The 60,948-nt window shown below is 53.1% G+C and overlaps 1 protein-coding gene across 1 annotated transcript; it reads right to left on the bottom strand.

The window, feature by feature from the left end:
- Nucleotides 1-5,163: 5,163 nt before the first annotated feature.
- A4GALT (alpha 1,4-galactosyltransferase (P blood group)) lies at nucleotides 5,164-27,667 on the bottom strand. Its single transcript, XM_036253096.1, has 3 exons — nucleotides 27,303-27,667; nucleotides 8,284-8,425; nucleotides 5,164-6,393 (listed from the first exon to the last, which is right to left on the bottom strand). The coding sequence occupies exon 3, from the start codon at nucleotides 6,345-6,347 to the stop codon at nucleotides 5,286-5,288; it is 1,062 nt and encodes a 353-aa protein (XP_036108989.1). The 5' UTR covers nucleotides 6,348-6,393; nucleotides 8,284-8,425; nucleotides 27,303-27,667; the 3' UTR covers nucleotides 5,164-5,285.
- Between the last annotated feature and the right edge of the window lie 33,281 nt (nucleotides 27,668-60,948).

The following is a 60,948-nucleotide window of genomic DNA, read 5'->3' as shown; positions in this document are numbered from 1 at the left end:
CCCAGCAGCTAGCCAGTCACCTGCCGGCACACCTAATCATCCACCCAGGTCTCTAACGTCCCAATAAACCTTGCCCGGCGTGGACCAGTGAACCTTGCCCGGGAATGCTTCCATAAAATTTTCTTGCCTGCTTTTGCGGCTCCGTTTCTCTTTCTTCCTCAGCGAGATACCTTACAGTGTCCTCTTCACAAGGGTCAGATGAATGAAAGCATGTGCAGGAAAGAGTCTGCTGCTGGGCGTGGGGCAGAGCAGGTGGGCAGGAAGTGCCAGTCTGCATAGAGGCTCCTTACCCACAGTCATTCCTATCTTCCTTCTTTCTTGCTAAAGGAGCCCTGATTTTCTTCAGCCCTCGGGTGACTTTGTGCTGCGGAGGAAGTGGGGCCCTTCCCAGCCCCTGAATCAGACCAACCTCAATTGGGGTAAACCAGTCCTGGTCATTCCATTCCCTTTGCTAGTAGGAAAGGGCCAGTGAGAGTTAGGGGAAGTCAGTCGGACAAGGGATCTTCTGAAAAAAGTTTCCTAGACACAAAGGAGTAACATTTTCTTTTCTATCTTTTTGTATTTGTGCATAAGGGTGTGATGCCTGGAGCAGTGGCAGCCATCTTGAGGCCATGAGGGAATAAGCCTGAGACCAAAGTCAACACACTGAATCCTTGAAGATATAAATATGTTGATGAGCTGCTCTGGCCAGTTTGGCTCAGCAGTAGAGCATTGGCCTGTGGTCCAGAGAGACCCGGGTTCGGTTCCCACTAAGGGCATGTACCTCGGTTGCAGTCTGTCCCTGGCCCTGGTTGGGTCGTGCGAGTGGCAACCACTCGATGTGTCCCCTTCATGTCGATGTTTCTCTCTCTCTCTCTCCCTCCCTACTCTATCTGAACAAAAAATGGAGAAATGTCCTCAGGTTAGGATAAAAAAAAAAAAAGGGTTGATGAGCTGCTCAATTAACTAACCCTGGAGGCACCCTTTCCTGATTCCTTGTTATGTATGTTAACAGTCCTCTAGTGTCCCTTCTTCCTGTCATCCACTTAGTAATAGAACATACTGAATTTTAACTGGATATTTGGCCCCCCAGATGCACACACCTCCCAACATCCTTGGCAGCTGGGTGTGGCCATGTGACTACGTCAGGCCAATGGCATGTGAACAGAAGTGAGGCACACAACTTCAGGATTATCTCCTTAAAGACATTTGCCTTGAGCACTCTCACCCCTTCTCACGATCTGGAAAATAGCAACAGCTGAAGCCCTTTGGAAGCCTGTCTTGGGGATGACAGTGGTCCCATGGGTCTTGAAGCACTCACCTTAGGGCTGTGATGTGAGAGACAATCTTTTTTTAAAAAATCCTCCCACGAGGACATTCTTACATTCATCTTCAGATAGAGCAGGAGGGAGAGAGGGAGGGAGGAAGAGAGAGAGAAACATCGATGTGAGAGAGACACATTGAGTGGCTGCCACCCACACGACCCCAACCGGGGCCGGGGACAAACTGCAACCGACGTACGTGCCCTTATTGGGAACTGAACCCCGGTCTCTCTGGTCCGTGGGCCGACGCTCCAACCACTGAGCCAAACCGGCCAGAGCAAGAAACAATTTTGTACCTTGTTTAAGTGGCTCTATCTTGGAGTCTTGCATTAGAGCTTCCCCAGCGCCTTGGCTGATGGGACGGCAGCGCCCTCAAGGGTTTTGAGCCACCTGAGTTTTGGAGCTGCTGGGGCTTGGAAGCAGGTGGGGACTGGGGCTGTGGGGAATGTGTTCCTGTGTGGGGATGCCTACCCCCACCCCAGGTGCAGTCCCGCCCACCCTGATTCCTTCCTGCTGCTGTTCCTGCAGCCTGGGGAGTGGGTGCTCCACCCCGTCCCCAGGCTGCCCAGATCAAACCCGAGCCTTCTGCACATTCTCAGGTCCAGAAGCGTGTCCAGTCCCGACTCCCAGCCTCACAGCAGGACTCCCAGCATGCCTGGCACTGGCTGGCCCAAGTTAGGACAAGCAGAGATGTGGGAACAGGAGAACCATGAAACCTGACTTCCAGGAACGCAGCCCGGTTACTCACTCACCCTGGGTTCCTGTGGGCACTCAGACAGAGGGCATTCAACTTAATATTTAAACAAGAAGTTGAATATTGATATAGCAGCAAAGGGAAGTAACCCCTTACCCCACAGCTGCTGGGAAAGCCACTTCCCTGTCTGCCTGTGCTCGGTCAGGGGAAGGTTCCTTCATGACTGCCTGCCTCTGCCCCTGCTGGGCCACTCACTACCCACGAGAGGAGGGCGGGTCTTCATCTTCCCCAGCCCAGACAAAGCCTTCTGTGTAACACTGCCGGAAAGCAGCCTCAGGTTCCTGGGATCTGATTACTGTCCCCAGGGCTGGCTTCCACCCGGCTGCCCCTCTTCTTTCCGAGAACTGAGTTCCACCTCCTGCTCCAAGGAGGGGCAGCCTGAGGCTGCCAGGCACCAGGCACTGTGGCTTTGGGAAGGGACAAACAGCGCAGGGTGTCTCTGGAATCAGACCCAAGCAGAGGAGGCCCAAGGAGGGCTCTGGGCTCTGTTGTTTCACAGAGAGGTGAGGAGGAGCCCTCTCCAGCTCCCCCAGCCAGCCTTTTTCCTGTCCTCAGCTAGTCCCCAGGAGAGCCAAGTCCTGGGTTCAGATCCCAGTATTGCCACCTATTTGCTGAGCCCATTTCCCCATGTAGAAAGTGGAGGTGTGCTGGCTCATTTGATTGTCACAACCATGCGAGGAGGTGGGTACCATCCATCTCTTTGCAAGAGGCAACAGGCAGGGCTCTGGCTAGGGTGCGGAGGCCACGAGGCAGGGAAAAGGGGGTCTTTGGGCTCCACCACCATACCCTGGGCATTACGACAGCTGCTCCAGGCCAAAAGGAGGTTAAGAACATAGCACCGGGGTGGGTGGAGGCTGGGGTCCTCGAGGCTGGTTGGTGAGGGCAGCAGAGGTCACCTTCCGGCATCAGGGCCAGGTCATGAATCAGCCTTTCTCCTGTCCCCTCGGCCCCACGCACGCCCATCCTCAGCCTCCTCTCCAGGGTGCTGCTGTTATTTCTGGCCTGCTGGGTCTACAGCTGCTGCAATAGGGGGCTGGCTCAGCCAGGTACAGCCCCCCCCCCCCCCACTGTCCCAGCGGATGGACGGAGGGTCCTTACTAGACCATGGAAGAGGAAAAATCAACCTCAAACCTCTGTGCCTGGGTCCCATGCTCCCCTTCTCAGAGATGAGGATGCCAGGAACACCTGAGAGCTCTCCCATTTGGGGCTCTGCTGGCATGACGTGAGGCTGCGGGGGCCAGAGCTGCCTCCAGGGCGGCCTTTCCCGACAGGGTCGGCCGCGAAGGCCTGCAGCCCCTCGGGACGCCTGCACCCCTAGAGCTGGTGCAGCTGCCGGGCACGGCCAGCCCGCAGGGTCAGGGGTCGGGCAGCTGAGGGCCAAGGCTCTCTTACCCATGTTCCAGGGAGCTGGGGGGGGGGGGGCGTCCAGAGTTGCTGCCTCTGGTCCTTCAGCTCTGCACAGACCAACAGCAACTTTATGAGGCCTTCGCAAAGCTGCATGGATGTCCCCACGGGGAGCCTGAGTCCAACCCTAGGAGTGACCCTGCGAGCGACTAGACATTACTCTGCCCTTCAAGATGTTTAGAGGGATGGACCAAACACCCCAAGGTCATGGAGGATGCCTGGGAGCTGTGGGGCTGGAGGAGGGCAATCAGGGAAGGCTTCCCAGAGTGGGGATCAGCCTTATGGGAAGGAACGAGAGTTTATCGGTGTAGATGGTTGGGAAGGGCACAGCAGGCAGTAGCAAAGGCTGAGAGGCGTGGGAAAGGGAGTCAAGAATATCCAGTTTAGTGTGGATGGAGGCAAAGCTCAAGGCTGGAGAGGGAGGTGGGGTCAGATCATGGAGGGCCTTGAATACTGGACGGAGGAGGTCGGCTTTGTTCCCTAGGCCCAAGAAGAGTTTAGGGTGAGGGAGTGACGTGTGTCTGTTTCATCCCTATATGTTGACACAGTAGACACTCACTACATGATGACCAAATGACGGCCATCTCACTTTTTAAAATATATAGTTATATACATTATTTGTATTATTAAAGCAAAATCTGCTTATCAAAAAAAAATTTAAGATAGGTGAAATGTTATATTTGGACAAAGAAGTTACATATAATCCACTGTTTGCATCAAAAACTTCACCTGCTCTTGAATACTGCTAGAGTCAGGGAGCTCACCACCTGACAGGGCTGCCCAAGACTGTCTGCAGGCAGAATCCAGAGGCTGCTAAGTACCTCCCCCTCAGCTTCCAAAAAGCAGCAGGCAGAGCCCGAGTTCTGGCAGCACCCCCAGTCCCTCAGCAGGCCTTCTGCTGGGCTGCCCGGGTCTGAGGTGACTTCAACACCAACCAGCAGGGCCTCATTCTTTTGAGGGCGGACTTTCCTCCGGCCCAGTCCTGACCTGGGCAGGTTGCACGACCCCAGGACCTCCAGCCCGGTGCTTCCCCGTCTGCAGAATGGAGCTGCAAAGGGCCGTGTGAGTGAATGATTTTATCAACCACAGAGCATTAGGTGTCAGTGAGTCACATGGTACATTTATTATTTCCCTGTGTTTATTACCAGCAGGGTGGGAGTGGTTGCTTTAAAATGCTTTTCCCAAGCCCAAAATACTCCACACCCCCATGACCCCCCTCCAGCGGGCAGCTGTCACCCTTGCAACAACTGTGGAAAGAAGGATGGGGTGGCAGGCAGGGACTCCCCCAAACGCTCCCCAGGCCAGCAGCTTCGGCCTCTTAAAGAAAACCAAACAGGAAGGAGTGGAGCCCCACCCTGGGCTCCAGAGGCTGGGTTTGCACTCTGCTCTCCCGCAGTGGCCTCCTCTCCCCTCATCCTGGGGCCGCCTTCCTTACCCCTTTCCCTGGGCTTCTCTGAGGCTGCTCCCATCACAGGCTCCTGGGCCCCAGAGGCCTGGCTTCCCTGGGACGCTGGAAGATGCTCTGATGCTCACAGCTCCCATGTGTGGTCTAGCAGACCCAGGATGCTCCCCAGCTGATTCTGGCTGGGGGTCCTTCCCCCACCACTTAGCACCTTTTCTCCGAGACAGCACACTGGCCGAGGGGTGTCCCGCCAGCCTCACCCTGGCTTCAAGGGAGCACACCGCAGGGCCCGCAGCAAATCCTCCATAACACCCCCCGGACCACCAGGTCCCTACCCCTCCCCTCATCTTGCCTCCCAGGAAGGGCGGCTGGGGATCCTTCTCCAGCCAGATGCCGGGCCTGGGGAGGTGGCCTGGCAGACCCCTCACAAGTACATCTTCATGGCCTCGTGTGTCGTGGGGCAGTAGCGGGCATGGAGCTGGGCCAGCAGCGCCCTGGACGTGGCCTCGAGGCGCGTGCCCTGGCTCTTCTTGTTCCACACGTGGACGGCGTAGGTGGCTTGGAGCAGCCGGTGCAGCTCCTCGGGGCTGATATCCTCGAAGTACTTCTTCCAGTCCTGCCAGGGGATGGGGTAGAAGGCCTCGCAGGGCAGGGTGCGGACGCCGCGGCAGCCCCGGCTCTCGCTCAGGCTGCGGATGGAGCACCACTTCTTGAAGACCCGGGTGAGGAGCTGCGGGCCCTGGTGGCCCCAGATCCAGCCGTTGTAGTTGGCCACGAAGTCACGCATGCACAGGGCCACGAACTCGTGGTGGCGATCGAAGGCCAGGAAGGCACCATTGAGGACATAACGGGACTGGGTGCCCAGCGTGTTGGTCAGGTTCCTCAGGCTCTTGAGGACGATGAAGTCCGTGTCCAGGTAGATGCCCCCGAACTTCCACATGAGGGCCAGCCGGGCGGCGTCGGAGAGCACGGGCAGCAGGTAGGGCTCCCAGCGCTGCCACAGGGCCATGTACCAGGCCGCCAGGGGCGTGTCCCGGAACAGCGCCTCCAGGTCCAGCGGGAGCATCTGGACGTTGGGGAAGCAGCCCAGGAGCGACAGGCCCAGGTGCCGGGGCAGGGAGGCGTTGCCGCCGGGCAGCCCCTTCATCAGGACCACCACCCGGGACTCGGGGTGGGCCCTGGCGGCTGACTCCACCGAGCACATGAACAGGAAGTTGGGGTTGGTCCGGTGCGAAGTCTCCAGGAAGAAGATGTTGCCCGAAGGTGGGGTGCTGGAGGGCAGTTTGGGGGGCACCAGGTGGGAGCAGGGGGCGTCGACGGGCAGGTTAGAGAGTTGCCCTTGGCTCTCGGGCCCCCCCATCATGTGCCAGTAGATCATGATGGAGACCAAAAACATGAACTTGAAGCTGATGATGAACAGGGTGCAGCCCCGCTGGCTCGGGGCCCCCCGGAGCAGCCACAGCAGGCAGTCCGGGGGCCTGGACATGGTCTCCCCGGACGACACCAGGAGCCTCCAGCAGGAACCGGCCAGTCTGTAAGAGATGAGCACCACATTCGGGCAGGCTGCATGGCATCCCTGACCCAAGAAAATGCTTCCTACAACGGTGGCCAACGCCAAGGCTGGCTTCCAAAGCGCACAGGCCTGCCAGCTGCTCAGAGCCCCACATCCTTCCTCACCTGCAAAATGCAAGCAGTGGACCTTGGACTGAGGTCTGGAAAGGTCCCTTTCACACTCTGTGACACACCTGTGAGCTCCCCAGGTGTCACCTATAACTTGGGGCCATCAGGGATGCCAGGCAGGGTCTGGCACGTGCAGGAGTTGTCGGAAGCAATGCCTCTGCCACAGGCCTCTCTGCCTGGCCCTCAGCATGCCAGGCTGGCAGCCTGTGATCTGCGGCCCAATGTACGTACCCCTCAGCTCCACAAACCAGGCCTGGAGCTGGTCTAAGAGGGCAAACTGCTGAGCACCCTCAGGGACTTCCAGCAGGAGCCCTGGGACCCTGGCAGGCCTGGGTGCTGGCGTGCAAGCCCATTCACAGGCAGGAAGGGTGAATTCTAGGCACGTGGAGATGCTTGCCAGGTCCCAAAGCCCTGGATTCAGACACGCCGGGGTCTCCTGGACCCCTGGCTCCTTCAGCCCCTGCCCTGGGTCATACTTTTCCTAGACACAGGTCTGGGGGGACAGGGACAGGGAAGTTGTCCTATAGCCCATGAACTTTGCTAGTACTGCTGTCCTTGGACACTCACTCTGTCCAGTAGTGCCCACTTGGCCAGCACCAGGAACATTCCTGGATGCCCTGTGGGAGGCTGGGAGGAACAAGATAGGCTTGGGGCCCGGCTGCTGTGGCTCAGTGACTGAGCATCAACCCATGCACCAAGAGATCGCTGGTTCAATTCCCGGTCAGGGCACGTGCCCAGGTTGTGGGCCCGATCCCCAGTGGGAGGCACGCAGGAGGCGGCCAGTTGATGTTCTCTCATCGATGTTTCTATCTCCCTCTCCTTTCCTCTCTCTCTAAAATCAATAAAGAACACACACACACACCCCCCTCAGCATTCAGCATCCAAAAATATTTCATACACATGGGAAATTTTTAAAAAAAAGGAAGAGAGAGATAAGTTTGGGCCCCGTCCCCAGGGGTGGGACCGTGAATGCCTGGGATGCAGGTGACCTCAAGTCTGCCTGAAGCAGCTGTGAGACCTGGGGCAAGTCAGCCAGCGATCTGAGCCTCACTCTTCCCACCTGCAAGACAGGAGCACTAGAACCCAAAGGCTGTCTGTCTGTCCTCATTCATTCATTCATTCATTCATCCACTCACCAGATATTGACTGCTACCATGCTCACGCCAGATGATAGCATTTATGTCAGCATTTAACATATATGAACTCATTAAACCCTTCTGCTACCCTAAGGGTGGCAATCATCATCGCCATTTCACGGGTGAGGAAACTGAGGCACAGAGAAGTGGATAACTCACGCAGAGTCCCACAGCCAGCAAGTGGCCGCGCATGGGTGTGAACCCACCTGGCTCCAGTCTGCGCTCACCACTGCACCATCCTGCCTGGCGCCGGGGGCAGTCAGCGCACACTGGCCTGGACTCTGCTCAGGATTAACAGAACCCGGCCACCATTTACTCAGTGCCTTCTGAGTGCACAGTGCCAAATTTATACCCACTCTGGCCCGAAGTAACCCCAGGGAACAGCTGCATCACCTCTACTTTAGAGACCAGGAGACTTGGGCAGAAAAGGGTGGAGGAACGGGACACGGCCTGGGGACTACAGGGAGCTGGGAACAACCCCTCCCAGGACAGATGGGTCTCATGCCAGAGAGCGGTGCCAGGAGCCTAGGACTTGGGCAGTTGGGCCCAGCCCTCCCCCAGGGCCAAGGGCAGGGAACCAAAACGATGTCAAGGGCTGGAACTGACCAGCCTGGGCAGCCCATGGCGGTGAGGTGGAGATCCGGGCAGCCTGGCAGGCCTCCTGGGGACACACCCTGGCTCAGCAGCCAACCTCCTCTGCCAAGATGAACACGGTCCTTCCACACGCTCTCCGTGCCCACAGATCCATCTGCAAAAGATGGTGAGAGACCGAGTGAGGGGCTGCGGGCTCTCCCGGGGCTGGGGCTCCTTTCTTCATTGATTCATGGGGCTATTAGGGGCGGCCCTACCCTGGAGGAGCACTCAGCCTGTGGGAGACCCTTTGAGAAGAGACACGGACAGTATACTAGACTAGATGACAACTGACACGCAGCAGGCACCCGCAGAGCCCAGGGAAGGTGGCTTCCCCGGAAGGTGACCGACGAGAAAGGGAGTTGGCCAGAAAGACCTCCAGAAGGGCCATCGGGGCCTGAACACCTTCTCTCCCCACTGCCCAGCTCCATGCCCGGCATGTCGTGGTCAAACAGGAAATGCACTGTCTCATTTATTCGCTTGCTCACTGACAGACTCACTGGACAGCCAGAGGGACTGCAAATACACGGCAGGCCGGTCATTCCTCTGCTCAGGCCCTGCGTGTCCCCCACCAGCTGGCCGCATCTCTCCCCATCACCTGCTCTGCCCCTGCCACAACTGACCTTGCTTTCCCCCAAACCCATCCCCCCCATGCTGCCGGGTCGGGGCCTTCGCACCTGCTGTTCCTTCTGCTTGGAACCCTGTTCCCACAGCTCGTCCCCTCACCCCCTCTCGCCTTCACTCAGAAATCACCTTTCCAGGACCCTCCAGCCTCCCTAAATGTCAACGGCCCCATCGCCTCTGGCTGCGGTCTCTTGTCCCCGGGACACACTCTAACATACGGTGCACTGTCGTACTTGTTTGTGTTGGTTATTTGGAACATAACCCCATGGGGACGGGCACATTTTTGAGTTTTGTGTTTTGTTCAGCATCTAGGGTAGCACCGGGCTGTTAGTATGTAGTCGGTGAAGACTGAGTGAGTCGTGCAGGTGAGGAGCCAGTGAGTCAGAAAATCAGTGAGTGGTCAGCTGAACCAGTGAGCCCATGAGAGAGGAAACGGGGTCAGAGGTCGGGTGAGCTGCCTGGGATCCCCCACCAGGGCCTGAATGGCAGCCCTGATGTAAACCAAGATCCTTGTTCTCCCTGCCCTGCGTTTTCCCTGCAGGAAGAGAGGTTATTCTGGTCCTGACTATTCTTAACCCAGTGTGAACCAGACTGAGGAGTGGACAGACAGACGTTAGCTGGTGGAGCGAGGCCCTGGCAGCTTACGGGCCCAGGGGCCCTGGGGTGCTGTGGCTCTGCCATGGTGCGGGGTTCTGGGCCTGGTGGGGGCAGGGTGTGCCACTCGAGCCGCATCTGCTGTCGCTGAGGGTGCTAGATGCAAGCAGCACCGTATTTGGTGCAAGAGCCCACAATCCAGGAATAGAAACTGTACGGGCCAAGCTGGCCACAACCCAACGCCCGTGTGACCTCAGGCCCAAAGCATGCTCCTGGCCTCCTGGATGGGCCACGCAGCTGGGCCCTGGTCCTGGCCCGTGGTCAAACAAGCCTGGCATTTGGCTGCCAGCACCTCCTCCTACCTCCCCCTGCCCGCCCCTTCCAGCCCTGCGCGGGGAGGTGTTTCCAGTTAGCACGTTACCTGCGGTCTCATCCCTGCTCTAAGCCTTCTGTGTCCCATCATCATGACCCCCAGGAGCTCTCTCAGGCAGGAAGTGAGAGTGAGAGGTGGCGGCTGGTGGAGCCAGATGGCGGCGGCCTGACCAGACCCCTGCTGGCTTGGCCCTCGGCCTCAGCTCTGCAGGCCCCTTGGGAGCGTCGGCATCAGGGCCCAGGTTCAGGTACCTGGGACAGGCTCCTCCACCTGGCACTTGTCACCTCTTCATGCCCACACCCACCTCTGTCCCCGCGGTGGAGCACTCCACCTCTGGTCCACTCTGGGCTCCCGTGTCCAGCCCAGCGCTGGCTGACCCTGACCCAAACAGAGAGAGTCACAGTGATGGTCAGACCTAGTCCGGACGGAACCCTGCTGCCAGGCTGGGTGCTGACCGAGTGGCTCCCAGAACACCAGAGGGCACGATGTTCAATGGGGACAGAGGCCCAGAGACGGAAAGAGACTCGGCTAAGGACGCACAGCAGTGGAGGGAGGAGGAAACCTGGGCCTCCACCGGGGGCAGCTCAGGGAGCCCCTCCTGTCCCTCTGCTGGGGTGTCCCATACCCTACAGAGCATCTGAGAGGTGGCGCAGGAGGCAGACACCTCAGAAATCTCAACCAGGAAACTGTGCAGACGGGAAGAAACCAGACTGTGGTCAGCTCCCTGTGGCTGTAAGTCTGGGGCTTAAAACGAACACCCCTTTCTGCCGTTCAGGAGGGAAGAAGACTGCAATCAGGGTGTCAGCGGGGCCCCACTCCCTCTCGGGTGCCAGGGAAGATGCTGTTCCTGCCTCTTCCAGCTTCTGGTGGCTCTCCACTCCTGTGCTTGTGGTCTCCGCCTCTGCAAACACCCTACTTCCAAATGAGCTCACAGGCATGGGGTCGGGGGTTAGGACCTAACAGGAGGCCACTGGTCATTCCACTACGCCCCTTCTGTGTCTCTGTCCTGACGCCTCAGAGCCACCTCGTGAAGTACTCTAAAGTTGTGGATGAGGTCCGGCCGGTGTGGCTCAGTGTCTGAGCGTTGACCCTGCACCAAGAGGTCACCCGTTTGATTCCCAGTCAGGGCACGTGCCCAGGTTGTGGGCCTGATCCTCAGGGGGGGGCATGCAGGAGGCGGCCAATCGATGTTTCTCTCTCTCTCTCTCCCACCCTACTTCTTCTTTCTTAAAAAAAGAAAAAAATCAATAAAAAATTTTTTTTAAATAAAGTCATGAATGAGGACACAGGAGAGTGACTTTCCGAGGTCACACCAGTGGTCGAAATGGAGTCGTGATTAGAACCCAGCACCTGAGCCCAGAGTCTGAGGTTTGCTGCCTCACCTGCTGAGCGGGCACAGCCTTCGGAGATGTCAGTTCCGAAGGGGCCTGAGGGCCCATCCCCACCCGCCCTCCCGCCCTGGTCGGCTGTCCCCAGGGTGGAGGCCTCCCTCCAGCCGAGGACAATCCCCCTGGGGGAATGAATACAGACCGCTTCTCCTCCCCCCGAGGAAGGTGCTCTCCCTGCCAGGGCCGCAAACGCCTCACCCCCAACCTGCAGGGGTGCCCGACAGGAGAGGAAACCAGGATCCACTGTGTCCTGGGATGTCTGGGGCTGGGGGCGCAGCGGGGGGCACGTTCTTCTGCTCGGTGAGAGCCCATCTGATAGAGTAAGGAGGCCTGGCCTGGCCACCAGGGGGTCAGAGTGTCATCTGAGGGGCACAGGTATTAGTCCAGCCAATCCCAGGCCCTGCTCCGCTATTGAACTTTCAAAAGGTGAGTGAGTGGTGGGAGGGGCCCCAGCGGGGGGCACCAGGGCTGGTGTGTGCTTCCATGTCTACCCAATCTTGTTCCTGACTTAGGCAAGTCACTTTCCTTTTCCGGGCCTCCGTTCCCTTCTGCACAGTGGGGAGGAGAGCGAGACTAACCACATGTTCTAACCATGGGAACGCGCACGGGGCATAGGCTGATCGGCCTCCTTGATAGGTTGACACCTGAGTAGATGCCCGAGGCTGGCAGCAGCTTGAGCTAACTGGGGAAGAAGGTTGCCAGGCCAGGACATGGCGCGGAGTACAGGATTCAAATCCAGGTCCCTACAGGCAGTTTGAATCTGCCACTAAATGGCTCAGTAACCCTGGACCTGCACCATAGCTTCTTCATCCATGAGACCCAGAGGGGTGGGCTCTGTGGGCTTGGAACTCAGACCCTCCTTGGTGCAAAAAACCAGTACCTAGAGCATCCAAATACTACGTGAAAGGTCTGCTGTCCTTCCCTCATTCCGGCCCCCCCCCCCCCATTTTTCAGGGCATAACTTAATATATTATTTCTACTCAAGAAATAAGAATGGCAGTTATTGGAAGTGAGATCATGGTGAGCGGAGTGAAGGGCTCCTCCTCCCAAGCCTGTTAAGTGCGCCACAGCCAGAGCTCCAGCTGGCCAGCCCTGTGGGGGATGGTACGCACAGGACGTGGAGGGAGGCGCACACTCCTCCTCCCAGTAGGAATAAGGCAGCAATAAAGAATGAGGCAGATCCTTTCCTCTTCTACTGACGTCAGAGAGAGCAACAGGGTAAGAAAAACAGAAACCACAAGCTATAGCTTTGGGGAAATTAGGGGCAAGAAAACGCCATAAATCCCAAATCCCATGTAAGTGTGGCCCAAAGCACCCGAGGCCAGCAGATGGGCAGCGAGGTGGGAAGAACGGGCGGGCGCAGAGGGGTCCAGCAGGGGAGCATCGAGTGACCCGGGAAGGGGCGCTCACTGCTGGAGGCAGCTTGCCTCTTGAACTAGGTTGGGTTCTGAGAGGTAAAGGAGTTCATCCAGAGAAGGGTCATATTTTATTTCATTTTTTTCTTTATTGATTTTAGAAAGAGAGGAAGGGAGAGGGAGAGAGAGAGATGGAAACATTGATGAGAGAGAACATCGACTGGCCACCTCCTGCAGGTCCCCCACTGGGCATCGGGGCCCATAACCTGGGCTTGTGCCCTGACCAGGAATGGAAGCGGCGACCTCTTGGTGCGTGAGTCAGTGCCCAACCACTGAGCCACACCAGCCAGGTCATATAAGGAACAATTCATTCCCCATAAAAACAGAGGAGGGAGCCTTTTAGCAGAGACGCCTACAGAACCACCCTGGCCTCTCTCCCACTTTCCACGAAAACTTCCTGTTGCCAGTTGGTCCAGGAAAATTCAACTATATAAAAAAAATAATTGTTAAAGGAATAAACACAATATCCATGCAACATCCATGGCACACAACAAATAAAAATTCTAAACAAGCCCTAGCTGGTTTGGCTCAGCAGTTAGAGCGTCGGCCTGCAGACCAGAGAGTCCCGGGTTCGGTTCCCGCTAAGGGCACGTACCTCGGTTGCAGTTTGTTCCTGGCCCCTGTTGGGGTTGTGTGGGTGGCGGACACTCAATGTGTCTCTCTCACATCAATCTCTCTCTCTCTCTCTCTCTTCCTCCCTCTCTCCCTCCTGCTCTATCTGAAGATAAATGCGAAAAAAAAAAAATTCTAATCCAGCCCGGCCAATGTGGCTCAGTGAATTGAGCATTGTCCCATGGACTGCGACATCCTGGTTCGATTTCCAGTCAGGGCACATGCCTGGGTTTCAGGCTCGATCCCCAGTAGGGGGCATGCACGAGGCAGCCGATCAATGTATCTCTCTAAAAAAAAAAAAAATTAATAAAAACATATATATTCTTTCCTTTACTGATTTTAGAGAGAGGAAAGGAGAGGGAGAGAGAGAGAGAAACATCGATGAGAGAGAACATTGGCCGCCTCCTGCATGCCCCTCACTGAGGATCGGGCCCACAACCTGGGCATGTGCCCTGACCGGGAATCAAACCAGCGACCTCTTAGTGCATGGGTCGACACTTAACCACTGAGCCACACCAGCCGGGCAATAAAAACATATTTTAAAAAAGATTAAAAAGAGCCAGGCCGGCCCTGGCCGGTTTGGCTCAGCAGGTTAGAGCATTGGCCTACAGTCCAGAGAGATGCAGGTTCAGTCCCCGCTAAGGGTGCGTACCTCGGTTGCAGTTTGTCCCCACCCCTGGTTGGTCATGCGGATGGCAGCCACTCAATGTGTCCCTTTCACATCGACGTTTCTCTTTCTCTTCCTCTTTCTCCCTCCCACTCTATCTGAACAAAAAATGAAAAAATGTCCTCGGGTGAGGATAAAAAAAAAAAAAAAAAAAAAAGAGCACCCCTGGTTGGTCGTGCGGGTGGCAGCCACTGGATGTGTCCCTTTCACATCGATGTTTCTCTTTCTCTTCCTCTTTCTCCCTCCCACTCTATCTGAATGAAAAATGAAAAAATGTCCTCGGGTGAGGATAAAAAAAAAATGAGCCAGGCTGGTGTGGCTCAGTGGTTGAGCATCGACCCATGCACCAAGAGGTCGTCGGTTCCATTCCTGGTCAGGGCACATGCCCAGGTGTGGGCTGAATCCTCTGTAGGGGGCGTGCAGAAGGCGGTCAATCGATGTTGCTATCTCTCCCTCCCTCTCCCTTCCTCTCTCTCTAAAATCAATAAAGGGGGGGTAAAAAATAAGAAAGAATAAAGAATATAGCCTTCCCACATGCACAAAGACATATATATGTACAACCATGCAATATGACAGAAGACCAGAGATATCTGCCACATCAATAAATAAATAGGTTTAACTCTCCGATCTTTTAAAAAAAATTTTTTTTAAATTAAGGTCCCAACCAAAACCAAACTCTATTCTGCATTCAAGAGACATACATCAAGCAAAGTAAAAGTAAAAGAATGAGCAAAGGTATAAAGGAAAATACAAACAAAAACAAATCTGGGCCCAGAATCTTAATATTAGATGATAATTCAAGCCAAACGTCACTAAGTGGGCCAAAGAAGGGCTATCTATAATGCTAACTGGTATAATTCAAAGGGCACCAAATAATTCTGCAGCAATGTTCGGGAAGAAATTACAGGGACGCTAGTACAAAAGATTGAAACACACTAATAAGAGATTTCAATTCATCTCTCAGCCCAAGAAACATTAAGTAGACCAAACATAAATATGAATTCAGAAGACCTAAGGAAAATAATCAGTAAAACACTATGCTATATCAAACTCTCTATGTGAAAAACAGATAATGTACTTTCTTTCCAAGAGCTGATAGAACATTCATGAGAACGGAAAACCTCACGGACGTCCAAAAGTACAAAAAATACAGATGTTTTATGATCACAAGGCAGAATGAACAGAAAGTAATTAAAAGTCCAGAAATTAAAACAAAAACAAAAAACAAGAAAATCTCTCTCGAACAATTCTTGAATCAACAGGGAAATACAAAATAAATTTGTTGAATGTCCATAAAATAACCATAATCAAAACACCATGGCGGCCAGTGTGGCTCAGTGGTTGAGCGTTGACCCATGCACCAGGAAGTCACCAGTTCAATTCCCAATGAGGGCACATGCCCAGGTTGTGGGCCAAATCCCCGGTGGGGGCATGCAGGAGGCGGCCAATCCATGTTCTCTCTCACTGACGTTTCTCTCTTTCTCCCCCTCCCTTCTTCTCTGTGTAAAATCAATAAAGCAAAATAATTGAAAACAGAACAAATACCATGAATCTAAATCTATAGCAATCAGAAAAATATTTATAGCTTCCAACACCTGTAACAATTACAACAGAGCAGATAAAAATAAACAGCAGAGTAAAAGTATTATAAAAAGAACCATAAAATAGGAAGAAAACAGGAAGAATTTAAAAAGATTAAAGCAGACATTAATTAGAAAACAGATAAGCCATACAACTAAGAAATATGGGAAAAAGCTGGCTCTTCGGGAAAAAATTCAGTAAAATATATAAACTACCATTGAACCTAATTAAGAAAACAAGAGATAGGGAGGAAAGCAAACTAAGAGATGCCAAAGAAGGAGAGGAAAAACATTTTAATCCTAACATAGTACTCTGCAAATAAATTTAAAACCTGAAAAAAATAATTTCTAGACAAATATAATACATCAAGACTGTTCCTGGAAGAGAAAGATCATCTAGACAGACCAACTTTCACATAAGAAATAAAATTATGCCCTGGCTAGTTTGGCTCAGCGGTAGAGCGTTGGCCTGCGGTCCAGGGAGGCCCGGGTTCGGTTCCCGCTGGGGGCATGTACCTCGGCTGCAGTCTGTCTCAGGACCTGGTTGGGTCGTGCGGGTGGCAACCACTCGATGTATCCCTTTCACATCGATGTTTCTCTCTCTCTCTCTCCCCACTCTATCGGAACAAGAAATGGAAAAGTGTCCTCAGGTGAGGATTAAAAAAAAAAGTTAAAATTATAAAAGAACATTAAGAAACAAAAGCATCAGCTGTGGTCAGTATGGCTGGCGGCGTCCGGTGCACCAAGAGGTCTCCGGTTGATTCCTGGGACAGGGCATAGGCCTGGGTTGCAGTCCCCAGTAGGGGGCGTGCTGGAGGCAGACAACGGATGTTTTTCTTTCTCTCCCTCTCCTTTCCTCTCTCTCTAAAATCAATAAGAACATATTTTTAAATACATTTTTTAAAGGAAAGTTATAGCAAAATTTTTAATAACAGAAAACCATTGCTTTTTAAAGTGTTCAAAAGCAAAATATAAGAGAGAAAACTTGAGCCCTGGCCGGTTTGGCTCAGCAGGAGAGCGTCAGCCTGCAGACCAATGGGTCTCGGGTTCTACTCCAGTCAAGGGCACATGCCTCGGTTGCGGTTCGTCCCCGGCCCTGGTCGGGGTCCTGTGGAAGGCAACCAGTCAGTGTGTCTCTCTCACATTGATGTTTCTATCTCTCTCTCCCTCCCACTCCATCTGAAGATGAATGCAAAAATGTCCTCAGGTGAGGATAAAAAAAAAAAAAGAAAAGAAACATCTCTAACAAAAATTAATTAATTTAAAAAAGATTTCGTAAGATACCCTACTGACCAATATCACTTATGAATAATATTGTAAAAATCCTAAATAAAAGCAAATGGACTTCAGCAGCGTTAAAGGAATAAAATATCAAAACAGAGTGCAATTTATTCCCAGAATGCAAAGATGGCTGGATATGAGGAAGTCATTAATATAAGTGATCAAAGTCGTAGATCTAAGAAAAATCACACAGTCATCCCCAGAGATGCTATAAAACATTTGACAAAATTTCCAACACTCTTTCTGGATAATTAGGAATCAATGGACACTTCCTTCACCAAATAATCTATAGTTTAATTTTTTTTCTTTATTGACTTTTTAGAAAGAAAGGAGAGGGAGAGAGAGATAGAAACATTGATGAGAGAATATAGATTGGCCACCTCCTGCATGCCCCCCACTGGGGATCAGGCCCATAACCTGGGCATGTGCCCTGACTGGGAATCAAACCGGCGACCTCTTGGTGCGTGGGTCAATGCTCAACCACTGAGCAACACGGCCGGGCAACCACCAAATGATCTACATCGCTACCAAAGCCAGGAGCTAGCTTCACACCCTGGGCATGAATACTCAACCTCACGCATGGGGGCACTCCTCGGAGACAGGAAACAGTGGCGAAGGCGCCCATCACCATCACTAGTACTGGAGGCAGTCTTCAAAGCATTTGCCAAGAAAAAGAAATCAGAGGTGTGTTCGAGAAACAACCCATCAATGTGTCTCTCTCAGACTGTTGTCTCTGTCTCTCCCTCCCTCCCTCCCTTCTACTCTCTCTAGAAATCAATGGAAAAAAATATCCTCGGGTGAGGATTCACAATAACAACAACAAAAAAATGTCAATTTTCTCTAAGCCAATGTATAAACTGTATGTGATCCTGAAATTCAACATATCGATTCTAAAGTTCATATAGAAAATTGTCCGGCCGGTGTGGCTCAGTGGTTGAGTGTCGACCCATGCACCAGGAGGTCGCCGGTTCAATTCCCGGTCAGGGCACACGCCCAGGTTGCGGGCTTGATCCCCAGTGGAGGGCATGCAGGAGGCGGCCAATCGATGTTCTCTCTTATCGGTGTTTCTGCCTCTCTCTCCCTTGCACTTCCTCTCTCTCTAAAATCAATAAAGGGAAAAAAATTAAAAAGAAAAATAAACAAGCAAGAACCTACAGGAAAACTCTGAGGAGGAGGCTCGAATGAGAAAGGACTGGCCGTGTAGCCTGTACAGCTTCAACGGTGAAAACAACACAGTCACAGCAACATCCCAAGGGGCAGCGAAACTAACGAAATCCCAGAATTGACGTGACACTCGCATGGCTAACAAAGGCAGCACCTCCATCGGTGGAGCAAATGGAGCTTTTCTACAGATGCTGGCAGCTGGAGCAGCTTCTAGGGGGAACAAGAACAAGCTGGTGCATACCTCAGAACACGCCCCAGGATACACCCCCACTGTACAACAATAAAACCCATAAAAGTTTAGAACACAACATGGGTGAGTTCCTTTATAACCTTAGAGTTGGCCAAGGTTTCTGAATGATGTATGAAATCCAGAAACCATAAAAGAAAACACGAATAAACTCGACTCCCTGAAAAAAACCCCACAAAACTTCTCCACGTCCTCCTCCCAAAAATACCAGCAAGAAAGTTACATAGGCAGAAAGGACCCTTAAACAGGTAAGCAAGGCTGAGGAGCTCACTGTTAAGAGAAATGCTAATCGAACTCTCAGATAGCATCTCTCACCTGTCAGATTGGCAAAAGGCCAGAGCTTTTACATTCAACTCACAAGGCTGCCAGGGACAGGACCTCACACGCAGCCGGTGGGCAGCCACCCACCAACCGGCTCACGACAGGGCAAGGGAACCACATCTATCCAAGTTACTGACACATTTACCCTTCGTCGCCCAACCCCCCTCTGTGACCTTATCCTATAGAGAAGTGACATTTGTACAGGTCACAGCTTTGTTTGCAATTGCAAACGACTAGGAACAACCCTCAAGGTCTTTCCTGAAGGGACTGACTAAATACACAGGGACAGATAACAGGGAAAACAGTGTCAGCTGACAGGCACCAAGCCTGCTTTTCCTCATTGGAGTCCCACCTACCAGCTCAGACCCCAACACATGTATATTCTTTGAATATTCACCGGTCCCAAGAGAGGAAAAGTGACCTCCTCAGCCTCCCCAAGCTGCACGGCTAGTGACTGTGGGAGGCAGGATGTGCATCCAGGGAGGTCTGCCCCCAAGTCTCATGCGCTCCCTCCTCCCCTGAGGCCAATCCCGTCCCGTGGTCACTCCAGCTCTGAACCGAGGCTGGACTGAAGGTCAAGCTGCCTGGGGTGGGCTTCTCAGGGTCACAGTGAAGTCACCCTCCCTGAGCTTCAGGCCGAGGTCAGGGAGCAGTAAGTCACCATGAGTCTGGGCTCCCACACATTTGCTCTGGGCACCTGCACACACACCAGGACCTCCTGGGGTGCCCGGGGGGCGAGTGTGGACGAGCACTGGTCACTTGCTGAGCTGGGATCCCAGAGACACACGTGGCAGGGAAACTTGATCGGATAAAGCCATGCTTGGCCAATGCAATGCCCACGGAAGAGGCGTGAGGAAATTCTGGCTGAATCAGGAGTCCTGAGTCCACTCTGCTTGGAAGGAAGTCCCCATGTTGCCTCACTTTCTCCTTTTTTTTACTGTGTTACAGATAAAAAAATAATTGGCAGCAAAAGAGAAATGTCCCCCACTCCCCACCTCCAAGCACACACACACAGAGCACTGTCAACATGGGGTGTTTGTATGTTCACAGTCTGCTAACTGGGTATTCCCCGAGCAAGGGGCCTGGTTTCCATCTTCTGCATATTTGCTCCTTGACCTTAGAGTATGACCCTCTCCCCCAATTCTGAGCCTCAATTTCTTTTTTCTTTTTCTTTATTGATTTTTAGAGAGAGAGGAAGGAAGAGGGAGATATAGAAACATCAATGAGAGAGAACATCGATTGGCTATCTCCTGCATGCCCCCCACTGGAGAACAACCTGGGCATATGTCCTGACTGGGCATCGAACCGGCGACTTCCTGTTGCATGGGTCGGCACTCAACCACTGAGCCACTCTGGCTGGGCCTAAGCCTCAATTTTTTCCTCTGTAAAATAAAGAGCCTGGAGAGGACAATGCTTAAGGACCTTTCTAGAAAGACCTTCCAAATCCGGGCTCTGGCACTGGTTCTGTCCCTTCTATCAGAAGCAGCCATCACGGGCCTCTCCAGGCAGGGCCACCGGCCCCTTGGTGCCAGGCCAAGAACACAGACCGATAACGAGGCCAGAGGGATGGTAACTCAGCGGTAAGAGCTCTTGCTCAACCTGATACCAAAAGTCATCTTGGAAAGAAACCCCTCAAACCCTCGGCATTCCTCCCAGCACCTCGATCATTCACGCCACACATGCTTGGGCACCTACTGTGTGCCAGGCCCCGCTCCAGGGCCTGGGAGTACAGTAGTGAACAAAGCAGACAGTCTGCCGTCATTCATGGGGCTCACATTGTCGTGGGAGAAAATGAACAAGAAATACCTCAGGTGGGGAGATGTGCTACAGAGAAAAATGCAGCGGAGAAACTGGGCTCTGTGTGTGTGTGTGAGAGAGAGAGAGAGACAGACAGACAGACAGAATTTGTACAGAACAGTTAGGGATGGCCTCTGAAAAGCAGGGACGACAAACGGTTAGTGCAAAGGCCCTGGGGCCATGTGCCCAAGGTGCTGATGGACCAGCAGGGTAAGCAAGGCAGGGGAGGGGAATACCAAGAGAGGAGGTCCCAGAGATAATGGAAAGGTCAGGCCATGGGGGGCCTTGGGGCCACTGGAAGGACCTGTCTGATTGGGAGGAGGTGCCGCCGGGAGATTTTGAGAAGGAAAGAGCTATAGTGTGACTTGCGTCTTCAAGAGATCTTTCTAACCTGGCTGCTTCAAGCAGATTTCCCCCAGCTCTCTCCGTCTCCGGCCAGCCCACAGCCACAGCACCACTCAGATCTCTGTCTGTCTCGGGAACCACCACCCCAGCCTCCTCCCTGGCATCCTGCCTGAGCCCCCGCCCTTCTCCAGGCCCACGGCTTCCAGACCAGCCATGCTGACCTCCACTGTGCTGCTCAAGCCGCCAGGCTGAGGGAGTTCCAGGTTTGTGCAATATGATTTCTTCTTCCCAAAAATCTCCCTCCCTTGCCCAGGCCTAGGAACTTCCTAACCATAGTACAGAGGGAGAGCTTGACATTTGCCAAGAATAAACCACATGCAGGCAACCCTGCCAACCCCGTCTTGTTCTGTCTTCATGTCTACCACTGTGGCCCCATTTTCCAAATGAGAAGACAAAGGTGCACAGAGGAAAGGGAACTTCTCAATGCCGCGTGGCTTGCCACTGTGGGAGGCAGGGCTGCACCCAGGTCTGTCTGCCCCCAAGTCTCAGACCCTCCTCTGTGAGTCTCTCCTGACCTATGTGAGCAGGGCGGCCACCTCCAGGAAGCTGCCTGGATTTCTGCAGAGTCCTGCCAAGGCTGTGGACTGGGTCCCCAGCGCTGCACACACAGGCACACAGTAGGAGCTTGTGGCTCCTTCAGAAAGAATGGGTGAGTGAGCAGCACACCCTCCCCAACCCTGGGGTGAGTCCTGGTAGGAATGACCAGGGTGCATTTGGCCTTGGAGTGAACTTGGAGCAGAGGACAGTGGGCGCGGAGCCAGATGCTGCCTATCCAGCCTGAGATTGTAAATAATTTTGAATTAGGGAGGGTATGGCATACAATAGGCACCCCACACGTGGGCGAGGACTGAATGAAGGGGGATGAAGGAAACCCATTCTGTACTCTCAAATGCCTTTGACAATGAAATTTGAAAGGAAACCAACTCTCCTCTACGGCTCAAAGCCACCAGGTTCTAGGAATTCCAAGCTTTTGCAATGTGCGATTCCCTCTTCCCGAAATGTCCCTCCGCCCCTCCCCTGCCCAGCAACCTCCTAACCATAATAGGTAAGAAGAGTTGCCCTTTGCCAAGAATCCACTGAATGCAATGATGGTTGTCCGGCTGGTGTGGCTCAGTGGACTGAGCGTTGTCCCATGGACTGAGAGGTCCCGGTTCAATTGTGGGTCACAGCACGTGCCTGGGTTGTGGGCTCGATCCCCAGTGGGGGGCAGCTGATTGATGTTTCTCTCTCATATTGATACTTCTCTCTCTCTCTCCCTTCTCTCTCTAAAATAATCAATAAAAAACATTTAAAAAATAAATAAAATGCTGTGACGGTTTTGTTCCTGGCTGTGAGGAAAATGGGTGATTTTTGCTCTGTCTTCATACGTTGGAGAATTGTCTGTATTTGCACAACATGAACACACAAACTTTTAGCCAATGGCGGGGCCCCAGCTGGTCAGACTGCCTATGCCCAGTCTTAATAGAAAGGTTGCATGTGTGTGTGTGTGTGTGTGTGGGGGGGGTCCAGTCACCATCCTGCCGTGACACCTCCTACTTTGCTTTATCTTGAAGACATCTGGAGCCACTAAGGACTAGAGGGAGAGGCATGTGACAGTCAGTCTTCCTGTGGCCTTTGGTATACTCTCTCTGGTTCTTTTCCGAAGCCTCCGTTGACATGGAGCCAAGTTTACAGAGCTGCGTACAGGAGACACATGGAAGGGGATCCTGCCCAGCTGGTGTGGCTCAGTTGCTTAAGCATCGGCCCACGCACCAAGAGGTTGCTGGTCCGATACCCTGGCAGGGCACATATGCAGGTTCTGAGCTGGATTCCCAGTAGGGGGCGTGCAGGAGGCAGAAATCAATGTTTCTGTCTCTCCCTCTCCCTTTCTCTCTTTTTTTTTTAAAAAGGAGGTCCTGGCACATGTGCTGTTCCATACCTTGTTTTATTTTTCATTGCAAAAGATGAGGGGGCTCCTGCCCGGCCGGTGTGACTCAGTGGTTGAGTGTCGACCCAGGCACCAAGAGGTCACTGGTTCAATTCCCAGTCAGGACACATGCCCAGGTTGTGGGCCAAATCCCCAGTGGGGGGCATGCAGGAGGCGGCCAACCGATGTTCTCTCTCATCGATGTTTCTCTCTCTCTCTACCTCTCCCTTCTTCTCTCTCTAACATCAATAAAGAAAAAAAAAATTAGAAGAAGAAAAAGATGAGAGGCCCCAGTGTTATAAAACCAGGTGGTGGGTGTTGCACAACTGTGTACATTTCCTAAGGGTCAATCCACCGTCCGGGTGCGAAGCGTTTAAATTAGACCTGGAAAAAGCCGCTTGAAAATACACGCTCTGCCTTTCATCACAGCGTGTCGGTAAATCCAGCTCCACACCCTAATCCCCAGGGCTTCGGTGAACCCTGTCATGTAGCAGTCCCTGCCTCATGTCACCCACTTTCCATCTTGACCCCTGGAAATGCGCTTCCCACATTTTCGCTTTTATGGACACCGCCGTGATAGCCCGGCGTGAACACCTGTTCTGAGCACACCCTTCATGACCTCCATAGGCCGAGACCCTGCATGGTGGGCTGACCCTTTCCTAGAAAGGAGCCTCTTGAGTCTAAGGAAACGTGATTTAAGGTTTAGATGCAGATCGCTAACTTATCTCCAGATAGGTTCAAGTCCAGGTTCTCTCCAGTGTCAGAGCGCGCCCCGTCCTGTCCTGTCCTGTCCTCCCGGGAGGAGGCAGGTGGTTGTTGGCATTTAGGGAGAGCTTCCTGTTGGGTGTGGAGCTGGGAGATCTAATGCCAGCGCTGCCTATTTCCTACGGGCACATGGGCACGGCCACTGGTCAGAGTGGTTTTCACGCAATGACTTGCTTCACTGCCCCACTACTCCGGAGGACACCGAGGCACCGCTGGGGTTCACGCCCCCTTTGCCAGGAGAAGGAGCGTGCCTGTGGCCCAGCCTGGCTCACCTGGGACTGCGCTGGGGCCAGGGGCCCAGATCTGTGACAAAGGGACGCTTGACTCTGAGTCTCAGTTTCCTCATCTATAAAATGGGAATAATAGTACAGCATGGCTGCGAGGGTTCAATAAGATCAGGTGAGGAGGTGTCTGGCCCCTGGTGGGGGCTCAGTTGGTGGAAACCTGCTCTCAACTCAAGAGGTGGCTTTGGAGAGCTTGGGAGGGAGCAAAGGAAGCCGAGAGACAACCTGAGGGCTGGGGGACCCCTCCAGCGCGGTGTCTGCACCTGGGCCGTGGCTTCTGCTCTTTCCACTCAAGCCTGTCCACGGAACGGGAAGACAGCTTTTCCTGTTCACGCTCCTGTGCTGCCCACCTTGCTCCCCGGCTGCCCACTCAGCCTCTGCGCGGGGGTGGCATGCAGAGGGCTGTCTGCTTCTGCGGGGTCGGCGGCGGGCGGGCGAGAGTTCAGGCACCCGGGACTGTGCGGTCACTGGCCCGGACAGGAAGGGGTTCCCTGGTCCCGTGGTCAACTCTGCTTCTGCTGGAAGCTCCTGGACTCACGGGGGTGGGTCTGTCCAGAAAGAGGACACACAAAGGCAGACAGGAGAGGAACGAACAGCCTCACCAAGTTCCAGACCGAGAGCGGCCTCCCTATATTCATTAGAAATGGCAGCCCAACAGGAAGGAGTCTCAAGGGCACGTAGCTGGTGCCCAGGAGAGCCCAGCCCTGCCACTCACCAGCTGACTGACCCTGAGCAAGGCACTCCCCCCAGTCTGTCAAAGGGGGTAATAACACCTGCTACTTCCCAGGGAAGCAGGGAGGAGTTAAGGGAACCAGGCCAGCAAACAGCACAGGGAGCTGGGAACCTCAGGTCCAGAACCACCTCTCCACAGATGCTTTTCCATGTTCCTCCCTTTGAAAGATCAAAGCCGATTCATTCGTAAGGTGTCTTCCCAGCCCCTCTCTCTCACTTCCTGTCCTCACCAGCTCAGGTCCCTTGGCCAGGGGTGGGGGCCGTTGGGAGGCGTGTAAGACCCTTGAAATCAATACCAGCTAACATCACACGCCTCACCAATTAGTCTGACCAAATACAGCAGGCTAATTTTTCATGGCCCGAGAACGATGTTGTAAATATCCACAGAAAATAGGTTCCCCACCCCTGCCACCTCCTGCACCCTCTGGGACCTGCCCCTCCTTCTCAGCCGACCCCTCTCTTTTGGCTCTTTCTCTTCAGCTCATGTTTCCCTTATCAAAAAGCACACACACAGATCAAGTAAAATAGAAATGAACAACATGCTCCTTAAACACACCAGCAGCAGCAAAAATCAAAACTAAACTATAGCCCTGGCCGGTTTGGCTCAGCGGTTAGAGCGTCGGCCTGCGGTCCGGAGAGACCCGGGTTTGGTTCCCGCTAAGGGCACGTACCTCGGTTGCAGTTTGTCCCCGGCCCTGGTTGGTCGTGCGGGTGGCAGCCACTCGATGTGTCCCTTTCACGTCGATGTTTCTCTCTCTCTCTCTCTCTCTCCCTCCCTCCCACTCTAGAACAAAATATCGAAAAATGTCCTCGGGTGAGGATAAAAAAAAAACAAAAACTAAACTATAACCTGGGAAAAGATGTTGGCCGCAGAGAGACAAGAAGCAAGGACCTCACTGATGCGCTCAAACAAGTAAGAAACACACAGAGATCCCGGTAATTTCATGTCTAGGAAACAATAAGAAATGCCCCAGGAAGATGTACAGTCCCTCTTGAGAGCCAGCTGGCTCTGGGTATAGCACTTCTAGAGGCTCACATGCAGCGAATACGAAGAAACATCCAGCAACATAAGAATTTGTGCATAAATTCAATGTAGCATTATCTAAAGTGCTAAATAGAAATAAACCCTACATGTTAACGAGATCCACTAACTGCATAGGATGTAACAATATGTAAGCGTTGAAAAATAGAAAAAACAATGTTGAGAGAGGTGAGGGATTTGAAACATTTATATAGCCAAGAAATTCAAATGTGTAAAAAAGCACTTTAAAAGTCTGGCAAGAAGGGCACCTTTGAACAATCATTATTTCCAAGTGATGCAGACATGGAATTCCCCCCTCTACTTCTTTTACTTAATTCTTTCAAGTAACATTCAATGAACACGTATGATGTGCCAGGCTGGGCCACCGGGCTTCAGTCAAGGTTCCTTCGCCCCAGTGAGACAAGGAAGTTGTGACCACACCTGAGAAGTACCCTACTAGGAGGAGTGCATTCCAGAGGGCACAGCGGGGCAGAGCTTGGGTAGCCGGGTCTCAGGTGCAGCCATCCACCCCACCCTCAGAAGGGGCAGCAGCTGGGAGGCAAGGAGGAGCTGTTTCCACACTTCAAGCTCCCCTTTCTTATCTGCCCTTTCCTCCAGTCCTGCCACAAACGTCCAGGCAGCCACCTCTCACTCCACCCAGGTCCCAACTCAGACCTTGGGGGTCTTGCATCCCCTGCTGCCCTGGTCTCCCATGGCACGGCGGGTTCAGGACCTGCTGGCTGGGGCTCATGGAGTGGGTCACAACCTCCCGATGTTCCGAGTAAAGTGAAGGACCCTGCCGACCCTGCCACACGAAGGGGCCCAGGTCCATGACACACACCCAGCACAGCCCCACGAACCTAGGCAGCTCAAAGGCTTCGTTTGGTACAAGGAAACAAAACACATTTTGAAGAATTTCCATTTTGGAGTTCGTCCTCTAATACTGGGACATCCTGGCAGACGAGCAGGGGCAGGCACCCCAGGCATAAGAGACAAATAAACAACAGAGAGGGTTCCATCTGACTTTCTTTTCCTTTGTATCTGGGCCTGATCTGGGGAGCCGGCCTGTATAGGGGATCTCAGCCGTGGGAACATGGAGTGCAGGAACGAGCGTGGAGGGGTGTAGTCCTGGCTAGCCTGCTTGTCACCTGCACGGGGTGGCTCCCCCTTCTTTGGAAGGAGGTGACCAAGGGGAAGCCCTTGGGCCACTGGAGAACAGGAGGGCCAGACTGGTCACACCAGGTGCTCCAGGGCATTTCATGAACGACGGGATAAACGGCTTTCCCAGACTCTGTGGCTCCAGGGGCCTGGATGGAGCAATCCTTCAGTATCTGGGGGAGACCATGAGTGTCCTCCTGAGAAAGAGTGGGTGCAAGGGAGATGGCTTTTAACCCTCTCAGAGCCAGAGCTCAGCTGAGTCTGGCAAGACAGCCTGAACTTCCACCCCAGTGTCAGATGGGGAAACTGAGGCCAGGGCGCTCCCCTAGCAGTGAAGACGAGGGACTCTGAGGCTGGACCTCCCGCAGCACATCCCGGCTCCCAATTCTCTAGATCTTTCCCGTCTGGAGGCGAGGGGGTGGGGGGAGCTCGCCGGAAGGAGGGGTCGTTGCGGATCTGGATCCTGAGAGGGAGCGCGGGGCCGACTTTCCGACCTGCCAGCGGCCACCCAGGCCGCCCCTCCACCTGGAGGCCCCTGCCCGTCTCGGCGCGTCCAAAGCCTCGGCATCTCCTGCCCCAGCTGGCCGCTCCCCGCGCTGCCCTCCCTCCGGGGCCAGGCCTCCCGGGACGTTCCGCGCCCCCAGACATCGCGGCGACTCACCCAAGGTCGCCGCGGAGCGGGTGGGGCCCACACCAGGACCCGAGCTTCTCGCCCCCAAGGCTCTCTCCCACGGGGTCCCCGGTCTGGGCGGGGCAGCTCCGAGGGCTGGGGCGGGGCGCGCCTCCGCAGAATGGCCGGGGCTCTCGGTCCAGCCGCTGCGCTCAACTTTGGGGCGCAGTGGGGTGGAGGCGACAGCCCGGGACCGCCGCGCACAGTCGGTGCACACTCAAATGTCCCTCGGGAACAGGTGGCCCAGGCAGCGGCTGAGCCCTTCCCGTCCCCTCTTGGAGCGCCTCTTCCCACCCGGGCCAGGGCTCCCCCAGGCCCGCGTCCCGGACCGCCGCCCGCACACCCTCCGCACCTCCCGCTCCAGCGCCGGCCGGAGGCGGACAAGCGGCCCCGAGCCCTGCCAGCGGGAATACCGCCTCTCCGGTCCCGGGGCGTGGTCAGCGCCGCCCGCTCCACCCAGCCCACCGCCCCTGCTAGGTTCCCTCTTCCCGGCCGCCCGTGCTTCCAGGCTCCGGGCGCGGGGCTGGGCCGTCACCAGCCCGCAGGCCCGCAGGTGTGGAGCCCACCTGTGCTCCCTGCCGCCTCGCTGTCCGTTACAAAAATCCCCTTTTTAACAGGTGAGAAATCTGAGGCTCAGAGTGGTTAAGTGACTTGAACATCATGCAACTGAAAAGGGGCAGTGCCAGTATTTGAACTCGGGCCTGCCTGATGCAACCTCCTGGAATATAGTCATTAACCGCCCCCCTCCCCCAGCTCAACTGCGACACGTGCTAAAGCTTTGCTGGCACCACCCAGAGTGTTACCTTCACATCTTCCTTCCTGCTCACGCTCCTCTGGGTCTGCTACACTTGCGGGGTCTTCCTCACTCCTCCCTGCCCATCCTCGGATGACTGGTGCCCAGGCCACTAGAACATGGAAACACACCGTCCCAGCCCCAGGAACAGCCTGGCACTTAGTGGCTGCCCCGTAATTATCCTTTGAATGAATGAATCAGAAGACAATTCCCACCAGGAGCGGGCTGACCCCACATCTCCTCACTTGCCCTCAAGATCCCACCCTTGGCCCTGGCCGGTTTGGCTCAGCGGTTGGAGCGTCGGCCTGCGGTCCGGAGAGACCCGGGTTCGGTTCCCGCTAAGGGCATGTACCTCGGTTGCAGTTTGTCCCCGGCCCTGGTTGGTCGTGCGGGTGGCAGCCACTCGATGTGTCCCTTTCACGTCGATGTTTCTCTCTCTCTCTCCCTCCCACTCTATCTGTACAAAAGATGGAAAAATGTCCTCGGGTGAGGATAAAAAAAGAAAAAAAAAAAAAGATAAAAGATCCCACCCTTGGAGCCAACACAGACCCGGCAATTCTGCCTCAGCCCACCTTAAAACTAAAACGAGAAAACAGGAACCCCTCTTATGACCCCTCTGCCCACTCCAGCTACTGCTGCCTCACTTTCTCCGTCTCTTTATAGCAAAGTCCTGCCAGAGTTGTCTCCACCCTGACTGCAGGCTCTCTCCCCTCGTTCTCCCTTGTACCCCTCTGATCTAGCTCTTGTCTACCCTCCCCCCAATGATCCACGAAATCTGTCAGTTTTCTGGTTCCAGTGATGTGTTGGTAGGTTCATGCCTTGTCCCACGGATGCCTCCGACAGCATGCCAGGGCTGCTTGCTTCCTCCTTTCTGAAGCATCTTCCTCTCTCTGCTGGCCAGACACCACGTTGGCGGGTCCTCCTCCTCCTCCCCGGCCACCACCCAGTCTCCTCTGCGAACACCTTCCGCTCTCCAACCTCTAACGTTGGCAGGGCCCCATGCTCAACTCTTTTTTTCTTAATCCTCACCCGAGGACATTTTTCCATTTTTTGTTCTTATAGAGTGGGAGGGAGAGAGAGGAAGAGAGAGAGAGAGAGAGAGAGAGAGAGAGAGAGAAACATCGACGTGAAAGGGACACATCGAGTGGCTGCCACCCGCACGACCAACCAGGGCCGGGGACAAACTGCAACGGAGGTACGTGCCCTTGGCGGAAACTGAACCCGGGTCTCTCTGGACCGCAGGCTGACGCTCTAACCGCTGCGCCAAACCGGCCAGGGCCCACGCGCTCAACTCTTTACCCTGATGCTGCCATGCCCCCCTGGCTTTGGAGACTTATCAGGGGAAAGCCCAAGTGTGGCCTACAGCTGTACTTCTCACCCCACCACTCGTCCAAGTCACCAAACCCTCTCCAGGCTGAGCGCGAGGACCTCCTCTCACTGGTCTTCCTGTCCCTCCCACTTCCAGGTCCAAACAGCACCAGAGCGGTGATGGGAGAACCAGGTCAGATTACATCCCTCCTCTGCCCCAGCCCCTCCAGCGGTTCCTCACTGAACTCAGAAGAAACCCAGCTTCTACCTCTGACCTCATCCCTTTCTGCTCATCCGGGACCCTGCCCAGCCGCTCCTGCCTCCTCGCTGGCTCTCAGCCCCTCCAGGGCCTTCCTCTGGCTGCTCCTTTGCCTGGACAGCCTTGCCCAGATAAATACGCAGCTGTCTCCCTCACCTGCTTCAGGTTCAAGCTTCAGTGTCACCTTCTCAGCTCTCCCTATTTCTAACCGGTCACGCCTATCCTGCAGTGGCCACTGCCTTCCCCCCTTGATCATCCCCATGCACGTATCACCCTGTGACATGCTTTATGTTTCAGTCATGCGTTGATTTTGTCGCCAGTCTCCTGCACTAGAAGGTGAACTCCCCAGGGCTGCCTTACTCCCTCCTGGAACAGTGTCCGGAACAGAGTAGCTGGGCACTTCAACGAACATGTGTGGCATAAATAAGCCTGTTAGTAATATGCACAATACTTTTTCTTTATATTGGCTTTTTCATTCCAATAAATGTATTTGAAAAGGAAACTTTGTATCACTGCCCTAGAGAGAACACTACTACCACTACTAGAATAGGTAAAAATGAAAATAAAACAATGCTCCCAGGCTCTGGAGATGCGATTGCCTGTCTGCGGGCTGAGCTCCCTCCTGCCCTCTCCTTGTGAAATTCACAGGGCAGGGCTGTAGGGAGGAATTCAAGATCAAACCTAGAGACTACTAGCCCGACCTCAACAGAGGGATTAGAAAATAATTGAAAAGGAAATGGCTTTTGTGGACTGAAAGGGGCCTGCATGGAGGCCTTGCAAACTCAGACCTAAAGTAACCACAGCCCAGCCGGTGTGGCTCAGTGGTTGAGCAGTCGACCCATGCACAAAGAGGTTGCTGGTTCGATTCCCGATTCCCGGTCAGGACACATGCCCAGGTTGGGGGCCAAATCCCCAGTGGGGGGCAGGCAGGAGGCGGCCAATCGATGTCCTCTCTCATCAATGTTTCTTTCTTTCTCTCTCTCTTTCTCTCTCTCTCTCTGAAATTAATAACAAAAAAATTTTTTAAGTAACCACAAAGGATGGTCTGAAATTAAAACTTGTTAACTAAAAACAGTTCATGATTAAATAAATAAAAATAAAATGAAAAAAATAAAAACAGTTTATGGCAGGTAGTCCGGTCCTAGGCTATAATCTTCCAGGACAAACATCAGTCTTTACCTTAACTGAGCCTGTCTATTGTCTTTTTGCACCTCCGGTAACATTCCTTTGGATGTCAGGGTAACTCCCCTTTTTCCAGACCCCTCAGGGAACAGCCAAAGCACCTGGTGGAGACCATAAATCCTCTCATTGTTATTGTTATCATGTTAATTGTTGACTGTTAACTATCCTGTGCTCCTCTGTAAAAGATGCATGTGTCTATCATTTTACTTTTCATCCAATCCCAGAGGACCCCCCCCCTTGCTTTCTCCCGCCTCCCTAACCCATCACCAATGGATTTCATGTAATTCACTTGTGTCTTCTCTTTTGATTGTAATGTATAAAATAAGGTGCAAAAGTGCTAATCTCAGGAGCATTACCCCAATCTGTTGAGATTTTGCTTCTCGACAATTGTTCACAGTTTGGCTCAAATAAACTCACAAAAAATACTCTATAGGCCTGAATGTTTCTTACGTTGACACTTCCTCCTGGGAGCCATCTCTTGGGCTATGGCCAGCCCCACAGCCTCTTCCTGGCTCTCCCAGGGGAAACTGCCCCCTAGCAGTTTGTCAATCTCACAACAATGCTCTGAAGTCTTGCTGTCATCACCCCCATTCTACAGATGAAGAAACTGAGACCAACATGGGGATTTCCCCACGCTCCCAGAGCATGGTTAGGTGGGCAGAGATTGGAATTTGAATTTACCTGACTCCAAACCCTCCACAGACTCTTGTCAACATAAGAAACATTCAAACCTGTGAAGAATTTTTGTAAGTTTATTTGAGCCCAAATTTTCAACAATGGGAAGCAAAATCTCAAAACCTCATCGGATTGAGCTCACGCTCGGAGAATGGCAGTGTTGCACCTTCACTTATACATTACGATCAAAAGAGGAGGTGCAGGTGAGTTACATGAAATCCATTGGTGCCGGATTAGGGAGGCAGGAGAAAGCAAAACTGGTGGGTGGGGGGCTCTGGGATTGGATGAAAAGGAAAATGATAGACACATGCATCTTCCACATAGATGGGCACAGGATAGTGAACAGTCAACAATGAACTCAATAACAATGAGGGGTTCTGTGGTCTCCGCAGAGCCGTGCCTGTGCTTTGAAGGGTCCAGAAATAGGAAAGTGACTGACATTCCAAAGATATGTCATAGGAGATGCAAAAAGACAATAGACTAACAACCTTGGAGTCTTGGAGACATGCACTGGAGACAGCCTACATTCCCCATCTCCCGTGACTTCCATGCCTGCAATCTGTACCCAGGGATGTTCCTTTTGCCTCCGTCCCCATGGAATACCCACTACAAGCCACGGGCTGCGGAGGGAGTGCAGAGCAGATCTTTGCAGGATGACCTGGCTGCTCTCCCACACTGTCTGCAGGATTAAAATAGATGCTCAGATAGGATTCAATCTTGTTTCTGCTTAATTGACAGGCAGCCCGGACCCATTTGTTGCCTGGTTTCACTTCCTCCTGCACGGGCTCTGAGTGGACGGTCTTTCTTCTGGACTAGGAGTAGGGAGCGTGTACACCAGAGCTTCCTGGTGTCTCTCCACCACTCGAGGGGAGGCATCTCAGAACAGAGCCCTCCTCTGGGAGGCTGAGCTGTGGGACACACAAGGGGGAACTGGGCAGCCCAGGAGCCCCTGGGCCCCAGGGGCTGACTGATCAGCCTTTGGGCTTCCCGTTATGCGATTTGGTTCAACCAGATGAGCTAGATTCTTCTTTTACACAGAACACTAATTGACACAATTTTCAACCACAGGCACTTTCTGGTCCACCCCTAAGCCAGCGGAGCCTCTCGCACCTTAATAAAGAAGACAGGGGCCCTGGCCGGTTTGGCTCTGCGGTTGGAGCGTCTGGAGAGACCCGGGTTCGGTTCCCGCTAAGGGCACGTACCTCGGTTGCAGTTTGTCCCCGGCCCTGGTTGGTCGTGCGGGTGGCAGCCACTCGATGTGTCCCTTTCACGGCGATGTTTCCCTCTCTTTCTCTTCCTCTCTCTCCCTCCCACTCTATCTATCTGTACAAAAAATGGAAAAATGTCCTCGGGTGAGGATAAAAAAATAAATAAATAAATAAATAAAAAAGAAGACAGGGAAAGAAAAGGCAAAACAGCCCCCCAGGACCTCCAGTTCACTCCTGCCTTCCGCCAAGTGCCTAGATGGAGTCACCTCCACCGGCGGTCTCTGCTCCTTCCCTTCCCAGCCCTCCTCACCTGTCCTCCTCTGCTTCCTGTCCCCTCCCGAGGACAGGGATCTCGCCAGTGTCACAGTGACCTGCTTGTGGCCAAATCCTGTCAATAAAGGATTAATGACAATATTGTGAACCTTTGTTAACAAAAGCACAAACTTGCCCTGGCCGGTTTGGCTCAGCAGTTAGAGTGTCGGCCCGTGAACTAATGAGTCGCGGGTTCAATACCAGCCAAGGGCACGTACCTCAGTTGTGATTCATCCCTGGCCCTGGTTGGTCATGTGGGAGGCGGCCACTCCATGTGTCCCTTTCGCATCAATATTTCTCTCTCTTGCTCTCTGTTTCTCTCTCTCTCCCTCCCACTCTGTCTGAACAGAAGTGGAAAAATGTCCTCGGATGAGGGAAAAACAAACAAAAAAACCACAAACTGAAAGAATTCACTGTAAACTTATGGCCTTAAAAATATTAGAGGTATTTCTGGTTTTGTTTCTGGCAAGAGTGTCCCAAAAGCCACAGTGACTTCAGCCCCCCACCTTCCTCCCCAAGTCTCATGAGCATCCTAGTGGCCAGACTTTGGCCTCTAACACCCTCTCCACTAAAGGAGACAGGGATTCCTTGGAACATCAAAAGAACATTAGAATGGTCCAGAATGCCTTGCCGCAGCCGGGAAGTAAGGCCACCCTCAGAAATTTTAGGGGAGCAGAGGTGAGTTTTCCCCAGTGCTAGCCAAGCTATAATAATATGTACCTCAAAAAGGAGTAATTGGCCCTGGCTGGTTTGGCTCAGCGGTTAGAGCGTCGGCCTGTGGTTCAGAGAGACCCAGGTTTGATTCCCGCTAAGGGCACGTACCTCGGTTGCAGTTTGTCCCCAGCTCCGGCTGGGGTCGTGTGAGTGGCAGCCAGTCAATGTGTCTCTCTCACATCGATGTTTCTCTCTCTTCCTCCTTCTCTCCCTCTTGCTAAAAAAAAAAAAAAAAAAACAAGAAAAAAATTTTGTTAAAAAGCAGGTAATCGAAATAACTACAGTTAATTTGAATAAACTTATTCTGTGAAAGGTTATGGCTAGAATAGAACTAAAAAAATTAGCATAAAGCATTTAAAGAGAGTTGTAATATAAGAAAGATGAATGGCTTATGACTTGTTTGAATTTTTATTGACCTTAATCAGTTAGGATGTGTTTTGTTTCTTTTATTGTTGTTGACAAATTAGTGAGGCGTGTTTACTTTGTGCAATCAGAGAAGCACACGTTTGCAGCGGCTGGGGACCTAGGGGCACTGGGGCCTGAAGGGGCAGGAACTGTACCAAGGGAAAGGACGGACTCACGGCCACTGGCGGCTGCACAGAGCCGCTGGGTGGACCAGGCTCCTTCAGGTACGTGGTGTGGGGGTCACCCTTGGTTGTCCAGAAGGAAGCTTCAACAGAGAATGTCCAAAATGATTAACTAGCCAAGTGTCCCCTGGCAGAGGCAGCCAAACCCTGTGGGCCAGCCAAGGACGAAGGTCAAACATCCAGATCAAGTGACCTCAGCTTGTCTTGGGACATTATTTATCACAAACATGAGAGGGTATCCAAATTCCACCCCTAAAGCCCAAGGGAGAAACCAAAACAAGCAAAATTTCTGAGAAGAAATAAAAGCAAGGCTGGACACAAATGGCCCCTGGCCTTGACATTTTAGAGGAGTTTTAAGAATAAACATCATGATAGTATTGTTCTCGGATTAGCCATTAAGATCTGTAATTGGCCCTGGCCAGTGTGGCTCCGTGGTTAGAGTGTTGGGCTGTGAAGCGAAGGGTCGAAGGTTTGATTCCTGATCAAGGGCATGTACCTGGGTTGCAGGTTTGGTGTCTGGCCCTGGTCGGGGTGCATTCGAGAGACAACCAATCAGTATGTCTCTCTCACATCGATGTTTCTTTCTCTCTCTCTCTCTCTCCCTCCCTTCCAGTCTATCTAAAAATCAATGGAGCCCGGCTGGTGTGGCTCAGTGGTTGAGTGTTGACCCCTGCATCAAAAGGTCGTCAGTTCGATTCCCAGTCAGGGCACACACCCAGGTTGTAGGCCTGATGCCCGGTGGGGGGCATGCAGGAGGCAGCCAATCGATGTTCTCTCTCGTCGATGTTTTTATCTCTCCCTTCCTCTCTCTCTAAAAATTAATAAATAAAAAATATACAAATAAATAAATAAAAATCAATGGAAAAATATCCTTGGGTGAGGATTAACCCCCTCCCCCCAAAATCTTTAATTGCTATTTAAATTGTCAAAAGGAATTTACTTAACCAAGTTTACGATCAAGGTCGGCGTCCTCAGGAAAAACTGGATTTCTGAGTTTCATGTCTGAGATAGTAGAGCTGTAAGGAAGTCCGCATAGCTGTGGTTCTCCCCTCAAGGAACCAAGATCTCCTGGTAGAAACAGCTCCATCAGCAAACACAGTGGATGGTTTTGAGGCTGTCACTCTGACTTCCTGGTGGCATTTGACATTTGACCACAAACTCTGTGTCCTCAGCCTCCTGCCTCTTTGACTGGTCATCTTCTGGAGGACTCTTGCTTTTCAACCAATCCCTCCCACACTGGCGTCTCTGGGCCCTTTTCCAGGACCTCCTCCCCTCGCCCTGCACCATGCCCATGGTCTCATGCCCATGTGTCCTGGCCTCCATGCCACCTTGGCCTCTTTCCAAAGCTGAAGCCTAGTCCAGCCCTCCAGGAGCTGCAGGTTCCAATTTCAACCTCTTGCAATGGTGGCATCAACCGTCTTGGGCCCCATCTCCCCCCGCACTCCGACCCAGCCAACCACCAAGTCTTGCTGATTTCACCTCCTCTCTCTCTCTCTCTCTCTCTCTCTCTTTAAAATATTTTTTAAAATATGTTTTTATTGATTTTTTTTTTTTATCCTCACCCGAGGACATTTTTCCACTTTTTGTACAGATAGAGTGGGAGGGAGAGAGAAGAGAGAGAGAGAGAGAAACATCGATGTGAAAGGGACACATCGAGTGGCTGCCACCCACACGACCAACCAGGGCCGGGGACAAACTGCAACCTCTTCTCTCTCTCAAACATGTCTGTTCCATCTGCGTACCCCCAGGGGCTGTCCATCCATCATTCAGTCCTTTTTGAGCGCTCCTGTGTTTGAGATCCTAGGAATACAAGATGGGCAAGGGCCTGCCACATGGAGCTCAAGCCAGCCCTTCCTGAGCTCCCGGTGCACAACATTCCCAGGGACTGGATAAATGCACAGGGAAGCTACAGGCGGTCGGGCCTGTGGTTCTGCAGTTCTAAGTGGCTCCCAAGCCCTGCTGCTGCCCGGGGCCCACCCTTTGAGTAGCGAGGTCCTGCACTGCACACATCTTTTGAGTCTTGCCAAGCAGGATGAACAGCGGGCCCAGGAAGGAGGGTAGAAATGAACTCTGGTTTCTTCCATCACATCCTCTTCCTTGGGATGGATGGAGCTCTTCCCCCATTCTCGGCTGGATCAGGGAATTTCCCATGATGCTTAGTGAGCCTCTTGCCTCCTAAGCTTGATAACTAAGATGCCTAAGGCTGTTGCCCCATCTCAGGGGAAGAAAACAAACACCCTTTCCTCCAACCCCCTTCTCCCTCACTGAACCCAGCCGCAGAACCCGAAAGGGATTTTCCCTGGCCAGCTCCATGCCCCGCCTTCAGCAGTTCCAAGCCAGTCTCCTGCTTCTGGAATATCTGGTTCCATCCCTGCTCCCTGCTCCCAGACTTCCCAAGGCCCCCAGGGCTGAGGATGAGGTTCAGCACCTTTGCACGGCCCTTCGAAGCCCACCTTCCTGGACCCCTCGCCCTCCACATTCTGTGGCCCTTACTCCTGCCTTCCAGCCTGGAATTCACAGGTTCACTCCAGCCAAGAGGACACGTTGTCTTCCTGCTTCTCCTCCAGCTGCTCCTCAGCCTCAGAATGTCCTTCCCCACTCCTTTGATTGACCCCTAACTGTAAGGAATCGGGGGCGCCGCCGAATAAAACAGAGAAGAGACTGGAGAGCCAATCAGCCGAATAAACAGGGATCGGGCTTTATTGGGTGCACTCCGGGCAGGTTCACAGACTCCGGGGGTCGAGTCCTAGAAGCCGCGCTCAATGTAGGGGCTTGTGTCTTTTATATCTGCCTGTTGCAGCTGGAATTTGTCCCTTAGGGTTTGGCCCTGCGGGGGTTATGCATGGAGCCTCTGGAATATGAATAGATAAGATGGGAGTTAATCTATAGGCTCGAGGCAGGCCGTTCAGGGTGGGAGACAAGGCTGAGCAAGGAGACAATGGCCGAGCACTTTGCCTGGTGCCAGTTCCCCAGGCCATCGGACACTAACTTCAAATAGGACTTGGCAGTGTCTACATCCATGTAATGTCTATGCAAGCTTAGGAAGAAGATATTACTCTGACCATTTCATAGATGACAAATCGAAGGCTCAGAGGCTTGGTCACTTACCTCAGGTCACACATCCAGGGAGGGATTAGAGCTGAGCCTTCAATCTATCTTTCCTTGGGCCATCTGAGATTGGTTTATTATTATTATCATTATCATCATCATCGTTATTGATTTGAGAGACAGAGAGAAGTGGATTTGTTGTTCCACCTATCCATGCATCCATTGGTTGATTCTGCATATGCCCTGACCGAGGATCGAACCCACAACCTTGATGTATTGGGATGATACTCCACCCAGGTGAGCTACCCAGAGAGGGCAGGTTGGTTTGTTTTTTAACATCTGGTTGTGATCAATACTTTGATAGAGGGGAATAAAATACTTCAATGTGAGCCCAGAGCGACCTCATCCACCAACTGTGTGCTGAAGCCAACTCATGTCAGCCAGAGAGAGCTGATAGTGAGCATCCCTTCCCAACTTGCTTAGTGACACCGCACCAGTCGAGTGAGATTGGCTATGGTGGTAACATTTACACCATGGAAATTGGCAAACACCACAAATCAGGGCTTGCTTCCCAGACAGCGAGCAGTTAAAGGTAAGACATCGCTGTTCTGGGGCACAGGGACAGCCTCTGGGAGGAGATGACATGTGGACTGAACCTGGCAGGATGGGGGGGAGGTGGACAGGTGAGCAGTGTTGCCTTCACCTGGAGGATTCTACCTGCCTGCCAAAGTCTCACACAGAGGTGATCAAGAGCATATGGTCTCTTCTAGAAAGGAAGCAAGCAGTTTCTATGGAGGTGCTGGGCATGGGGAAGTTCTACTTGAAGGACAGAACAGGGAGAAGGGTCATTTAACCTTGTGTTGCAACCCAGGGGAAATGGTTTTGATAGATGTCTTAGGGGAAGATCTCCCAGTAGCAGTGGGAGGAGCAGGAGATGGCTGAGAGGGGCTGAGGAGGAGCCCATGGGGGCAACAAGAGAAGAGATGCTGAGGGCCACTCTAGGGCAGCTGCCTGGGTGGCTGTAGGTCAACTGGCCAGTGTGAGCTTCACAAAACCTGGTGACAGCCCCGGCCGGCAGCTCAGTTGGTTGGAGCATTGTCCCCATATGCCACAGTTGCAAGTTTGATCTCTAGTCAGGGCATGTATAAGAATCAACCAATGAGTTCAGTTCCTGCTAAGGGCATGTACCTCGGTTGCAGTTTGTCCCCGGCCCCGGTTGGGGTCATGTAGGTGGCAACCGCTCGATGTGTCTTTCTCACATCGATGTTTCTCTCCCTCTCTCCTTCCTGCTCTATCTGAAGATAAATGCAAAAATGTCCTTAGGTGAGGATAAAAATAAATAAATAAATAAATAAATAAATAAATAAATAAGAATCAACCAATGAATTCATAAATAAGTGGAGCAACAAATTGATGTCTCTCTCACTCTTTCTCATCAATTAAAACAAAAAACAGCCCTGGCCGGTTTGGCTCAGCGGTTAGAGCGTCGGCCTGCAGTCCGGAGAGACCCGGGTTCGGTTCCCGCTAAGGGCACGTACTTCGGTTGCAGTTTGTCCCCGGCCCTGGTTGGTCGTGCGGGTGGCAGCCACTTGATGTGTCCCTTCACGTCGATGTTTCTCTCATTCTCTCTCTCTTCCTCTCTCTCCCTCCCACTCTATCTGTACAAAAAATGGAAAAATATCCTCGGGTGAGGATAAAAAAAAAAAAAAAACAAAAACCTGGTGATGGACGGATGAGGAGAGGCAAATGCAGTGGAACCTCGGTTCTCGAACTTAATTTATTCTGGAAAGCTATTCGAGAAGTGCTTTATTCAAAAACCAAATCATTTGTTCCCATTAGAAATAATGTAAATTCGCCCTGGCTGGTTTGGCTCAGTGGTTAGAGCGTCAGCCCATGGACCAAAGAGTCACCAGTTCGATTCTGGTCAAGGGCACCACGTGCTTCGGTTGCAGTTCATGCCCAGCCCTGGTCAGGTCATGCGGAGGCAACCAGTCAATGTGTCCCTCTCACATCCATGTTTCTCTCTCTCTCTCTCTCCCTCCCTCCCACTCTATCTGAAGATAATTTAAAAAAAGAAAAAGAAAGAATGTAAATTAAATTAAATGTAGAGGCCATTCCAGGCCCCTAAATGATTCTGTTTTAACCTTTCTTATAGATTAGACATGTGCTGTTCAATCTATAAACAAACACTTATTTTCTTTCTTTCTTTTTTTTTTAATCCTCACCCGAGGACATTTTTCCATTTTTTGTACAGATAGAGTGGGAGGGAGAGAGAGGAACAGAGAGAGAGAAACATCAATGTGAAAGGGACACATCGAGTGGCTGCCACCCGCACGACCAACCAGGGCCGGGGACAAACTGCAACCGAAGTACGTGCCCTTAGCGGGAACCGAACCCGGGTCTCTTCGGACCGCAGGCCGATGCTCCAACCGCTGAGCCAAACCGGCCAGGGCAACACTTATTTTCTTAAATGTATCGAACCACCCCCTACTAGGACTCCTGCGGGGTGTCTTTCAAGAAGCTGCAACCGGGCTAACTGCTTTTCCTTTACCCAAACCAACAGGCCTCCTCCCTCTTCGTTGCCTGTGCTCGTTCACACCCTGGGCCGCGTGAGCACCTTGCCGGCCTCTTTATGTTTTAAAATTACGCTAATTGTCCATTTCCCAGAAACAAATGCAAAAAAACAAAACAACAAAAACAAAACAAAACCCCCCAAACAAGAAAACTCCACACACACAAAAGTCACACACAAAAATATTCACAGCACACTTTCCTGCGATTTTAACAAGCGAGGCTTGGCAGCTGAAACGTTGCAAGGTGGAGAACCTCACCAGGGAGACATTCTTTCCGTGAACACCATGGTCAAGAACAGAACTGTTCAAGTTGGGAGATGTTGGAGAACCGGTGTGACTGTATCCAGGAGGGAGCTTAGCCCTGGCTGGTTTGGCTCAGCAGTTGGAGCGTCAGCCTGTGGACCAGAGATTCCCGGGTTCAGCTCCCGCTAGGGGCACGTACCAAAAACAAAAAAGAGAGAGAGAGAGAGAAGGAAGCTTAGATTTCTGACTTGAGCACCTGGATGCCAATCACTTTCAATAGGAAATGGACTGTAGATTAGTTTTTTTTTAATCCTCACCCAAGGGTATTTTTACATTTATCTTCAGAGTGGGGAGGGGGGCGAGACAGAAAGAAATATCGATGTGAGAGAAACACATGGATTGGCTGCCACCTGCACGACCCCAACCAGGGCTGGGGACAAACCACAACCGAGGTACATGCCCTTGGCTGGAATCGAACCCGGGACTCTTTGGTCCGCAGGCCGATGCTCCATCCGCTGACCCAAACCAGCCAGGCGGATGTGGATTAGTTTTGTGGGGAAAGTTGGACATGCGCTTGAGGCCCCTGTGGGACATCCTGGCGGGCGGTCAAAGGTAGATGGACATTAAGGCTAGAGCACCACAGAGATCTCTGCGCTGGGGATGAATAGCTGGAGGTCTCTGCCTTATAGTGATGGGCAGGGCGCTGGGGGACAGCAGGGTTCAAAGGTACGTCTGGAGAGTTGGCAGGAGTTCACCTCACGGTGTGGGGTTTTTTTCTATCTTAAAAAATGGGAACTTTCGCCCTGGCCAGTTTGGCTCAGCGGTTAGAGCGTCAGCCTGTGGTCCAGAGAGACCCGGGTTCGGTTCCCGCTAAGGGCACGTACCTCGGTTGCAGTTTGTCCCCGGCGCTGTTTGGGTTGTGCGGGTGGCAGCCACTCGATGTGTCCCTTTCACGTCGATGTTTCTCTCTCTCTCTCCCTCCCTCCCACTCTATCTGAACAAAATATCGAAAAATGTCCTTGGGTGAGGATAAAAAAAAAAAGGGGAACTTTCAGCCCTGACTGGTTTGCTCAGTAGTTAGAGCACATCCCTGGGTTACAGGTTTGATCCCCAACCCAGGTGGGGCATATTTGGGAGGCAACCAATTGATGTGTTTCTCTCATATCACTGTTTCTCTCTCTCTCCCACTTCCTCCCTCCCTTCCTCTCTCTCAAAATCAGTAAATAGCCTGGCCGGTGTGGCTCAGTCATTGAGCATCAACCCATGCACCAGGTCACCGGTTCGATTCCCAGTCAGAGCACATGCCCAGGTTGTGGGCCAGATCCCCAGTGGTGGCCATGCAGGAGGCGGCCAATCGATGTTCTCTCTCATCAATGTTTCTATCTCTCTCCCCCTCTACATTCCCCTCTCTAAAATCAATAACGAAAAAAAAAAAAGGGCCCTGGCCAGTTTGGCTCAGAGGTTGGAGCATCAGCCTGTGGTCCAGAGAGACCCGGGTTCGGTTCCCGCTAAGGGCATGTACTTCGGTTGCAGTTTGTCCCCGACCCTGGTTGGTCGTGCGGGTGGCAGCCACTCGATGTGTCCCTTTCACATCGATATTTCTCTCTCTCTCTCTTCCTCTCTCTCCCTCCCACTCTGTTTGAACAAAAAAATGGAAGAATGTCCTCGGGTGAGGATAAAAAAAAAGAGAGAGATGTCAGGTTTTTAAATAAATAAGTAAATAAGAAAAGAAAAAAGCACAATAAACTGAAAGAGAGCGGAGAGAATAGAGGTCACAGGGCAAACCAGTGGCCCAAAAACTGGACAGAGACAGAGTCACAGCAGCCCAGGGGCGCAGGCCCGCACTGGTCGGAAGGAGCCAGCCCTGGCCGGCACACGCGAGCCGTAGTGGACCGTTTTTGCGGGCTCAGTGTACACTGGCTTTCGTGTTAAAACTTACAGGGACACCCACACTTGTTCTCGGTACTGCAGGGGAAGTGAGGGCTTCCTGTGTCCTCGCAGGGCTGACCGCAGACAAGACTGCACCCTTCACACGGCCTGGAGCCCTCGCAAGAGAAACAAAGCCCTAAGCATGTGACGAGGCCCATGTAGGCCAAGTTGAAGAAAAGTAGCAATTGCAAAGAAGTCACTCACATGTCTGGAGAGACTAAGGGCAGAACTTTAACAAGGTCTGTTTGGACACATCTCTGGCCTTACCACTCCCCTCCCACACCCCTGTCTCTGGTGATCAGAACGTTGCCCCTGGAACAGGGCTGCTCCTTTGTATCTGCTGTTTTACTAGGGCCTTTAACGCAAAACCATCAATATGCCAAAGTGACCTATTTGAGTGGAGGTGGGGGAGGGATGTCCTGAACCTCTTCATAGACAAAGGCCAGGCCAAGGGTAAGGACTTCACCAGAGCCTTAGCTCACCCAGGCTGGAGGGAGAGACTGGGAGGTAGTGACTAGTAATTGACCAAACAGGACAGAACTGGGCCAGGGAGGCGGTTCACCCCTCCCGGGTTTGAAATGCGCATTCTGCTTGCCTCCCGCCCCCCAGCCCCACTAGGAACTGCCCAAGGACACCGCCTTGAGCTAGTGAGGTGTGGTCGAGACCATCTGAACCAGTGTACCTGACAAAGCCCAGTGAAGGCCTCTACTTAAACTTTTAAGATTCTGGCAGGTGGGTGTGGACACCCCAGACAACTCAGAGGTTCGTTCTCTTGCCTACTGGACCTGCCGCATACCAGTCTGGAACAGTCTGCCTCCTTCTTCTGTCTCTTCTTGCCCGCTGTGTAGGGAGCTTGTTTTCAGATTTCACCGGGGAAATTCCCAAGGTTTCTAACACAACTGACGAGCCCAAGAAATGGGCCTTGGGCAAGAGGCCTGCTCAGAGGAGATCCTGAGGTGGACACTGACCTCCTTGTGGGGGGGGTCTGTGTGCTGGGTGCCTGGGGACTGCCCCGTGAGCACGGGGACACCCTGGAAACACCAGCTGGGCTCCGGCCCTGGTGTGAGGAACGGCCCGCAGTGCACAGACGGGAAATAATAGCTCCTTACTGGGCTGGCCTCTGCCTGAGACGGCACCACAGACGGGTCTGTAAAGGACAAACACATGACCTTGCCCCCTGGATTTTAAGGGAATGGCAAGAACTAGCTGCTAATAGATAACCACTGCATTGTATAGATAACCACTGCTTTGTGTACACAGAAACTGATTGTTCCCTCAGGCATAACAGCTAACTGCAAATATCTGCTTCTGTACGTCTTGCTTGCTCCCATACCCTTAACCCAAATTCCTTAACAGGGGCTAAGACAACTATATGAGCAACCCACCCCCTGAGCTCGGGGCTGCTCTCTCCTCTGCGTAGAATGGGACAGTCGCCGCGCGGCTAATAAAGCTCTCTTCATTTGAACCCAGTTCGGAGTCTGAGTCTGGTCTGTCTCGTTGGTCTACAACAGGTCCTGGCTGCCTGTCACTACTTGAGCCAATGAATCCTATATGAGCATCTATTCCAATATCGCCTGCAGTGTGGGAGAGCAGCCAGGTCATCCTGCAACGGTCTGCTCTGCACTCCCTCCGCGGCCGGTGGCTGGTAGTGGGTATTAGGTGGGGGACAGACAAAGGGAACATCCACGGGGAAGATGGTTGGGGACAGGCAAAGGGAACATCCACGGGAAGATGGTTGGGGACAGACAAAGGGAACATCCACGGGGAAGATGGTTGGGGACAGGCAAAGGGAACATCCACGGGAAGATAGTTGGAGACAGGCAAGGGGAACATCCACGGGAAGATGGTTGGGGACAGGCAAAGGGAACATCCACGGGAAGATGGTTGGGGACAGACAAAGGGAACATCCACAGGAAGATGGTTGGGGACAGACAAAGGGAACACCCACGGGAAGATGGTTGGGGACAGGCAAAGGGAACATCCACGGGAAGATAGTTGGAGACAGGCAAAGGGAACATCCACGGGGAAGATGGTTGGGGACAGGCAAGGGGAACATCCACGGGAAGATGGTTGGGGACAGGCAAAGGGAACATCCACGGGAAGATGGTTGGAGACAGGCAAGGGGAACATCCACGGGAAGATGGTTGGGGACAGGCAAAGGGAACATCCACGGGAAGATGGTTGGGGACAGACAAAGGGAACATCCACAGGAAGATGGTTGGGGACAGACAAAGGGAACACCCACGGGAAGATGGTTGGGGACAGGCAAAGGGAACAGCCACGGGAAGATGGTTGGGGACAGGCAAAGGGAACATCCACGGGAAGATGGTTGGAGACAGGCAAGGGGAACATCCACGGGAAGATGGTTGGGGACAGGCAAAGGGAACATCCACGGGAAGATGGTTGGGGACAGACAAAGGGAACATCCACAGGAAGATGGTTGGGGACAGACAAAGGGAACACCCACGGGAAGATGGTTGGGGACAGGCAAAGGGAACGTCCACGGGAAGATGGTTGGGGACAGGCAAAGGGAACGTCCACGGGAAGATGGTTGGGGACAGGCAAAGGGAACGTCCACGGGGAAGATGGTTGGGAACAGGCAAAGGAAACAGCCACGGGAAGATGGTTGGGGACAGGCAAAGGGAACATCCACGGGAAGATGGTTGGGGACAGGCAAAGGGAACATCCACGGGAAGATGGTTGGGGACAGGCAAAGGGAACAGCCACGGGAAGATGGTTGGGGACAGGCAAAGGGAACATCCATGGGGAAAACAGTTACAGATCACAGGTGTGGGGAAGTAATGAGAGCTGGGGAAGGCGGGCTGTCTCCAGGCACAGCCTGCAGACTGCAAGGTGGTTAGTGTTCCTATGATGGGGGCAGTTCTCGGGTACGGGGAGCCGGCAGCATTCCCGAGGTGAACGCCCAGGGTGCACAGCTCCAGCCGGGTCAGAAGGGGCTCTGTTTAATCAGAACAGAGCAGTCATGAACAGAGCAAGGACGTTCAACCTTCCTTAGAACTATGGCTAGCGCCCCATTATGATTAGTTCTCTATTATTCTATTATTCTCTCCTGCCCGGTTCATACCTGCGCTGGCCTCTGCAGGTCTGGCCACCGACGCCCAGCTGGAGGCTGAAGCTCGAATTAGGAAGTTGGAGGCAGCGGAGGTTATAGGACGCAGCTGTCTACGACTGTGCTGGCTTCGGGCTGGCAGACAAGGTGGGAGAACAGGGCAGTGACTTAGAGACCTGAGCGTACCATTTGTAACACCAGGTGGGCACAAGCAGCTGCCAATTAAGGTCTGAGTGTTTGTGACAAAACCTGACCAGGACACTAAGAAGCAGAATCCCTGGGAAAGTGCAGAGAGCGAAGGCCAGGAAGGCCACCTGGGTTGTTGGGCCACTGCGCTCTGGGCACAGGGGAGAATCTGCCCCATGGTAACAATAGCTGCCAACCCCACTCTCCTCAAGGCCAGATGGGCACGTTCTGTTTTAACTGGTACAAACATCTGGCCACCGTTTCTGTTCCCTCCATTGGCCTGGGGGACATCATGACACACAGAAGCCTGAGTCAATTCACCCAGTGAGCCTCGAGGGAGAGCCAGCCACCTGTCCTTACTGAGCCTGCAATGTCTCCCACGCAAAAAGCGGCCCCCAGACGGCCGGCCTCGGACGTCCTCCCCGCGGTTGTCCAGACAGAGCGCTGTGTGTTCACACCTGGTGCACCTGCTGGGCTGTGTCCTCAGCAAAGCACCAGGACACCAGTGAATGCCCCGAGCAATCCGACCCCCAGACTAGGGACTTCATAAACCAGTGGTTCAGATCATGGGGCTCTTGGTGGAAGAAATTATTCCTCATTTTGGGAATCGTTATCTTAATCTGTTATCTCTGCCACATGTCTGTACCGTAGCTGCGGTTACTGCCTCCAGGGCTGCCAGGAAGCTGCCAAACAACTGGCCTTGTGCCAGTGAAGCCCGGGACCACTCAGGGCGCCTGGAGCCAGAGGGGGCAGGGGAACGGTTAGAGCCCGTCACCAGGGTAAAGCACTGGGGGGGCTGATTGAGAGGATGCCATACCAGTCGACCCCTGGGCTGGACCTGGGCAGTCGGAGGCGCCTCACCCCCTCCCCGACCTTGGAATGGAGCTCTGCTTGCCTTCCCTGAGCTACCAGCTGCCCGAGGACACAGCCTTGAGGGAGTAAGGTGCTGTTTGAAAGGGTCAGTAACATTTTCAAGGGTAAAGGTAAAAGCTTGCAAAAGGCTTTGGAAACTGAAAATTGTGTTGCTTGCATGACCTTTGCTCAGCCTTCTGTTGAGTACGGGTAAGGATTATCTGGATTATCCTCAAGGCAATGAATCACCCGGCACATGCCGGATGAGATACCGGACCAGTCCTACTGCAAAGTGGACAGTGGGCCAGAGTACATCAGCAGGAACCGGCGGAAGCTACACACGCAGTATATAACCGACACCCCAACTGTTACTCGAGGCTGAACCCTTTTCGGCTCAGCCCGCCTGCACCCAGGCCCGTGCAATAAAGCCGTTTGCTCTCCATTGGCCTTGAGTTGTGGATGTGACCTCCCGCCGCTCAGACCTTTCACTGTTGAGGCCATCGGGATGGTCTACATGACTGAACCCAGTTAAGGCCGCTATAGACGCTCTTAGGGTCCTGGTGGGGAGGTGCGGAGACCTACAGTCTCACACAGTCTAAGACAAGCCTGGTGAGTTCCCTAGCTTACTAAACCCTCCCCCGCCCCTCTGCAGTGGTCTGCCTCTTCTTCATTCTCTCCTTACCCTCCAAGTACGGGGGCCAGTTTCAGATTTCACCTGGGAAGCTTCGCAGGTTGCAAACCAACACTGGGAAAGGGGAGTTGGCCAACTCGGTCCCCTCTGGCCTTCTGGTCCTACATAAGGGAAGGAAAGAAAATGGCTAAGAAACTCCCCTGAGTAAATATGCATTTAGGTCTGGCCGGTGTAGCTCATTGGTTGAGCATCAACCCATGAACCAAGGGGTCTCCGGTTGAGTCCCGGTCAGGACACACGCCCAAGTTGTGGGCCAAATCCCCAGTGAGGGCCATGCGGGAGGCGGCCAATCAATGTTCTCTCTCCTTTCCTTTCTCTCTAAAATCAATCAATCAATCAATCAATATGCCTTTAGGCCATAGCCCACCACTCCACCACCACCAAAACGATGGAGATTTAATTATAAAATTATAGAACGTTTTCCTCTATAACCTTCCAAAATAGTAAACAACAGGCCCAGATGGTTTCACTGGTGAATTCTACCAAACTCGACAATCTCTTCTAGAAACAGAAACAGAGGAAACATCCCCTGACATTCTATGAGACCAGCATTACCCTAAGGCCCAAAGCAGATACTAACAAGAAAGGGAAGCTGGAGACTAATACCTCTAATTAACATAGATGCAAACATCTGCAATGAAATGTTAGCAAATTGAATCCAACAATGCATAAAACATTAATACACCACAACCAAGCAGGATTTATCCCAGGTATGCAAGGTTTATTCAACATTCAAAAATCAATTAATATAAGCCATCACATCAACAGGCTGAAGAAATATCATATGATCCTATCAATGGATGCAGAGAAAGTCTTTGACAAAAATCCAACACCCAGTCAGCAAATGAACACAGAGGGGAGCTTCCTCAACTTGATAAAGAACAGCCCTGGCCGGTTTGGCTCAGCGGTTAGAGCAACGGCCTGCAGCCCAGAGAGACCCAGGTTCGGTTCCCGCTAAGGGCGTGTACCTCGGTTGCAGTTTGTCCCCAGCCCTGGTTGGTCGTGCGGGTGGCAGCCACTCGATGTGTCCCTTTCATGTCAATGTTTCTCTCTCTCTCTTTCTTCCTCTCTCCCCCTCCCACTCTATCTGAACAAAATATGGAAAAATGAACTCTGGTGAGGATAAAAAAACAAAAAACATCTACCACTTGCTCAGTTCTCTGCAAACTTACAACCACTCTGGAAATGAAAATCTATTCATTAAAAAAATACTTTCCTGCCCTGGCCGGTTTGGCTCAGCGGTTAGAGCGTCCACCTGCGGTCCGGAGAGACCCGGGTTCGGTTCCCGCTAAGGGCATGTACCTCGGTTGCAGTTTGTCCCCGGCCTTGGTTTGTCGTGTGGGTGGCAGCCACTCGATGTGTCCCTTTCACATCGATGTTTCCCTCTCTCTCTCTTTCTCTCTCTCCCTCCCACTCTATCTGTACAAAAAATGGAAAAATGTCCTCGGGTGAGGATGAAAAAAAAATAAAATAAAATACTTTCCTGCCCTGGCTGGTTCGGCTCAGCGGTTAGAGCGTCGGCCTGCAGTCCAGAGAGACCCGGGTTCGGTTCCCGCTAAGGGCATTTACCTCGGTGGCAGTTTGTCCCCGACCCTGGTTGGGTTGTGAGGGTGGCAGCCACTCGATGTGTCCCTTTCACGTCGATGTTTCTCTCTTGCTCTCTCTCTCTCTCTTTCCCTCCCACTCTATCTGAACAAAATATCAAAAAATAAAAATAAAAAAACACTTTCCTGTCCGGCAGGTGTGCCTCAGTGGTTGGGCATCAACCCACACACCAAGAGGTTGCCGGTTCGATTCCCAGTCGGGACACATGTCCAGGTTGTGGGCCAAATCCCCAGTGAGGGGCATGCAGGAGTCGGCCAATCGATGTTCTCTCTCATCGATATTTTCATCTCTCTCTCCCTCTCCCTTCCTCTCTCTAAAATCAATAAAGAAAAAAATATTAAAGAAAATACTTTTCAAAAAACAAAAATATATATGGTGATTTATTGAGGTAGATAATATGTGCAAATAATGCAAAATGCAAAATATGTGGACGGGGTAGTGAGCCTCTTTCCCACCCAACCCAGCTACCTAATTTCCAGGGGCAGCTGCTATTAGCCAGTTCTCTGTGTTCTTTAAGAGATAGCCTTTGCCGCCCTGGCCAGTTTTGCTCAGTGGTTAGAGCATTGGCCTGTGGACCAGAGAGACCAGGGTTTGGTTCTGCGAAGGGCACGTACCTGGGTTGCAGTTTGTCCCCGGCCCCTGTCGGGGTCATGTGGGTGGCAACCAGTCGATGTGCCTCTCTTGCATCCATGTTTTTTTCTTCCTCTCTTCCTCCTTCGCTCGCTCCCACTCTATCTGAAAAAAAAAACAAACAAACCAAAAAACCTAAGAGATACCTTTGCATATACAAGCCTATCTATCCTTAAAATGCAAACATATACACTTACACACATGCACATACACTAGATGCACCGTCCTGCACCTGCTTTCTTTCCCCTTAACAATATACCTCGGAGGTTTTCCATGGTGAGAACACCCAGCCAAGTCTCAATCAACCGGCCCCACTGAGACAGTTAAGCCTCCAGAAAAGGATTCGGGTTTTCTCAATGGTCCCGATGGTGGGACATGGCCGATACTGTTCTAGAAGCAGAGGAGAGAAGCCCGTTTGCCATCTTCGATCGTCTGTGGACCTGGGCAAGGCGGGCTGCCTGTGCCCCCATGTGTTGGTGCATGGTGCCTCCTGGCAGGGCTATTTTATGGTCGTTTAAATGGTGCTCTATTGCTGCACACCTTTTTAATCCTTTCTCTCTCTCACACATGTGTGTATTGCAAGGAGGCGATGGCTGTTACAATGTTGCAATGAAAGTCTGTGCCTATTAAGCAGACTGGGTTCAAGTGTGACCTCTGCTGCCCGATCCATCACCTCTCTGTACCTTGATTTATCCTCATTCATTGCATCTTGTTTGTTAAGGTAGACAACACCTGTCCTTTAATAGGTCTTCTAGATCTTCTGCGGTTTGGATTTTGATTCCTTTCCCCCCGAAGTATCATTTAAGAGAGTGTAACATTTTCTGGGTGATAGGAACTTTGGGGAGTTTGTTTATTTTACTGTTTGTTAGAGGTGGAGTTGTGTCCCTCAAATTTATGTGTTGGAGTCCTAACCCCCAGTTCCTCAGAATGTGACTGTATTTAGAGTCTGGACCTTTAAAGAGGTAAATAAGGAAAATGAAGTCATATGAATAGGCTCTAATCCAACATGACTGGTGTCCTCAAAAGAAGAGATTAAGACACAGAGACAGAGGGAAGATCATGTGAGGACACAGGGAAGCCCGCCTGGGCCCCACCCCTCTGGGCTTGGCCCGCAGGCCTCAGGCTCATCTTCCCCGCATCGTGTGCTGGGGTCCCGTCCCCCTGCGTCCAGCTTCCCAGGTCCCATCGTCACCTCCTTTCCTATCATTTCTGTCCTTGAGGATCTGTGCCTTTAACAACATCCCTCTTGTGTCATTTTGGTTGCGTTTTGGAGGAAAGTGGAAGCGGTTCTTGTTTAAAAAACAAAACTTCACCCTGGCCAGTTTGGCTCAGTAGTTAGAGCATCGGCCCACAGACCAGAGAGACCCGGGTTCGGTTCCCGCTAAGGGCACGTACCTCGGTTGCAGTTTGTCCCCGGCCCTGGTTGGTTGTGCGGGTGGCAGCCACTCGATGTGTCCCTTTCACGTCGATGTTTCTCTCTCTCTCTCTCTTTCTCTCTCCCCTTCCCACTCTATCTGAACAAAATATGGAAAAATGTCCTCAGGTGAGGATAAAAAACAAAAACAAAAAAAAACACACGAGACCTGACTTCTGGACAAGGTGGCGGGTAGGTAAACACGGTAACGGGTCCTCCCACAACCACATCAAAGTTACAACTAAATTACAGAACAACCATCATTCAAAGCCGCCTGAAATCAAGCTGAATGGCAGTCCTACAACTACGGAATTAAAGCAGCAGCCACATCGAGACTGGTAGGAGGGTGGAGGCAGACGGGCTGGTCCCACACCCACGTGTGGCGGATAAAAATCAGGAGGACACCTCGGCTGGGAAGGTCCTCCCTGAGGACTGAGGGGTCCCCGTCCCACACCAGATGCCCTGCCCAGGGTTCCAGTGCCAGGAAGAGAATCCCCATCACTTCTGGCTGAAAAAACCAGTGGGAACTGAGGCTCAGGGAGGCTGAGGCAGCTGGAGCCCAGGCAGCTCCTCTTAAAGGGCCCACGCACAGACTTATCAGACTCTCTCCCTCTAAGCTTGGAGGGGAGGCAGCTGGAGGGGCGCCAGAGACATACAGGGAAGAACTGAGCTGTTCGGCATTGGAGCGAGGGCTGGAGAGGGGGCTTTCTCCGGGACAAATGTGCTGTCGAAGGCCTTTGTTCCTTTGGTGAGCCCTTCCCTGGGGCCGCAGACAGCTGCCATATCTGGGACCCCAGCAACCTGGCTCACACTGGTAGCCCCGCCCTGGTGATTCCCTGAGGCCCCGCCCTGCCCAACCTTAAGGGCCACCCAAGCTGTTGCCACTTGCTTACCCACAGGATTGGTCTATCTTGGATCCTGCTTCAGGTTTTCCTAAATTCTCTCAAACAAGCAGCATCTGGTCTCAGCTAGCCCCATACCTCTCATTAAGTAATACACAGAAACAAACACAGGGAGGCAGCCAAAATGACGAGACAAAGAAACGGGTCCCAAATGAAAGAACAGAACAAAACCCCAAGAAAAGAACTAAGCGAAATGGAGATAAGCAACCTAACAGATGCTGAGTTCAAAATACTGCTTATGAGGATGCTCAATGAACTGAGTGAGAACCTCAGTGAACTTAGTGAGGGCCTCAAGAGCATAAAAAAGGACCAGTCAGAAATGATGGATGCACAGTCAGAAATGAAGGAGGCATTAAGTGAAATAAAGAATAATGTACACAGATTCAATAGTAGAGTAGGTAAATCCAAGAAGCAAACCATTGATTTGGAATATAAGGAAGCAAAAAACGCCCAATCAGAACAGCAAAAAGAAAAAATCCAAAAAAAATGAGGACAGTGTAAGGAGCCTCTGGGACAACATTCGCATCTTGGGAGGGGGAGAAGAGCGAGAACTGCAACAGCTGTGATGGACAAAAACCACGGCAACTGTCCACAAGGAAGTAAGACCCTTCCCCGTGACCGGATTGATGGCTTAAAACCAGCAGAGACTAGCTTGACTCAGACCCAGCATGACAACTAATCCCACCTGCGGGTGACCCCTAGCCTCACTGTAGCTCATGGTGATACAAGTAGCAGGCGGAACCACACGTCCCTCTGACATGATCAGAAACCGAAAGCTGTCTTACGGGGCGGGTGGCCCTGGGAGCTGCTGGGAGAAGTCTCCACCCCTTTCCGGGGAAGATCCTGAGTATTCCTCCCCATCATCAAATACCCCCCCATTAGATGAACCTCAATAAAGAAGCCAATTCTTCTAAAAGGGGCTGCTCTGCCTGCGGAGTAGCCCACTCTGGCTCGCAGCTTCACGAACACACTCACTCTCACTTTAAATATTTTTAAAGTTGAGTTTAGAGACAGAGGAAGGGAGAGGGAGAGAGAGAGAGAGAAATCAATGAGACAGAAACTTCCGTCGGCCGCTTCTGCACACCCCCTGCTGGGGATTGAGCCCACAAGCTGGGCGTGAGCCCTGACCGAATCGAACCTCTTGGTGCATGGGACGACGCTCAGCCAAAGAGCCACACCAGCTGGGCAGCTCACTTAGACTTGAAACGCTATGCTGGGTCACATTTCAATTCTTTCTTGGGCGAAGCCAAGAACCCACAGTGGGACCCTGGAATGCTGTGCCATCCGGGCAGTGTCCGGCAACGCGGGACCCGAGCAGAGGCAGAGGGAGGAGGGGGGCTGCAGCACACGCCACTCCCCCGAGAAGTCTGGGTGCAGAGGGAGGAGGGGGGCTGCAGCACACGCCACTCCCCCGAGAAGTCTGGGTGCAGAGGGAGGAGGGGGGCTGCAGCACACGCCACTCCCCCGAGAAGTCTGGGTGCAGAGGGAGGAGGGGGGCTGCAGCACACGCCACTCCCCCGAGAAGTCTGGGTGCAGAGGGAGGCGGGTGGCCAGGCCCAGAGGGGGGTGGGCACGCTTTTCCTTTCTGTTTGTTTCGTTGCAGGGTCGAGAGGTCCTTGAGCACTGAAACACAGTGGACCCCCCTTTTTCATGCTGTCACTTTCTGTATTTTCAGTTACCTGTGGCCAACCGCCGTTTGAAAATATTAAATGGAAAATTCCAGAAATAAACAGTTGTAGTTTTAAATTGCACAGCACGCTGAGTAGCATGATGAAATTGCGGGCCATCCCGCTCCATCCCATCCAGGCCCCGAATCACCCCTTTGTTCATTGTATCCAGGCTCCAGGTGCTACCAGACAGGTCATCAGTCACCAGGCAGGTCATCAGTCACCAGACAGGTTATCGGACAGAGAGACCATAGTCACAGACCTCTATTACAGTTATAATTGTGCTATTTTATTATTAGTTATTGTTGTAAATCTCTCACCGTACCTAATTCATAAATTAAACTTTATCATAGGTATGTATGTATAGGAAAAAACATGGCAAAAATAGGGTTTGGTACTATGCATGGATTCAGGCATCCCCTGGGGTCTTGGAACATATCCCCCACAGATAAAGGGGCTACTGTAATCAGGAATCTTATTACCGGAATCCCAATTCACATTCACTTGGACACAAAGGGGATTCACGGGCTGGTGGAATCCTCATGGGACAGTCCAGACTACAGGGCATCACTTTCTGTCCCCTCTACAGAAAGTGCTCGGCTGCCTGAGAATTAACGGACATGACACAGGTCAACAGAAAAGCACACACATTTTTTACAATATTTTTCTATGTGTGTGGGTCTTTAAAAAGAAAATGCTGGTGTGGCTCAGTGGTTGAGCATCGACGCATGCACCAGGAGGTCACTGGTTCGATTCCCAGTCAAGGCACATGCCCAGGTTGTGGGCCAAATCCCCAGTGGGGGGCATGCAGGAGGTGGCCAATCGATGGCCAATCGATGTTCTCTCTCATCGATGTTTCTATCTCTCTTCTTCTCCCTTCCTCTCTCTAAAAAAAATCAATAAAGACAAAAAAGTAAAAGGAAAATGCAGACCCCAAGAATCCATAAGGCCTCGAAGCTTATCTACTTTTTTACATGAAGAGCAGTGTGTTTATGGGGTGTGACAAGACGGAGGGCTTGGGCTGGGGGAGCACACTGTGGGGCAGTGACTATAAATACACAGGGAGCTAATGGAAAGTAGGGTTCTTCTTGCAGGTTTGTTTGTACAGATCCATTTTCTCTGCGCCCCGCGCCCCCCCCCCCCCCGGGCCCCGGCGACAAGACTGTCCTCTTCCTGGGGCGGGGAGGGCACCTCTCTCCTGGGAAAGTCCACGCTGCCCACTCTTAGAACCAGGAGGACCGGGAGCCCTTCCTGCACCTGCCATTTTTCAAGGGCCTTCAGCTCAAAGTCATTGACATGCCAACGCAGCGTATTTGGAGAGGCGTGGTCTGCACCCCTTCAAAACCAAATCTTGGATAGGCAGCAACCCCAAATGTGGGGCTCCAATGCCCCAGTGAGGAGAAAACAGAGCTCCTGCCTTTTTTCTCACGGGGAGGTCATGATCAGTCCCTGAAGACTGGCTTCTCCCACGGGGTCAGAAGGGCACAGCCCAAGGCTTCCCGGTCGGCCTGTGACATCTCCCACCGCTGGGGGCTGGGCACGCCACACTTTCTTCCTCAGCTCCAGCTGCAAAGCCCTGGATGTGGGCTCTGACTGGCCTTCCTGGGCCGGCCAGCCTGGGGGCAAGCAGAGGGCACAGGCTCCAGGGCACCCAGGATTTAGATGCTCTCCTTGCTGACCAGTGTCCTCTCCCGCCGGGAGGACCCTGCTGGTCCCGCAGTGCTGTCTGGTGTGGCAGGAAACTGGGACATTCAGAATGGGCTGGGGCCAGAGTGTCCTCTCTTGGACTTCTCTGCTGACCTCCGGAAACGGCACGTTATTCTTCAGTTACGTCAGTGCCTCCAGGGGGCTCCACCCCGCCTGCCGGACCTGCCTCCTCTCACCTTCCCTGCGGGGGTCCTCAGGGGATCAGAGGGGGAATCTGGGGTCTCCAGTCTGAGACGCCCCCTCAGCCTGGGGCAGGAAGGCCCTGGTTGGGTAGGGGGAGGGCAGACATTTGGAATCAGGTTCAGCCCTGGGGACAGCCCAGCAAAAGACCCACTGGCCACCCCTTCTGGGGCCTCTGTTCTTTCCATTGTTTGGCCTTGTTTGCCCCCAGTTTCCTAGGAAATTTGCTTTTGGGGGAGACTCCAGCTGGTTGGTCTCAGCTGAAGCAGAGTGCACCATAGCAGTCTCTCGCTCGTCCCCCCCCCCCCTCGGCTGGCAGGCGGGCGCTGGAGGGAAGGGGGCGGGGCTGGGAGTGTGAGGGGGGGAGAGCGATGGGGAGCCGGAGCCGGAGGGGAGAAGGAGGATGAAATAGCGATGAAGAGACACAGAAAGAGGACCAGAGATGAAGGAAGAGAGAGAGAGAGACAGAAGGGTCAGGAGCAAGGCCAGAGACCAGGACCAGAGGGAGAGTGAGGAGGCCTCGGGAGGGAGCCCCTGGCTGCCCCTGCCCACCGCCTCCATCCACAGGCTCCATCCCAGGTACCAGAGGCCAGCCTCCGCTCCAAGGAGCAGTGCTCGGGAGCACATGGGCTCCAGGTGGGCACACCGTGTCACGGGGCTGAGCCAGCCACACACCACGTGGGCCACGACCACGTTGGCTACTGGCCCTGAGCCCCCTCCAGGTGACCAGACACGCAGAAGCCCTGAGGGCAGGGCTGTGGCCACAGGACCAGGTGAGCTGTGGCCACCAGCTCAGGGCATTCTCAGCACCAGTGGCTCCTTGCTCACCCCCAATGCTGCCACTGGGCGCAGGGCCACACCTGAGGCTGCAGCTCAGTGCGAGGGGCCAGGCAGTCAGGGCAGGGCGGCGTGTCCAGGGGCCACAGGAGCCCAGAGGAGGGGTCTGACCCAGCAAGGCAGCGGGAGGCGGCGGGAGGCTCACCTGGGGAGGCTGGAGGGGAAGTGGCTGGAAAGGGCCGTTCCGGAGGGGCCAGCCTGAGCAGAGGCCCGGAGGGAGGTGGGAAGCAGCAGGTGTGTCAGAAGAGCCTGCAGGTTGAAATTCTCAAACTGGGGACAAAGCAAGGGCTGAAGCAGGCCCAGGGCTGGGTGGGGTACAGAGGAGAGTGAGCGCCAGTATGGGGGGGGTCACTGAGAACACCGAGCACAGTCCTGATGGGACCAGGAAGAGGATGACCCCCCCACACACACACGCAGAGCAGAGCTGAGAGAAGGGCACAGAAAAGAAAGGGGTGACCTTAAAGGAGACATTGATGTCACCTCCCTGCTGAGGAGACCGAGCCTTGGGCCCATGTGGAATGAAACCAAGTCTGTTAACCCCACATGAAGCTGAGACCTTCAAGGGGGTGCACTACAGCCCCAGGTTGTGATGTGATGAAAAAAAAAAAAAGGTGGGTGCTGTAGTACAACATAAATTCCTCACTGGGCAGGTCATGGGGAGTAGTCAGGCCTGTGGCAAACAACTTTTCAGTGGAAGGTTTAACTTCACCTTGAGCCCCGCCCGCCCGTGGTTAACACACCTTAGCACTGAGCCACCCGCAGGAGAGCACTCATCCCAACTCCTCACCTCCTAACCTCACATGCATAAAAGAAACTGCAAAACTGTCGTTCCCTGGAGATCTTGCTTCCTGGCAATGTCCTCAGTTTGACTCAAACTCTTACAAAAATTCTTCACAGGTCTGGACACTTCTAATTCAACAGTAATGACCGGGCTCCTGGCACCTGGCGGAAGCAGGTGCAGATTCTCTTTGGAGGACAGCATCTCCAATTCAGGCCTTCCGAGTTCCAGATGAAATTGAACAATATGCGAATTTACAACACACACACACACACACACACACACACACACACACACACAAGCGTAGCCGCTACCCTGCTCCCCTCCCCCGCCCCCGGCCACCAAGGACTACAGATAGCCCGCATCCGCTGTGGACAGCACAGGGTTTTAGGGAAGGCAACCTCAGGGGATGAACAGGTCATACATTCCTAACTAGGAATTTAGTTTATCTTTGCCTCCAGCAAGCCCTATCCGTGGTTTCTGTGCTTCTAGGGTTAACACACTTTTTTATTTCCTTTACTGATTTTGGAGACAGAGGAAGGGAGAGGGAGAGAGAAAGAGAAACATCCATGAGAGAGAACATCGACTGGCCGCCTCCTGCATGCCCCCCACTGGGGATCGGGCCCACAACCTGGGCGTGTGTCCAGACCAGGACTTAAACCGGCGACCTCTTGGTGCAGGGTCGATACTCAACCACTGAGCCACACCGGTCGGACAGGTTAACACACCTTTGTAATGAGCCTAATCACCCTCAATAGAGCACATGCTTTTCATTCTTCTGTAATCCGAGGGCCCCGCCTTGCTTTCTGCCACCTGGGTATACTCTTCCTCACTTCCTCCCTCCCTTCGTGCAAGCGCTGGGGAAAACGGCACACGCTCCAGGAGCACGAGGTCTCCCCCACAACTGTCAGTTTGAGCTCAAATAAACTCTTACAAAAATTCTTTACCGGTTTGGATGTTCTTATATTGACAAGATACGGATCTAAAACAATAACCAGTTTCGCCCTGGCCAGTTTGGCTCAGCGGTTAGAGCGTCGGCCTGCGGTCCGGAGAGACCCGGGTTCGGTTCCCGCTAAGGGCATGTACTTCGGTTGCAGTTTGTCCCCGGCCCTGGTTGGTCGTGCGGGTGGCAGCCACTCGATGTGTCCCTTCACGTCGATGTTTCTCTCTCTCTCCCTTCCTCTCTCTCCCTCCCACTCTATCTGTACAAAAAATGGAAAAATATCCTCGGGTGAGGATAAAAAAAAAAAAAAAAAAAAAAGTAGATAAAACAATAACCAGTTTCAAATGTTTAGAAACATAAAGGATGAAATAAAAGTAGGGCCCTGAGCAGTCTGGCTCCGTGGTTTGAGCATCGGCCCTCAGACTAAAGGGTCTCAGGTTCCATCCCCAGTCCTCAGCCTCAGGAGCTTGGGTCCAAGTCCCACTGCTGATCCTGTGTGGTCCCGGCCAAGTCCCTTGCCCATTCGGGGCCTTAGCTTTCTCCTCTTGAACGTGAAATCAGGCCGCCTGCCCAGCCTGCCAAAGGGCTGTGTGAGGAAAACCCCGGGGCAGCTGCAGAGCCCCCCGGAGAGGTTTGATCCTCTGGCGGGGGGGGGGGGGGGGGGCGGGGGAGGAGTGCTGACCCTGAGCCCTCCCGGGGAGTTTAAAATGACTTGTTCCTGCCCCAAAGCCCCGGGGGGCTGAGGGCTGCCCTGCCAGGAATGTTCAGCCTGGGTCTCCCAGGCTGCCCCGCCCCACCCCGCCCTCCCCTGGGGACCTCGGACAATCACCGCCCCTTAGAAGCGCACCAATTAGCATAATTGTTGCTGCCAGCCCTGGATGTGAGGCTCCGCTCTCTGCTGGCTCACAGCAGGAGCTCAGTACTGGCATGTTTGTTTCTTTTACTTTATTTCTCTCTTTTTGCTCCCTTAGGGCATGTGACCATAGTGCTGCTCTTAAACTCAGATGGGATTTTGTAAAGCCCGATGGTGAATGGCAAAACGGGGCTGCAGGAGCGTCTCCAGTTACACAAATACACTCCCCACCCCACCCCCGTGGAGGGGCTCAGCGCCCTGGTGAGTGATCTGGGCACCGTGTCCCTGCCCGAGCGCCCTCCAGCTGCCTTCTCTCTGCACACCCTCCTGTCTCTTCAGGATGATGTGTCCCCAGCAGGTCCTGTCTCAATAGGTGGTCTCCCCAGGTGCCCTACTGCCCCTGTCAAGGTCATGCACAGAGTCACACAGAGCCCTGGCCAGTTTGACTCAACGGTTAGAGCGTCAGCCCACCGACTGAAGAGTCCCGAGTTTGATTCCAGCCAAGGACGCGTACCTTGGTTGTGGTTTGTCCCCAGCCCTTGCCGGGGTCGTGCTGGAGGCAACCAATCGATGGATGTGTCTCTCTCACATGGTGTTTCTCTCTCTCCCTCCCCCTTCCTCCCTCTCCCTCTGTCTGAAAATAAATGAAAAAATATCCTCGGGTGAGGATTAAAAAGAAAAAGGCTGGGCACAGACCCAGCCAGGCCTCTCCTGGGCATCCTGAGTGCCTGGCCTGAGGGTGCAGGCCCACGGCTGGCCGGTGACTGGTGGCCAGAGCCTGGTGCCCAGAGAGTAGGTCCCTCATCGCGCTAAACTACCAGCCTGTGGGTTCTCCCATCAGCCAGAGCTCTGGCTCCTGCCGTTAATTTATGGCTCAGCCACCGAGCACCCAGGGGGCTGGCTTAGCTCCAAGGCCTCTGAGCCTTGGATGAGTCTCCAGGAGGTGAAACACACCGGGAGGGAGCGTGACGACCGGGCGCTTTGCTGTCATCACAGCCTCCCGAGGCGACAGGACGACTTTATCCTGGAGAGGCCCTGGCTGCGCCAGCCAGCGTGGGGCTGGCAGGGCTCGGGCGGGGCGCCAGGAGCCCAGGCCTCTGTGATGGAGCCAAGGGCCGGGCCCTCCTTCTTAACCCCTGTGTGTGTGGTTGGGCCCGGCCCCAGCAGGACCGAACAGGGGAATTCCTGGACCAGCGCCTCCCTTGGAGAGGACACCTCCCACGGTGGCCTGACTCCCTGACTCCCTCAGTCCCAGCTGCTTTGACCTGGTATTTGCAGTAAAACAATCAGGAGACAGGAACAGTCTGCTAAGCAACTTAAAATGGTTCTGCAGCAAAGGGGCACAGAGGTCAGGGCTGCCTGGGTGGTGTCTGCCAGAGAGGATTTTATTTTTATTTTTTTATCCTCACCCGAGGACATTTTTCCGTTTTTTGTTCAGATAGAGGGGGAGGGAGAGAGAGAGAGAGAGAAACATCAAGTGATTGCCACCCCGAACCTGGGCCCAGGACAAACTGCGACAGAGGTCCGTGCCCTTAGCGGGAACCGAACCTGGGTCTCTCTGGACCGCAGGCCGATGCTCTAACCACTGAGCCAAACCGGCCAGGGCCCAGGGAGGATTTTAAATGTCCCTTGAATCAGCAACTGCCAATGGGAGGGGTGATAGCATCTCCCACTCAGGCCTTGCCCTGCCCTGAAGCTGTCCTTGGGTCTGCCCTGGGGGAGGGGCAGAAATGCCAGGGACCTCAGTCCCCCTAGGCCAGAGGGCAAGAGGAGGAAGGGGCTGGGAGCCGGGCAGACTCCTCACCACTGACCCCATGGCCCTCCCTGTGGACTGTGGACCACACAGAGCCTCAGCTTCCTCATCTGCAAACTAGAAAGAATGCTCACACGTGCCTCCCAGGCTCAGGCGGAAGCACTGGTCACCTGGGAGGACACCAGGGAGGCGGGCAGGGTGACCCCTCCGCACGAGGGCCAGAGCTCTGCAGCCTGAGCCTCCACCCTCCGCTCTCCCAGGCTCCAGCGGGCAGGCTGTCCATGCCGCCCCTAACCGGATTATCGGGGCGTCTGGCTCCAGTTCTGGCGGATTCCCCTGCTGCTCCGCCTCTCCAAACGGATGAGCCCCGTAGACTAAGTACCAATTATTTCCCTAGGACCCGAGGCTGGGTTTTCCTGGTCTGATGTGGGTTTTTCTTTTCTTTTCTTTTTTAAATATTTTTTCGTTATTGATTTTAGAAAGAGAGGAAGGGAGAGAGAGGATTGGGCCCACATCCTGGGCATGTGTCTTGACCGGGAATGGAACCGGCGACCTCTTCGTGCATGGGTCGACGCTCCACCACTGAGCCACACCGGCCAGGCATGATGTGGTATTTTTCTTTTTTTTTTTTTTTTATCCTCACCCGAGGACATTTTTCCATTTTTTGTTCAGGTAGAGTGGGAGGGAGAGAGAGGAAGAGAGAGAGAGAGAAACATCGACGTGAAGGGACACATCGAG

This window comes from Molossus molossus, unplaced genomic scaffold (assembly GCF_014108415.1).
Source record: "Molossus molossus isolate mMolMol1 unplaced genomic scaffold, mMolMol1.p scaffold_m16_p_10, whole genome shotgun sequence".
Taxonomy (NCBI): Eukaryota; Metazoa; Chordata; class Mammalia; order Chiroptera; family Molossidae; genus Molossus; species Molossus molossus.
The sequence above is the reverse complement of the archived record's forward strand: the minus strand, read 5'-3'. Positions and strand labels throughout refer to the sequence as shown.

What these genes read in the sequence shown, in the direction of transcription:
- A4GALT (XM_036253096.1), bottom strand. Translation starts at nt 6,347, where the DNA reads ATGTCCAGGCCCCCGGACTGCCTGCTGTGGCTGCTCCGGGGGGCCCCG.